The sequence below is a fragment of the Vitis riparia genome, chromosome 13 (assembly GCF_004353265.1).
Source record: "Vitis riparia cultivar Riparia Gloire de Montpellier isolate 1030 chromosome 13, EGFV_Vit.rip_1.0, whole genome shotgun sequence".
In the NCBI taxonomy this organism is placed as follows: domain Eukaryota; kingdom Viridiplantae; phylum Streptophyta; class Magnoliopsida; order Vitales; family Vitaceae; genus Vitis; species Vitis riparia.
In genome coordinates, this window is record NC_048443.1 from 12,831,951 (window position 1) to 12,904,039 (window position 72,089).

The following is a 72,089-nucleotide window of genomic DNA, read 5'->3' on the forward strand; positions in this document are numbered from 1 at the left end:
AGAGACGCTAGAAAAGGGACTCAAGGTATACAAGCCTATGCAAGGTATACAAACCTATACACCCACCACCAAAAAGGCCGAAGAAAAAGAAAGAGACCCAAAGACTAACTAGCCAAAAAAACAGCCTTAAAAGGATCCCAACCAATCAATAAAATTAACCATAGATTGAGGGCATTCGACTATAAACAGCTTAGCCTCAGGCCAAAGAGATAGGATAAAGGAATATTCCAATCTCTGGATTGACAGCTCATCATCCTTGAATGTCAATCTATTCCCCACCTTCCAAACCATCCAAAATATATGAAGAGGAGCTGCTCTCCATACCTTCTTGCGTTTTTTTCCCACAAATGAACCATGCCAGCTAAGAAGAGTCTCTCTAACTGAAGAGGGCAACACCCAAGACACCATAACCAAAGTAAAAAGTAACTCTCATAAGGCCCTTGTTTTTTAACAATGAAGAAGCAAATAGTCTATGGTCTCTTCATTCTTAAGACACATAAAGCATCTATTTTCCAAGGACCATCCTATTTTCTGAACAAGATCTAGGGTTAAGCCTTACTCCATGCAGCCTCCCACGCAAAGAAACTAATTTTGGCTTGTACCCACACATCCCAAATGTAGCTAGATGGAAACAAAACAGGGTAGTCCGCTTATAGCGCAAGGTATAGAGACTTGGCAGAGAATTTACCGCTCTTTGATTCGTTCCAAACCACCATATCATCTACATCTTCAAGCACCCTCTTCCCATGAAGACGCTCCCAAAAAATTTCTGCCTCCTCCTTTTCCCAATCATTTAGGGCTCTTGCAAAGCAAGGATTCCACCCCCCCCCCCCCCCCCCCCCCCCCCAACCCCTCTCAGCCAAGGGATCCCAAACATCTGCCACCCAAGCTTCCTTTTCAATGGACAAAGCAAAGAGGGAAGGAAAAGACTCACACAGAGGGGAATTCCCACACCATCTATCCCTCCAAAATCTCACCCTCCTTCCATTGCCAACACTGAAGGAAATTCGTGTGCCCACCAACTCCCAGTCCATCCTTATTCCTTTCCAAAGCCCCATGTCATGCGCCTCTCTTACTTCCCGAGATGACCAACCCCCTCTATCTTCCCCATATTTTCCTCTAATCACTTGATTCCACAAAGCCTCTCTCTCATTTGTGTATCGCCAATTCCATTTGGAGAGGAGAGCATTATTGAGAATTGAAAGACATTTGACCCCCAATCCCCCTTTCTTTTTACTTAAGCATACCACCTCCCATCTTACTAAATGTGGTTTTCGCTCCAGGTTGCCACCACCCCAAAGGAAGTCCCTTTGAATTTTCTATAGTCTTCATCTAACCGAACTTGGTAATCTCAACAAGGACATAAAGTAAATAGGCAGATTCGACAAAGTACTTCGGATTAGAGTTGCTCTCCCTGCCTTGGATAAGTATTGTGTCTTTCACATAGCTAATCTTTTACGGAAGCACTCTTCCACTCCATCCCACATTGATACTGACTTAAACAGAGCACCCAAAGATAGGCCCAGATAAGTGGACGGGAGACTACCCACTCTACAACCGAAGTCCAAGGAAAATCCTCAATATTCTCTACCCTTCCTATTGGGATGAGTTCACTCTTCTCCAAGTTAATTCTCAATCCCAATACAACCTCAAACCACATGAGTAACCAACTTAGGTAAGTTAGCCGATCTTGAGAAGCTTGGCAAAACACCAAGGTGTCATCAGCAAACAACAAGTGGGAAATCTAAACCCCTTCTTCGTTCCTACCCTTCACCTTACAGCCTGACATAAAACCTCCATCCGTAGCCCTTTTAAGAAAAGAGCTAAAGACCTCTATGGCAATCACAAAAAGATAAGGTGAGAAAGGATCACCTTGCCTCAATCCCCTTGAACTTTGAAAGAATCCCTTAGGCGTACCATTATCCATCACAGAAAACTTGCAGTAGATATGCACCACTTAATCCACTCTATCCATTTCTCCCCAAAACCCATTTTCTGCATAACTGTGAGAAGAAAAGACCAATCCACATTGTCATATGACTTCTCTATGTCAAGTTTGCACATGATCCCATTTTCATTCTTCTTCATAATCGAATCAATGGCTTCATTAGTTATTAGCACTGCATCTAGAATTTGTCTACCCTTCACAAAAGCCCCTTGAGCCTTAGAAACCACCTTTCCAACCACTTTTTTAAGTCTATTGGCTAAAACCTTAGCCAACCACTTGTACAGGCTTCCCACTAGGCTTATGGGCCTGAAATCCCTCAAATCTTCAGCCCCCACCTTTTTTGGGATTAAAACCAGAAAAGTTGCATTTAACCTTTTGACAAATTTACTATGTTCATGGAACTCCCTGAAGAAGCTCATCACCTCCTCCTTCACAAAGTCCCAAGCAAACTGCCAGAACGCCATTGTAAAACCATCAGGCCTTGAAGCTTTATCCCCACTACAACCCACCAGAGCACCATGCACCTCCTCTTCCGTGAAGGGCACCTCCAAAGCATTAACATCCAAATTATGCAACGTTTAGCACTGTAGCTCGGATAAAGGAGGGCGCCAATCCCCCGGATTGGACAGTAGGGATCTAAAGACATTTACTATTCCTTCGCTAATCCCATTCTTCTCCGAATGCCAGACACCATTAATCCTAATTCGATCATATTATTTCTTCTCCTATGAGCGTTTGCCATCCTGTGGAAAAAAAAAACTCGTATTTCTATCATCCTCTTTCAATCACACTTCCCTAGATTTTTGTCTCCAAGTAACCTCTTATAATAAAATCCATTTTTTTGTATTCTTCTCTCGCTTCTCTTCTAGCATCCATCTCTTCCAAAGACAGTCTGTTAGTCTTCTCCTTTGCATCCCAAAACTGTAACTGATCCAAGGCCAAATTCTTCCTGTAATCCACCTTGCCAAAGACATCTCTGTTCCACTCCTTCAATTTAGAATTCACAACCTTTAGTTTTTTAGCCAGAATAAAGCTTGCAAAACCATTGAAGTTGTCCCCCTCCCACCATGCCTTCAACAAATCCTTAAACCTCTCCACCTTAAGCCACATATTCTCAAATCTGAAAGGGGATGGTCCTCTTCTCAAACCCTCCCCTTCTAACAGAATTGGGAAATGGTCAGACACTGGTCTCGAAAGGACACATTGTCTTAAGCCACTAAAATGGCAATCTCACTCCTCATTGACCAGGAAGCGATCTAGCCTTGAGAAAGACTGGTTATTCACTCCTCCACTCCTGTATTTTTGTTTCCTGCAAGCAAACCAAGTCCACCCTATTCTTCTTAATCAGATCTTTGATCATCTTCCTCTTATCACAATTATTAGTCCCTCTAACATTCCAAGAGAGTATATGGATCTTCATCTAAACTTAGAAGAACTTGCCCCCCTTTCTCTTCCTCCAATATAGTTCACAGTCCATTCCTGTTTCCTCAACTCCCTTTCGAACTTTGAATAATCCAATTTTCTCTTTTTCCTATCGTCCAGTTTCCCATTCTTCCCCGTCTGAACTTTCATTTCTTTCATTCTTTTAAGCAGAAACAGTATCTCTCCTTCAAGGTCCTCCGTCGGCATTCTGAGGCATCGGCTAAACTTAGCCAAGAAACTGGACTGCCAACAAAACTCACCCACTTCGTTCCCCTCCTCCATACTCTCTTGAGTATCCCTTTCCAAAACGTCATCCATCCCCTCCTTGACAATCCCATTATCCAACCCTGACGACCTAGAGACCTCTGTCTCCTTTCCATCCGCCATGATCATCCTTAGAGGACCCAAATCTGCTCCCCCAAGTATTTCCGACCTATAACCTCGACCGCAACCCCCATCTGTGGCGACAAGCATCCCATCTCGCCCAGAAAGAAAAGAATAAGAGAAATCCCGCTTCGCCAATGAGAAAAAAACCCGAGAAATAGAAATTGTGTACTTGGAGGCCTCCTCCATCAGAGCCTTGTCGGTAACTACTTTGGTGTTTAGCGCCGGAGGGAACGATCCCTGTTGGAAGTCGAAATCGACCCTTTCTGGACACCCACAGACCACCTCACAACAACCCCGTGAGCCTTAACTCTAGAGGAGTCTTCGACAATGGGTCTCCCCACCTCAATTGGACCTTTTGATGAATCCAAAGTGGGTCGGCCCACTTTTATGCAATTAATATGCGTGTTTGGTAGTGGGACGGTCCATAGTCCTCTGTGAAAATGAGTAGGCCTTCCTCGTTGGGCCTCTTCTGGACTTTTGTCTCTGGCCTATTTGAAATTAGGCCTAAGTGAGCCCGCCCACGTTCTTCTTTGTTGCCAAGCAAACCCTTCTCATCGGGCCTCCTCTCCACTGTCGTCTTCAAAACCCAGCCCAAAGTTCCATTACTTTAGCTGCAGGCCCAAAATTTGAATTATTCCCCCCATCATACTTCTGTCTTCTTTTAGACGTGTCTGCCTTTGTCCTTCTTGTCGGCATCAAGTCAGAAAAAGAAGTCTCCATGTCTATTCTGCAGCGTTTTTCCCCATCTTCAGACGGCACAACCACCTTTGCAGGCTGCCTGGTGGACTGCATCTGCTTCACCATACAACCGACGCGTGAAGCCCTCCCCCCGTTTTCTTTCCTAACCTCCTTCTCCTTTCCCGACCCATTTTTTCTCACTAGAAACACTTCGGACACCTTTGGCAGCACCTCCCACCATAGTTGAATAGAAAAACATGTAGTGTTGATTACCACTTGTAGGAAACTTGGCCATTCTAACCCCTCCAATTTCACTAATACTCTGGCCCATTGGAGTTCCTTAAAAGCATCAGTGCTTTCATCCACTGCAACAAAGCCCCCACAGCAGTCTCCAATCTTTTTGAAGACTTCCCTGTTCCAAAGGTGCAGCGATAATCCCATCACTCTCACCCAAACATCCTTAAGTTGTTCACAACTTTGAGAACACCCCACTTTTGGGTCCCACCTTTCCAAGTGCAGCATCGAATCCTTAAAACACCGGAAACCTCTTAGTAATACTTTATCTGCCTCTACTTTATTCTCAAACTCAAACAGAATAAAAGGGTCCCCCCATCCTTGCTAACTTCACTCCTCCTTTGAGTTTCCATTGATTTTTTTCCCAACTTTCTAGAGCACATAGGTTTGGATTCGAAACCGAAGCCTCTCTCCATCTTCCAACCAGGCACTGTTCCAACAGCTTCCTTCCCTTTGACACATCTTCTTCTCCTAGTTGTAGCCACACTGCTTCCCTTAGCCTTCTCACTTTTGAGACTCCTCTTGTTTTCATCATTTCGAAGTAGGAATTTTCTTTCTACCTCTTAGAATCCCTCTCTCTGCTCTTAGTCTTAGAGAAAACAAAAACTTCCCTAGGCTCATCATGTGTTGATATTCCAATTGAGCGAAGTTTTTCAGCCAGCAAGGCTCAACCTCCCAAAAAAAAATTTCTTTCCGGGAACACTAAACAATGTCTCTTTGCCTCCAAGTCAACCATTGAACATAATAAAAATTTGTCGGCCTCATTTGCTCGACATTCTAGTTTAAACTTCCCACCTCCATCCTCCCAACTATTGACAAATTTCTGCGCAAACTCACCCCTGCAGCTAGTCTCCACTCCTTCCAATAACCAACACAAGCTGGAGTTCCCGAACCTAATCCACGAAGTGAATCCTCTGTTTCTTTCCACAATAATCCCCTTTAGTTTCTTCCCAAGCACATCCACAGAAATTTCAAAAGACTTAGAGTCTACTGCAAACCAGCAACTCCTTCCTCTTTTCCCCATATCCTTATTAATAAATTCCATTTATTGTTACACCTTGTCATGTTTTTTAGGGTTTTATCCTAACAAATACATCGGCCTCAACATTTGGTATCGTGAAATCTTTTAGTTTCCAATCTTATGAACATATATGAAATTCATTATATCCATTAGAATCCATAAAAAAAAAATGGGGGAAAAAATGCAATGTATTTATTATGGAGTTATAAATAGAAAATTCATGCAAGCCCATGCAAAATAAATAAATAAAAATGTTCAAAACAAGATAAATCAAGTTGCATCTATGAGGATAATCTATGAAAATAATATGGTGACTAAGGCATATTTTTACCTCTAACATAAAGACCTTTATATATCAATAATTATTAGGAAATGGCTAACGTGAGCATTGAACTAAAAAAAAAAAAAAAAAATTATTAGCTCAAAGCCCATGCTAGTCACATCTTTATTGTCGATAAGATTTAAAGGACTAGATGTTGAAGCATGAACATCTACTAATCTTATAAATATTTCTTACGTTTCTCTTTCCTTATATTTTTCTTCCTATTTTCTTTCCCTTTGAGTTTTCCTAGAACCAAACATAGTATTAAAGAACTTAATATTAAAAGTTTATTATCTAAAATGATATTTGGTATCCGTATACAAGGGTCTTAACATTTGGTACCATGGCATCTTTTAGTTTGCAATCTTATGGACATATATGAAATTATTTATATCCATTAGAATCTATAATAAGTCCATTAGAATCATAGAGTTATAAATAGAAAAATTCATTCAAGTCCATGCAAAATAAATGAAAAAAAAGTATGTCCAGTATAAGATAAATCATGTTGCATCTATGAGGATAATTTGTGAAGATATTTTGACGACTAAGGCACATTCTTACCTCTTATATAAAAACCTTTATATATCAAGGAAATGACTAATGTGAGCATTGAACTAAAACTTTTTTTATTAGATCAAGGCCCATGTTAGCCACATCTTCATCATTAATAATACATAAAGGACTAGATGTTGAAGCGTGAACATCCATTAGTTTTATAAATATTTCTTACATTTTTCTTTCCTTATATTGTCCTCCCTATTTTCTTTTCCTCTAAGTTTTCCAAGAACCAAACATAGTCTTAATGAACTTAAGTCATATTGCATCTATAAGGATATTTTATGAAGATAATATAACAACTAAGACATATTCTTACTTCCAACATAAAGACCTTTATATATCAAAAAGACAAGGAAATGGCTAGCGTGAGCATTGAACTAATTTTTTTTATTAGTTCAAAGCCCACGCTAGCCACATCTTCATCATTAATAATATTTAAAGGACAAGGTGTTGAAACATGAGCATCTAAGAGAATAATATATGAAAATAATATGACGACTAAGACATATTCTTACTTCCAACATAAAAACCTTTATATATCAATAATGACAAGGAAATGGCTAGCGTGAGCATTGAACTAATTTTTTTTTATTAGTTCAAAGCCCACGCTAGCCACATCTTCATCATCAATAATATTTAAAGGAGTAGGTGTTGAAGTATGAGCATCTATGAGGATAATCTATGAAAATAATATGACAACTAAGACATATTCTTACTTCTAACACAAAGACCTTTATGTGTCAATAATGACAAAGAAATGGCTAGCGTGAGCATTGAACTAGATTGTTTTTATTAGTTCAAAACCCATGCTAGCCACATCTTTGTCATCAATAATATTTAAAGGACTAGGTGTTGAAGCATGAACATATGTGAGGATAATCTATGAAAATAATATGACAACTAAGACATTCTTACTTCTAACATAAAGACCTTTATATATCAATAGTGACAAGGAAATGGCTAGCATGAGCATTGAACTAAATTGTTTTTATTAGTTCAAAACTCATGCTAGCCACATTTTCATCATCAATAATATTTAAAGGACTAGGTGTTGAAGCATGAACATCTGTGAGGATAATCTATGAAAATAATATGACAACTAAGACATATTCTTACTTCTAACATAAAGACCTTTATATATCAATAATGACAAAGAAATGGTTAGCGTGAGCATTGAACTAAATTGTTTTTATTAGTTCAAAACCCATGCTAGCCACATCATCATCAATAATATTTAAAGGACTAGGTGTTTAAACATGAGCATCCACTATGGTTTTTGTGGTATCCTCCTAAATGGTCCCTAACTCTTCATAACATAAACGTACTTCTATTTTTTGTTATTTTTTAAGAGCCTTTAGTTCACAATCTTTTGGATATAAAAATAATTACCCATTAAAACATATAATAGAAGTCTAATTAAATTTGTATGATGTGTTAAGTAACTTTCTAAATCTCTCCATATTCCTTTTATTAAAAAAAACAAAAAAAAAACAAAGAAAGTTTGGAGAAACTAAATTTCTCAATAATTTATAATTTTACTGCTCTTTTTAATGGACAACCAAACAAGAAAAAAATATATAAATATTTTTTGTATGTTTCTTTTCCCATATTTTTCTCTATATTTTCTTTTCCTCTAAGTTTTTCGAGAACCAAATATAGTCTTAAAGAACTCAATATTGAAGGATTACCATCTAACATGCTTTTATGGTAACCTCATAAATGGATTCTATGAGATGTTTTAGTTTATGACTTATAGACATGAAATTAATAAGAATCTAAAAATCACTAAATAAGAATTTGGTACATTTCTCAACAATCTTTACCTTAACATAAATTCCATCAAACCAATTTTTTATCCTACCACAATACACTTTGTCATTACACACTCTTCTATAAGTGACTTAGTACCTCTTATAAGCTTATCATCAATCACATCATCAATTTGCAATTCTAGTTCTTTTTCTTCTGCATAAACCTGTTCTTGTTCAAGCTTATCCAAGTTCTATCTTGCAACTTCATCAAATTTGACATCCCTGCTTACTATAATTTTTCTCGTCAAGGGTTGATAAATTTCGTAACCCTTGGTGAGACTGCTATATCCAACAAAAACTCCATATTCTGCCTTTTGATCCAACTTCTCCCTTTTTGTATATGGAACATGAGTAAAACACAAATAACAAAAAAATTCTCAAGTTATGAAAAGAAGGTTTAAAACCATACTAGGCTTCGAAATGTGTTTTCCCCTTTAAAGCCTTGGTTGGTAACCTATTTAATAGAAATACAACAATATTAACAGCCTTAACCCAAAACATTTTTGGCATTTCCTTCTCAAATAGCATGCATCTAGCCATCTCCATAATTGTCCTATTTTTCTTCTCATTAACTCCATTTTGCTAAGGAGTATAAGTTGTAATAAGCTGATGTTTAATCCCTGTAACTTTACAAAACTTAGCAAATTTGTCAATCATATATTCAGTTCCATTATTAGACTTAATCATGTTAATTCTACAACCACTTTGATTTTTAATCCATGTTTTGAACTTCCAAAACACACCAACAACCTCAAACTTCTATTTCAGAAAATAAACCCAACATATTATACTAAAGTCATCAATAAGAACCATAAAATACATGTTACCACTTAAGAATATGGTCTTCATAGGTCTACAAACATCGATATGGATCAATTGAAGCTTCTCAACTGCTCTCCATGCCTTATTAATAGGAAATGGCAATTTAGCTTGCTTTCCAAGCTGACAAACTCCACAAACTACAGTACTTTCTCCATTATAAGTCATTCCTCACACAAGATCCTTTTTCTACATGTAATCCAATGTAGAATAGTGAAAATGTCCCATCCTCTTGTGCCATAACTCAGTTTGGTCCAAAGGACATGGATATGCACTAGACTCATCCTTGTTCCAATTTAGACTGAAACTTTTGCTATTCATTTTCATAGAAAACAACACCACACCATTTGAGTCAGCAATCGCACATATTTTTATTCTTAAACACAACAAAATAACCTTTCTCAAGCAATTGTCCCACACTCAGCAAATTTTGATCAATTTTAGGAACAAGTAATACATCAAAAAAATAGTTTTATACTTATAGAGCCTTTTGTTGCAAAAATCCCTCTACCTTTTACCTCAATATACTGCCCATTGCCAATTCTAACTCTTGACACCTCTGACTTGTTTACTTTGTTGAAAAGGGATTCATAAAAAAACATGTGGTTTGTGCATCCACTGTTTATAAGCCAGCCATCATTTGAATTGCTACTAGAAAAACAAGATGCAACAAAAATTTCTCCTGGCGTTGATTCACTGTTTGCGCTTGGTGTCCTTTTTCTTTTTTTTTTTACATACCCTCTCCATATGCCCCAATTGTTTGCATGCCCTGCACTAAATGTCAGGTCTAAACCAACAATTTTATTTTATTTTTGCAAATGAGAGGTTTTCTCATAATAAGGACATGGAGGGTGTTTGCCCTTGTTGCCTCCATTATCGTTGTTTTCCTTCTTCTTATTATTCTTCTTACTCCACTGTTTCTTTCCTTTGTTGCCTCTTTGAGCTTGATTAACCTCTTTCACTTGAAATGCTCCCTCAACTGTCTCCTCATTTCAATAAGCTTTCCTTTGTTCTTGAGCTTGTAGTGCATTAATGAGTTTTGTTAATGTTATTATTGACAGATCCCTAGACTCTTCAAGTGTAGAGATTTTGGATTCAAATATCTCAGGCAAGGTCACCAAAATCTTCTCTACTACCCTTGTGTCAAAGAATTCTTTCTCTAGCACCATAATCTTGTTAGCCAACGTCAATAGCCTGTACAGATAATACTTCACTGCTTTTATTTCCTTCATTTTCTGCATTTCAAATTCCCTTCTCAGGTTAAGAACCTGCATTTGCTTTGTCCTGATGTTTCCCTAATATTCTTCTTTCAAAAGATCCCATGCTTGTTTTATTGTTTCACATGTCATGATCTTTATAAATATTGTCTGCAACTGCAAAATAGATGCAGGTCTTGGCCCTATATCTCCTATTTCTTTCCTCTTTATTGCTCCTGATCTGCGCTATTATTGGATCCTCAAGATCTGTTTCCACCAAGTCCCATAAATCAAATGCTTGTAGGTACAACTCCATTTTCATAGCCCATATTTAGTAATTTTCTCCTGTGAAAATTGGAGGTGTAGACAAGAAATTATTTCCTGCCATATCGAGTTTCAAGATGAATGCTAGGTGTTTGATTTGTTGTGGTTTATATCTCACTTAATACACTCACACACTTCATAGGTCCTTTAAGAAAAAAGGGTTTTGATACCACTTTTAGGTTTTTAGATTAAGAATAGAAAACACACAAAATTTGGGACTGAAATTGCATCTATTCATTGCTACAAAATTTGAATTTTTACAGGAAAATAAACAAACAAAACCAAAAAATCTATCTACATATCTTCAATAGATTTCTAATAGCATTAATTACTAAGGTGACATTTGTTTTTTTAGCTTTTTGTTGAAAGCAATTTGCTTTCAAAATTTAGGTTGTTTGTTTTTCTAGTTTTTGATGACTTATTACTAAATTTTTATAATTTTTGGCTAAATAGAAAAAGTCAAAATATTTGGCTTTTTATAAATAGAAAAAACAAGCTTTTTAAACCTTCCCCAATCACAATTGCAACCCGATAAGACAGCGAAGGCCAAACTAAGTTGTGATTAGCGAGCTAGTTGTAGATGATCGGAACAACATTCTTCCACCGGCTGTAGCTGTCGTTGACAGGCTGCTGCTGGCCGAACTTCGCCCTCTCTCTCATTCCGGTCGTCTCCTTCTCTAGCTCCACTACTGCTCTTTCCTCTTGCAGCGCCTTCGTAGTAGTTCATAACCTTAGGCTTCTTTTCTCTCTTCTTTTTCACCGTCTGAGACTCCATTGAAGCTCTTCACAGCTTTAACTACACTTCACGACCAGAACCAGAATTGTAGCGATCCGATTGTAGACAAAAATGGTGCTTCACGCTCTCTTTAAGACAGTGCCCACCACGCCTTATTGAGATCTCTGCCTTTGTTGAACAGATGAGCGTCACTGCGCGTGGGTTTGTGTTTGTCGCTTATGTGGCCCGACCAAAGACATCCAGAGGGTTTTGGGTTTTGGCGAATTTGCGATTTTATGCTAAGGTTTTCCTTTTTTTTTTTTTCTCACATTCACCATTTGACATGTCCTTTTTGTTTGGTTGGATGGAAAAAATGGCGGAAAATGTTTACTCTTTGAGTTTTTCTTGGTTAGCATTTGGAGAGAGAAAAAAAATTTATTGGGCTTTAGTCATTAAGCAAACAAATAGTAGTATTAATTATTTTTCGTAAGGATGATAATGATAAATTATTTATTATAACAATTTTATTATTTTAAAATTTTTAGAAATGCGTTAAATTATATATATTTTAATATATTAAAATATTGGTTTTAATATATTAAAAAAACAAACAACTTAATATTTAATATGATTAAACATTATTTAGTATTAAGTTAAATATAAGTTTCATTTAGAATTAAGTCAAAAAAACAAATGCCACATAAGTCAAATGTGAATTCAAACAAATTCAAACTAAAAAAAAAAAAAAAAAAACTATTCTATAATCTTCCAGAATATTCTCAATAGAATACTAGCCTTATTGGTTTATTTTAGCCCAAATCCGGTAGCAAATATAGCACTTGTCATCAGAATGACTAGCACTACTTTTTAAGTCATTTCCTAGATTTCTACAAAAGCAACGTGACGCGCAACTAAATGGGAGCCAAGGTCATTGTTCATGTAGGTCAAGTAATAACCAGTACCAACATCATGCTTGAACCACCCATTGTACTCAGAAAAAACGCATGGTGATAAGCCACCTGATCCACACCATGGAAGGACACCAAAACCAGAGGAAAAACAATAAGAAGATAGTTGTTAGGATAGAGACCTTAGGAGACTTTTTCATTTTCATGCATATCATACTTATGCTTTCATGTACTCTTGCTCTTGTTTATATATGATATGACACTTTTATTGATTTACATTGTCTTCTCGCTTTAAATTTCCTAAATTTTGTGTTGATTATCCCATGGTTGGTTTGAGGGGGAGATTTCTCTGTCTCCTAGATAACCAAGGTTTGTCATCATAAAAAAGGGGGAGATTGTTAGCCCAAGGGTTCTCCTAATCAGGTTTTGATGATAACAAACCATGGTTAAGTGACTAATTGTTTTAAATTGTTGTGAATTTTGAGGCTAATCCAAACTATGGTAATCACCCTAGAGGGGGGGGGGGTAAATAGGGTGATGGTCTCTTTTTCACAAATTCAAACTATGCAAGAATAAGAGACAATTATATGCAAATATATAATAAACAAAATAAACACAATTGCATATAATTTAAAAGAGTTAGGGAAGAGAGAGTGCAAACACGAGAGTTTATAGTGGTTTGGCACTTCCTTGCCTACGTCCACTCTCCTCAACCTCCTAACCGAGTGAGGGTTCCACTATCTTGAAGCTTCAACCAAGCTTCTAATCTCTTTACAATTGGATTATGATTCCAATTCACCCTCTTGGACTTTTGGCTCCAAGCACCCTTTACACTTCTTCAAGAGATATCCCTTTCTTGAACAACCTCTCAAGTGATACCCCTCACTTGAGAAAATTCCTCTCAAAGATATACAAATAATGATCTCACAAAAATCCTAGCACAAGAACTTTAAGCTCAAATGAGACAAGAAAAACTAGGATTGGATGGTGTACTAAAGCTATGCAAGTTTTGGAATAATGGTGCACTAAAAAATAATCTTCTAAATGATCTCGATCCCGTATTAGTTTGGTCCTTGATGAATTTTTGAGATTATGCCTGAGATTCTTAACAATTTAAAACAATTAGTCACTTAACCATGGTTTGTTATCATCAAAACCTGATTAGGAGAACCCTTGGGCTAACAATCTCCCCCTTTTTTATGATAACAAACCTTGGTTATCTAGGAAACAGAGAAATCTCCCCCTCAAACCAACCATGGGATAATCAACACAAAATTGAGGAAATTTAAAGGGAGAAGACAATGTAAATCAATAAGAGTGTCATATCATATATAAGCAAGAGCAAGAGTACATGAAAGCATAAGTATGATATGCATGAAAATGAAAAAGTTTCCTAAGGTCCCTATCCTACTTTTTCATTTTCATGCATATCATACTTATGCTTTCATGTACTCTTGCTCTTGCTTATATATGATATGACACTCTTATTGATTTACATTGTCTTCTCGCTTTAAATTTCCTAAATTTTGTGTTGATTATCCCATGGTTGGTTTGAGGGGGAGATTTCTCTGTCTCCCAACTTCAGGGCCTCGGGTTTGAGGGACTCTTCATCAGGATGGGATGGCTACCAGTTGTGATGGTTTCTGAGCCTATCTTTCCAACCTTAGTGCGTGCATTCTACTCCAGGATGACCTATGGACTTGGAGGACCGATTAGGACCACTATCCGAGGAGTTGAGATTGAGCTGAGCCCGGAGAGCATCTGCCGCATCCTTGACATTCCCCCCGTTGGTCTCAGAGTATATGAGGCCAAGGCATGGCCTACTATCCCAGGGTTCGAGCCTAGAGAGGCCATTCAGAGGCTATGCGGACTTGCAGATGCCCATGGGATGGGCAAACCTTCAGCATATAGCCTGACCGTGCCTAGCTGAGTCCTTCACCATATGATCTGCTCCATCCTATTGCCACGGGAAGGACATCGGGACGAGGTCTCCTACTATGAGGCCTTTCTTGTCGACTCACTTCTCACCGGGAGGCGGATACACGTAGGATATGTGATGATGAGGCATATGATGTCCTGTTGTGAGAGCACCACACGAGTGCTTCCCTACGGCCGCTTCCTCACTCGTGTGTTCAAGGATGCTAGGGTAGACTTGAGTAGAGAGACAGAGTTTGAGGCACCCAACATCTATGACACGTATGACGAGCACTCTCTGGGGCTCATGAAGTTTGAGAAAGCCCCCGATGGCTCCTGGGTTAAGAAAGCTAAGCGACAGGCCCGGGGACATGATCAGATACACCACGGAGTAGAAGAGGAGGACGAGATCAGAGAGATGGAGGATGGGTTGGACCCTCAGAGGGACCTTGAGCAGAGAGGGCCCGAGCTTGACATTCCGCCTCGACATCAATCAGAGGGCATTCATGTTGAGGCTATCTTCTCCGAGCCTATGATGACTGAGCCATCCTTCACAGCAGGCCCTTCATCTCAGCCATCATTTACTGAGCTACCATCTCAGGCTCCTCATGCTCCTGATCATCCACCTTGGATGGATTTGTCGGCACAGATCAGCTCTCTCGAGACTCGTATGGAGGAGTTAGCCGTAGTTCATGATACTCGCTTTTATTCCATGGAGGATCGCATCGATCAGCATCAGGCCGACTTCACCTCTCAGTTTGAGCATCTCGTACAAAGGATTGAGCATCTTGAGAGCCGCCAAGAGAGTCAGCATGAGGAGTTGATGGCTTACCTCCATTCTGTGTTTCCACCACCACCTCCTCAACCTTGAGTTTGTTTAGGATCCCCCTTCGTTTCTTTTTTATGTTGCCAAAGGGGGAGATATGTTAAGATAGGGACCTTAGGAGACTTTTTCATTTTCATGCATATCATACTTATGCTTTCATGTACTATTGTTCTTGCTTATATATGATATGACACTCTTATTGATTTCCATTGTCTTCTCACTTTAAAGTTCCTAAATTTTGTGTTGATTATCCCATGGTTGGTTTGAGGGGGAGATTTCTCTGTCTCCTAGATAACCAAGGTTTGTCATCATAAAAAATGGGGAGATTGTTAGCCCAAGGGTTCTCATAACCAGGTTTTGATGATAACAAATCATGGTTAAGTGACTAATTGTTTTAAATTGTTAAGAATCTCGGGCATAATCTCAAAAATTCATCAAGGACCAAACAAATACGGGATCGAGATCATTTGGAAGATTATTTTTTAGTGCACCATTATTCCAAAACTTGCATATCTTTAGTGCACCATCCAATCCTAGTTTCTCTTGTATCATTTGAGCTTAAAGTTCTTGTGCTAGGATTTTTGTGAGATCATTATTTGTATATCTTTGAGAGGAATTTTCTCAAGTGAGGGGTATTACTTGAGAGGTTGTTCAAGAGAGGGATATCTCTTGAAGAAGTGTAAAGGGTGCTTGGAGCCAAAAGTCCAAGAGGGTGAATTGGAACCATAATCCAATTGTAAAGAGATTGGAAGCTTGGTTGAAGCTTCAAGATAGTGGAACCCTCACTCGGTTAGGAGGTTGAGGAGAGTGGACGTAGGCAAGGACGTGCCGAACCACTATAAACTCTCGCGTTTGCACTCTCTCTTCCCTAACTCTTTTAAATTATATGCAATTGTGTTTATTTTGTTTATTATATATTTGCATATAATTGTCTCTTATTCTTGCATAGTTTAAATTTGTGAAAAAGAGACCATCACCCTATTTACCCCCCCTCCCTCTAGGGTGATTACCATAGTTTGGATTAGCCTCAAAATTCCTAACAATAGCAACCAAAGAAACAGAGTGAAAACACAAAGCACTAAACCATCAAATGAAGCTTCACCTCATGAAGTATTAGTGATCTTACGAGCTAGGTGAGAGAGGACCATAGGCTCAGATAAGAGCAAAAATGTGATTCGTAGTATGCATAGCAAAACAAAACATAGAGACAAATTGCTTTCTAGCAAAAACCAAAAGGAACCTGATATATAACCATAACAGTAAATCTACATTCATCCCAGAAAATCAACAAAGATCAAATATACAGAAAAAAAAAAAAAAAAAAAAAAAAAAAAAAAAGGAAAATTGTGTTTTGGGCCCAGCTGGGCCCAAAAATTAATGTATGGTCCATACAAGTTTCATATTTAAGTCCAACACTTAATGAAAGAGTGGAAATTGAGAGTAAGGATACTGTCTTTAAAAAATTCCTAAAATACCCTTGACTATTAAATGAAAAAACTAACCAATCACCTCACCTTTCTCATTCTCTCTTTGACTCTTTTGCCCTTCTCTCACCTATTTAATAGTGGAACCAACTTGAATCATTTTTCTTCATCAAATATGAAATATGGTTAAAAATTAGTATTACTAAATACCTTATCAAATATTATTCTTTTTTTCAAACTTACATAATATATAATAAATATCATTCTTTATTTCAAACCTATATTATTTCTCATATATATTAAATAATTTTTAAACACCTCATAAAATATTAGTATTATTTGTTTACTCTAACTTGTAGATTAGATATAATCAAATATTATATTTTTTCAAATTTATAGAACATATAATAAATACTTTTTAAATACCTCATAAAATATTATTAATTTTTTTTTCTAACTTGCAAATTAGGCACATGGTGTTTATTATTTTTTTTTAATATAATTTAAATACTCACATGCATATATATATATATATATATATATATATATATATATATATATATATATGTAATATTAATCAAGAAGACAATATTTATAAGACTAATTTACCAACCTCCCAATAATTTTGAAAATGTAAATAGGGTAATTGGCCAAATTGAAGTCTTCAAAAATATTCAAAATTTCTCCATTCCAAAATTACCTAATTGTTCTCCACACTAATCCTAAATATTTTTTAATAAAGATTTAAATATTTAAAACCATTAAAATAAATACTTTCTTATTAAAGTAATTTTTTCAAAGTAATAAGATAAAAATCATGAAATCTTCAAAACTATAATTACAACAAATATTTTTAATTTTAAAACTAATTTCATAATTTAAATTAATGATTTAAAAAAATAAAAATGTTATAAAAATAATTTTTGTTTATTTTTAATTCCATTTAAATATGATTTTTTTAATCTCTATTGATAACAATGAAATTATATTTATAAAGACAAAATAGTAAAAATATATATTTCATTTAGTTTACTTATAATGAATAATTCAAACATGATTGATTTTAATTTTATTTCCTATGTGTTAATTTTTGTAGGGAATGTCTTAATGACATAGTTTGGTAAAAAAAAAAAAAAAAAACTATCAATAATCGTCTTAATATCAAACTCAAGTTGTTTAAAAATCGTATAAAACCTATTAGAAGCCTTGTTAGTGTAATACCCTTGTACAATGACACGAATTTCATATCTCTCCTAAGTTATACATCCATGTAGGTATACTAATCATATTTTCAATGGTTTGGTTGAGAAAATGGTGGATGACTTAGGATTATTTTTTTTTTTTCCCAAATATCATTATTGGGAAAAATATTGGAATTTTCATGTGAAAGTTAAATAAAGTACATGACATAGGTGTACAATTCTTGGGTGGCAAGGAAAATAAAAAAGTAGTTTAAAATCAATTAAAATCATTCACAAAGGGTAATCTTGTACACCTTTGTATAATTAGTACATTTCCCTTGTACAGTTAGTGTAATACCCTTGTACAATATCACAAATTTTATATCCCTCCTAAATTATGTGTCCACATAGAAGTGTTTAACCATATTTCCAATGATTTAGTTGAGAAGATGGTAGATGATTTAAGGTCAAAATTTTTTTTCTCCAAATATTATTATTGGGGAAAATATCGGAATTTCCATGTTAGAATTAAATAAAGTGCATGACATATGCATACAATTCATAAGTGATAAAAATAAATAAAGGAATGACTCATAATCGATTATAATATTTCACAAAGGGTAGCCTTGTACACCTTTGTACATTTAGTACATTTCTCTTATACAGTTAGTGTAATACAATTTTACAATGGTGCAATAAATTAAATAAAATTTATTATTATTTTTATTTTCATATAAAAAAATAGTACTAAACAAGGTCTTCAATTTTTATTTTAAAAAATAGTTTTCATTTTTTAATTAAACATATTTTCAAAAAAAGACAATATAGAAAATAAAAAATAAATACTAGAAAAATATTTTAAAACCAAATTCAAATATAATCTATATAATTTTTAACTATTTGTTTTCATCTAAAATAAGTAAATATACATTTCAACCCTTTTATATAAGAAAAATTCAATCTCTACTATGTATTGATATAATCCACTTCTAAAGTTAGGTCATATGAAAACATTTTAATTGAGTACTTAAAATAAAAACTCTCCATACATCCTCTTTCTTTCTTTTTCTTTTTCTTATTTTAATAAATTTTCAATTAATTCAAATCATTAAAAAAAAATCCTTAATAAACAAATTTGTAACATTTCATATAACTTATTATTAAAAGTCATGTTCAAAAAGTTATTAAAATAAGGAAGAAAGAAGATTAAAAAAAATATATAATAGTAAAAAAACTTTAAAATACTTTTTAGTATAAAAAAAAATTAAAATAGTGAATATATATATTTTAAATAGTATTTTAATCATTAAATTATTTACTTCTAAAATGTAAAAAATAAAAATAAATGTAAAAGATAATTTTTATTTATTTAAATTAATATTTTTTAGAAAGTATTTTCCAAAATAGTCTTTGAATCATTAATATAATTTTTGTTTATTTATAATTTAAAAATAAAAAATAATGTTGATTTTTCAATTATTTATAAAAGAGTTTAAAAAATAAGAAAAAATTTAAAAATGGTTAAATAAGAAAGAATAGTGGTATGTGAAAAGTGGTAGAATAAAGATAAAAATGAGTCAAGTGAGTTTTTTTGTCAATTACTATCTCGTATCCTTATAATCAATTATAGGTGATTGGAAGACCTTACCTTAATTATCAAGCCTATATGGATTGAAAACACAATTGTCCCAAAAAAAAATCCACCCACACCAAACAACAATGACCCATAATGCAAAAAAAGAAGTGGAAGAACAGTGCAAATAACCAGAGAACCCTCATCTGAAGCAAAAAAGTTACTTGGCTTTGTGTATTTCTCCTCTTCTCTTGGCTACAAGACTCCAAAGTGCTCTCCGCTTCTTCCTCTCAGACCAGCAAAAATCGGTCGACTCATCTCTCCTTAACAGACTCTCACTCTAACCCCACTCACCCCGAATGCATCCCCTCATCTAAAACAACTCACTCTCTCTGTTATTTTCATTATTATTTTTCTTGCTTCTCCAGACTAGCCAAAACTCCCAGCTTCCTTTCTCTCCCTTCAGCTTCTTCTCACACAGCTTCTCTCATCTTTCTTATTGCTTGTCATCCAAGACTCTTTTCTCTAAACCTCCACCTCTCTCTCTGGTCCCCAAGGCTTCTCACTCTTCTCTGTCCAGAACCTCACTGAATTCCCCCTCTAAACTCTCTCCATTTTTCTTCTTGTTTTTCCCCTTTCTTTCTCTCCTAGACTTCTCTCAAAACCCAAATACTCCTCTGCTCTTTTTCTCACCCCCAACAGAAATGTGCATGCTCCACTCCAAAACTTTTTCACACCCCTTTCTAAATTTTTCTTGCCCATACCTACTCTCTCCTCTGCAGCTCCCTAATGGCCGAAGAATCCTACTGCTACGTGTCACCTGCTAACAGCCCACCACCAAGAATATTCCCTTATTCACAACTGCCCCATAACCAAACTCTCAGAAGGAGAAACCTCCTTTTGAAACATGTCGTCGCTGCTGTGGTCCCACAAGTGGTCCCTCTCTTGTAGAAAAATGTATCCTACAAGTGGCAAAAAGTGATGAAAAAAAATTTGGAGCCCCAAAATGGGGTCTATAAATAATAATAATAATAATAATTATACTCTTAATTTATATGGAAAAACAAAAGTGAATAATGCAAAAGAATTACAAAAAAAAAATGCAAATTAAAAGAAAAAACATAAATGAAAATAAAATATTAAAATTTCAAATAAAATTTCTTATATTAGTTTTTTTTTTATTTCTCCATTAAAGAAATAAAAAATTCATATTTTAAATTTTTTTTTTTTTTAAAAAAAAAAAGATTAAGTAGAGGGAGAAAGGAAACATTCCCAATAGCAATAGTGGAAAGTGTGAACTTGAGGATATTGGAAACACGTTTGAGATGTTCCTATGACCAAAAGTGGAAAGGCTATATATACAAGGAGACATTACTGAGGACACGACTCAGGCGAGGAGAAGTACACAGCCAACCTAATATATATACATATGGTTAGACTCCTTTCCCCAACCTATTATTCCCAGTCCTAGGGGGTTTCTTTTTTTCTCTCTAGAATCAGACGTGAGGTGCTCTTCTCCTCACTCTCACTCTCTGTATCTCCTTCTCTCTCCCATCTTCAAACTGTTGTCGATCTCATGTGTCCATGTACGAGACTGTTACTTTGGGTTTTAGAGTTGGTTTAACGTTGTTGAGTTTTCTTTTTTCTTTTTTTTTGCTTTTTCCTTGGAATTAGTGCAGTACAACCATACGGAAGTTCTGTTTGTTGCAGAGAAAATTCTGGGACTGAAAAGGAACGAAACTGACGTCTGTACTTTTCTTTTTCCTTTCGGTGTTTCTTCTTCTTCAAGAAACAAATTAATATACTAGTGTGCTCTATTTTGAGTTGTTTCTTTGAGGGAATAGACAGCCGTCTTAATAGTTTGTTTGGCTTCTGGGAAAGTTATACTCTCAAATAACAATAGAGAAAGAGAAACTTGTCGTCTCGCATATTATTCAATCTTTGGTTATTTGATTTTATTTTTTGTGAGACAAACAGCACAAGAAAAGGCGTTTCAAGATTACTTTCGGTTTTGTTTTTGGCCTTTTCTTGGATTTCTCTTTGTGTACGGTTTCTGGATCTCTTCTGTTTCATCAGATGCAGAAAAAGCATTATTCTTCTCCGTGATTTGCTGTTACAAGAGCATCAGAGTTCTTTATCTAATTCTGGTTACTACTACAAGGTTTTTTGGCGCTGACTTAAGATCCTAAGAACAAGAAGAAACATGGGTTTAAGCATGTCCTTTGTTTTTTTTCTTTTTCTTTTTCTTTTTCTTTTTTCTCATTTTCTCTTTTCTATTTCTTTACTACTACAAGTGTATAATCTTCAAGATTATAATAAATTTGATCTCCTTTTCTCGTGGACGTAGGTGATTACATTGACCCACGTTTCTTGATTAATTCGTTCAGTGGGACATCTGAATTAATCAGAAGTGTTGCATTGATCTCAGAATTTAACTATGGAATCCCAGAAGCCGCCAAATGCTGAGCCTGCTAAGAGATCATCATCAATTCCAAATCGACTCCCAATGGCAAGACGTGGACTTGGGAGAACCGGCGAAACTATACAACTTGTAACCAACCATTTCAAAGTTTCCATGCACTCCAATGCTAATACTGGTGCCCACTTTTACCAATATAATGTACCTCTTGAGTCCTCTTCTTTCCTTTGAAAACACAACATATGTATGTTGTTCGAGATCAACAACTTGATTTTCTCTTGAAATATTTGTGTTGGTCTAGGTATCTCTGGCTTATGAAGATGGGCACCCGGCTGATGCCAAAGATATTGGCAGAAAAGTTATGGACAAAGTTCATGAGACTTATCACACTGAGATGGCTGGTATGAGCTTTGCCTATGATGGCGAGAAGAGTTTGTTTACAATTGGCTCTCTTCCAAGCAAAAAGCTCCGATTCACGGTTGTCTTGGAGGATGCATCATCAAATAGGTATAATTTGAAATTTGCTCAGCTACTTTTGACTCTTTTGATCAGGTGTTTGTTTTAGACATTAACTTGGTGGTTGTTTTGTACAGAATATCAACTGCAAGAAACATTGACAGCCCTGATGATGGGAGTGACCGAAAAAGATCAAGGCGTCCCTACCATTCCAAAACATTCAATGTGGAGATTAGTTTTGCAGCCAAATTCCCAATGGATTCCATTGTAAGGGCATCATACGGCCAGCCATCAAAGCACCTCCAGGACGCCGCTCGGGTTTTAGACATCATACTAAGGCAGCATGCAGCAAAGAAGTAAACTCAAATTGGCCTTGTGATTTTACTGGGACTTAGACATCATCCTCTGCTAGCATCCTAACTCTGTTCAATGTTCATCTCCAGGGGCTGCCTTGTTGTTCGACAGTCATTTTTTGACAATCTACCTAGGAATTTCACACCTTTGGGAGGTGGTGTTCTTGGATGTCGAGGTTTCAATTCAAGCTTCAGAGCTACTCAAGGGGGTCTATTCTTGAATATGGGTAAGTTTTTATACTGCAATGCTGTCCCTCACATCCTTTTTCAACTAGTTGTTAATTTGTTTCCATCTTGGCACAGATGTCTCTACCACACTGGTCATACAGCCTGATCCAGTGAGAGATTTTCTCGTCTCTAATCAAAATGTTAAAGACATGTATCACATTGACTGGAGCAAGGTAATCCAAGTTCTCCCTCAATTCTAACAGCTTGTTTACTAGAACTTTGGTAATCAAACACTCTGCAAGTGTGTTTAACAGGCCAAAAGGATGCTAAAAAATCTGAGGGTCAAAACTTTACACTCCAATGCAGAGTGGAAAATCAGTGGACTGAGTGAGAACACCTGCAGAAATCAAACGTGAGCTTATAATTTGTGTTTTTCTTTGAATCTGGTGATGGATGTTAATTGTTTACTAGTGATCTCTGAATATGCTAATTTGCCACTTCCTTTCATGTCATAGCTTCTTAATGAAACAAAGAAATGAAGGGCCGGATGGGGGTGAAGTCCGAAGTGTTGAAGTAACAGTTTATGACTATTTTGTCAAACATCGAAAAATAAGTTTACAGTATTCTGGGGATTTTCCATGCATCAATGTTGGGAGATCAAAGCGCCCTGTCTATATTCCTCTCGAGGTGACTCATACATAGCTTTAAACTTTCAGTCTGCTGAGGCAAACAGCATACTCATATTTTTCTTGTGTATGCAGCTTTGCACATTGGTTTCCTTGCAACGCTATACCAAGCCATTGTCTACTCAGCAGAGATCTTCACTTGTGGAGAAATCACGACAAAAGCCTCAAGAACGGATGCAAGTCATAGAACAGGCAGATTTTATACTCTAAATGACTCATTTGCTTTGGGTATTTATGTGTATTATATACATGATCTTTACACGGTTGAACCCGTTGCAGGCATTAAAAAGCAACAAGTATGATGCAAACCCAATGCTCCGTTCTTCTGGAATTTCAATTAGTACTCAATTTACACAAGTTGAAGGCCGTATCTTGCCGACTCCAAGTGTAAATACTTCTTCCGATAAAATTTTGACACCCCCCCATCATTACAATTTGTTATGCATTGTCTACACCCCCCTTCTTACAGGCTCCATCTCTGTTGTTATCTCACTGCAGTTGAAATCAGGCAATGGGCAGGACTTGTCACCTCGAAACGGAAGGTGGAACTTCAACAATAAGGTGCTGTGTTTATGGTTTTGCCTTTTCTTTGACCTGAAAACATCTTGGTAACACACACTCCTGACAATCATTCCTTCAACTTTGTGTAGGAACTAGCTCAACCATCAAAGATTGACCCTTGGCTTATTGCAAGCTTCTCATCTCGCTGTAATATGAAAACACTGATTCAGGATCTCATCAAGTGTGCAAAAATGAAAGGAATTGTGAGTCTTGTCTGTTTCTGTCAATTACAAGATTAAACTGATTTCACTCTCCTAACTTGATCTGTATTTTATTTTCCTACAGTCCATGGGATATCCGGCTGAAATTTTTACAGAGAATCCTCAATATATGCAACAACCAGCTCCTGTTAGAGTGGACAAGATGATTAGCACTATGAAGTCACAATTCAGACGTTTGCCCCAGTTTATTCTTTGTATTCTTCCACAGAAGAAGAACTGCGACATCTATGGTTAGTCCTTGCTTGCTTTGAAATCAAAATGCGAAAAATGTAACGACTTATAACTCATTTCTCTGACAAAAACAATGATTTTTTTTAATTGAAGGTCCATGGAAACGACAATGCCTTTCAGGTTGTGGAGTTCCCACACAGTGCATTGCACCATCTGCACCAGTAGTGAATGATCAATACCTCACTAATGTGTTGTTAAAAATCAATGCCAAGGTGGATTAGAGAGTTACTCACCATCCCATTTGTATGTCATCTGGTTTTCACACATTGATATAGTCTTTCTACATTTTTCTTTCTGTTTCTCTACAGCTTGGGGGTTTGAATTCTTTGTTAACTATGGGATATTGTCCATCCCTTCGTTTGATTTCAACGATACCCACTTTAATCCTTGGAATGGATGTGTCCCATGGCTCTCCTGGCCGGGCTGATGTGCCGTCTATTGCCGCGGTAACATATACTTCATCAACATTTCTATTCTTATTGGTTTTTTATTAGATGCTAAGTTTTCCTCGACCCCAATTCTTAGGTGGTAAGTTCTAGGCATTGGCCATCGATTTCTCAATATAAAGCTACAGTACGTACACAGTCTCCCAAACTTGAGATGATAGATTCTCTATTCGAGCCTCTGCATAATTCCGAAGATAGTGGCATAATCAGGTTGGCGATATTCCATGTTTTGCTTGTGAAAATCATGGTTCCCTGAACAAGTTTTCTTGATTAGTTCAATTCCTTGAAGAATTAAAATTTTCTTCTTGCTGAAAAAAGGATCACTGTATTTTTTTTTCCCCATCAATAACAGGGGCGCCCTGTTGGACTTCTACAAAACTTCAGCAAAAAGGAAGCCTGAACAGATAATCATTTTCAGGTATGATTTAGTATTCTATTTTGCAAAGACAAAAAATAAAGCTGTCTTGGTTCACAATTGAGTTTCATCTAATTCTGATCTTGTTTGTAAAAGTTCAACCTTGTCTTGGCTCTTACCCTGCATCTTCTTCTTCATTTATCAATTCAGGGATGGAGTCGGTGAATCGCAATTCAACCAAGTCTTGAACATTGAACTGGAACAAATAATTGAGGTGTGTGCCCCTAATTCCTTTCTTGGGTGGAAAACATTGGTCATTTTAACTAAAAGGATGTTTATTTTCTTCAGGCCTGCAAACTCCTGGATGAGCAATGGCATCCAAAGTTCATGGTGATTATTGCACAGAAGAATCACCATACAAGATTCTTCCAGAATGGATCCCCCTCTAATGTTCCTCCCGGTTTGTCCCCTCTTTACCATCTCCAGAGCCAAGTGCAATGGTAAGCCATGAGACATAACCTTTTCTTTTGCCTTGATTTCTTGTGCAGGGACGATCGTGGACAACACAATATGTCATCCAACAAACAATGATTTCTATTTGTGTGCACATGCTGGGATGATTGTAAGCTCACTTATGGTTCTTAGTTTCACTGTTTTCTTCCTTTTGCTAAGCTTGGAGTGGGACGTAGTCGTGAATCAGAACTTGGTGTAACTTTACAGGGGACAAGCCGGCCTACGCATTACCATGTATTGCTGGATGAGCTTGGCTTTTCAGCAGATGACTTGCAGCAACTTGTGCATTCCTTGTGTTACGTGTAAGTAGATACTCATATTTATTCTTTATGCTTGGTGCTTGAGCCTCCTATGTTATATATCTTTGATCTCCATTATCACCAAAACATATGCAAGATATATTTATCAATTCATTTAGAACATGCATTTATTCACATGGAACATACCCGAATCCATTTCTGAATTTTGGTTGAAGATATATGGATCTTCTAAGGCTAAGGAGGGGAACCACCGTCACTGGATTCTCTCTGGCAATGGAAAGCGAGAGAGATTAGGGTTCTGTTCTATTCAAAGATGTGATATTACAAAATGAACAGACCCTTAACCTTTTATACCCTCCTGTCTTAGGGACCATACCCATTGGACTATTGGGCCTCACGAGTCTTAGGCTCATCATCTAAGAGTCGTGATGGTGTTTGGGCTCTACACATAGGTGGCCCATACTCTTGAACGAACAGAAAACAAATACTGTAAGAGGTGAATAGATTAGTCATGAATTATTGTTAGATATGTGAGTCCATATCTTAACATCCTATGCTTCCTTCCATGTTCACCTTCAGCATGGACCACACATGATAGAGAAAAAGAAGGATTGTTTTGCATTGCAAATGTTCTCTTCTTTGATCTCAAGAAATTTAAGACTCATTATAGATATATTTCTCAACTCATGCAGATATCAGAGGAGCACCACAGCTGTATCTCTAGGTAATGAATTCTATTAACTATTTGCTTTTGCAAAGGAGTTGTTTGTCACTGCAATTGCCTACAAGTTGAGGCAGGGGTTGGTTATCTTGGAATTGCAACAAATGTGCTAAATGTGGGTTGTTTTGTGGTGTTGTGCAGTGGCCCCAGTATGCTATGCTCACCTGGCTGCAGCCCAAGTTGCCCAGTTTATCAAGTTTGAGGACTTGCCGGAGCCATCCTCTGGTCATGCTGCTGCTCCAGTACCACAGTTGCCCTCCTTCCATGAGAAGGTCGCTGATACCATGTTCTTTTGCTAAGCTTTGAGGCAGAGTTTATGGATGTTCTTGGGACTCTTTCTTGTTTTTTCTTTCTTTCGCCCTCTTTTTCCAAATTCAGTGCTGTGAAGGTCTCCATATATCACAAGTCGTGGCTCATCTTTATACTCAGTTTTTTTTTCTTCTTATTTTGGCATTCTGATACATTTGGAGAATTCTGTATACAATTCGCTAGTGGGATGATATCTGCATGCCTTTTTCCTTTTTATATCTACTTCCTTAAATTGCGTACACTAGTACCAGTATAGTGAATAATAGGTCACATACCGAAGAAATTGATTAAATTTGATTTAATCATTTTTTATCTGTAATAATATAGATACTAAGTTAACCTTAAGATTAGATTTTGATGGAACGAATATTTTTTCCTATGAACTTTAAGATCTGTATGATAAATGCATTTCTTATTCATGTGTGTAAAAAATTCATGTATTACACATGCTTTTAAAACAATTTTAAAAGCATTCAGGATTTTTTAAAGGAAAATTTGACTAAAAGTATTAATATTTGATGTAGTATTTATTTACTACCATTTTTTATTTTTATTTTTGGAAAATAGAAAACAGAGCTTAAAACATTCATTATCAATGTTTAAAATATTTTCATTTTCTAATAATAAATTTATTTGTATTCTCTAATAATAAATTAGGTTTTGTTTTATTAGTATTAAAATATTAGAACTCTCGAACACTAAATAAAAAATTTAGAACCTATTTGATAACTGTTTTCGACAACTATTTTCAATTCTACCCAAAAAAAACACGATTGAAAACCAAGATGTTTTTGGTTTTTAAAATAGGAAATAAGGTATTTTTAAATAACTTTAATTATTCTATATTATTTTCACTTATCTTTTCAAGGATGTTTTAAAAAATAATTATACAAAAAAAAAATTAACATAAAATTAATTTTTAAAACATATTTAAAAATATTAAAAACAAATTAAAAACATTTTAAATTTCCATATAAATTTTTATTTTACAAAACATTAAAACAATTTTCAAAAACTAGTCTTTAAAATTGTTTTTGAAAACAATTACCAAACAAACCTTTAAATTCTTGTACTTAATTAATTTACCATAAACAACATAATATAATAGAGAAAATAAAAATAAAAACATATTTTTCATTTGCTTTGGTCCGTCCCATCGACAGAGGTTTTTACATAAGAAGCTAGAGATGCACATTGACTCTTACAACACACACTTTAAAGAAACGACTACTAGTCCCCATTCATAATACACATGGGCGTCTTCCTTAGGAAAAATGAAAACAGAACAATGTCTTATTTTGCTCTACTGCACTTATTCTCAACCATGATTTTTTCAATGCAAATTCACGCCCAACAAGAGGTGCATGCTACTTCCTGAGAGAACCTAGACACCCCCAACAAGGCCCAACTCAGAAGAAGCAGCTAACAGTTAAGATCTAATTTCAACTGAATACAATCTTAGCCAATCCTCATCACCACCACCCTCAAGCAAAATGGAGAATCGAGAGCACATGAACTTTTTTTAAGTCAAAAAGATTTGAGAGGTTCAGAGGCACAGAGAACAGGCTATATATTAAACATTTGTAGAAACTCAAAACTACGAATTTGGAGGCAAATCTTAAGAGACAATAGGAAATGTAAAATGGTCCCATCTGAATTTCTAGTTCAACTCATTCCATATAAATGAAGATAGAGGCGAAACCTCAAGCCAAGGGGAAGAAAACACCATCCCCACCAGAAGCCACCATCGCCGGGCTAGTCCCAGGAGACCCAGAGATTGCACCTTATACCACCATCCACCTTAGAGCAAACCTTTTTTTTTTTTTTTTTAATAATTAAATAGGTAAGGCAACTTAGAGCAAACTTTAGACAAGAAGCACCCCATATGCATCATATCTACAAAACTGCTACTAATAGGTACATAATGTCAGAATGGGGCTGAACTCGTTCTGCGAAGCTGGTATTTGGGTTCCGGGGGTGGTGCACTTGGCAGCATCTTCTCCAGCTCCTGCAAGTCATAAAATAATAACATATAAATATACAACTAATTATCAAATAAAGAGGAGAATCATGTAAAAACCATACAAAATGGATTGTATACCTAATGGCCTACATTTATTGTCAAGATTCAGCACTGCTTTGTGAACACCAGTCAAGAAGTGGGCCATGACACAGTTGAAGTCATTTTTCCATGCTTAAGTGTGTTGATATCAGGTACACAAATTTGATTTACCCAATTCAAATTTTTTTTTTTTTTGGAGGTTCTTGTATTTACCAAATGAAGGAATGTCTTCATGCCATTCCTTCATTTGTAGACTGCCTATTCGGAGCCATCTATTTTTCGACTTGAAATAATCCCCTAATCCTCTTCTATCAGTTCAATCTCTTCAAAAAGCATTACTGTCTTCCTTTGAAAGATAAAATATGCTATTTGTTGATAATTAAATGATACGAGTGAGGCGACCGAATTAATTGACTCTCATTTTTCCTTCTTAGTTTGCATCCATTTGAATTAAGATGTATCAAGTGACTTGCCTGCTGGACTGCCCAGAATGGATCAGTAGTGGTATCCTGGTTGATTTTTAAGAAGCAAGATTTTAAATTCAGGATGTTCTTATAGAGAGGTATCCTCTCAAACAGCCCACTCTACTCTAGGTTTAATAAATTCTGAACCAGTAACCTCGTTTTTTTCCCTTCCTTTCTCTAAAGGAGATTCTGAAATTAATAATCCTAGGGAGGTATCCTCCCTAATTGCCCACTCTACCTTAGGTCTAATAAATTCTGAACCAGTAACCATTTTTTTCTTTTTCTCCTTCCTAAACTGAGATTCTGAAACCAATAATCCAGGGCCCATACTCTTCCATATGTGTTCTACTTCTACCTATAGAAAGAAGCTATCCACATGTCTCTCAGATTAAAGAACCTCTGCATATATAATGGGGCCTGATGCTGGCCAATCAAATAAAAACATATCACAGGACCTGATTCTAAAATTTTTTTCCAGTCCATATAATAATTATAGTGCACAATTGATGATTAAATAAAGATATCTAACCAAAAACAGGGCAATGAGAATCTGAATTCCAATGCAGTAAGTACAAATGCAGCACTACGGCTTAAGGTTTTTAAGGTTATTCCTAGGATTATAATCTAGTTAATTAACATTGAGAACCCTCCTCCCTTAATGAACCTTCAAATTAAAAAAAAACAAAATCCATTACAAGGCATCTAGTCGTGCCAAGATAATTGTCTCCCAAGGAAAGACAAGGCATAGCAATACCTAGGTGACAAAAAATGTGCTTTCATCCGTACCTTTACAAACATTGTCATACTCAAACAAATTATAATTGTAAAGAAGCAAACAAAAACTTTTATCTTAAATTGTGGAATTTCAGCATTGCATCTCCCTGAACTTGTATCCACTAAAAGTATAAAGAACAACACATTTAAGTACATAAATGCACAACTGAATTCTACTTTTCATATTTTAAGAAGATACTGAGAAAAGGCACAAGACAGTGAGAAATACAAGGCAGATGGTCTATTGCCATCTCAGCACAACCACCTGATTCCAAAAGGCTGCATGAATTCATACTCATTAACTGTCATACCTACTTGTTTACAGTCAGAATATATGACTTGATGTTTCATTCAATATGCCAATATTTAAGAATGTTTCTTACAGTAATGTCTTAGTGATCCATAAACCCTCCATTTCATAAGATTTAAAACCATCTAATTACAGCTAGTAAATGAAGAAACTACCAGTAAACAGCACAAATCATACTCATTATCTAGCATAAAACCATATCAAACACCAAGTTCAAACCCTATTGCTTAAGAAGCCAAGCTTGGGAAACATTAGGCCCCACTCAATTAGCCTTATGAACAGTTGAGGAAAATGTTTTGCAGTAATAACATGCTCCATTGAAAAACTAAGGGAGGTTCGAATATTAGGATCTTATGTTTTGGGGACATCTTAAGATTCTTTACATGCCTCCACAAAGGTTGTAAAAAAAGAGACTGGGGATCATGTTGGTCACCAATCTTGGAACTAGCGTAAGATGGTTGAAGAGCCTCTTCCAAGAAGAAAAAAATTAGAGAGGTTATCTTTCAGATAGACATGGTGATTCTTTATGTATCCCGTGTTCCAAGAAGAGAACATTAGAGAGGTTATCTTTCATGTGACTGAGAGGATTCTCTATGCATCTTGTGATAACTGTATGGTAAAGCCTTTATTTGTAAGTAGTTCTAATGGTGCTGTGGGAAACATGATTGATTATGCATCCTGTGATTAGAAAGACTTATAGCTGCACTAGTATTGGATTAAATGTTAACTTTGTGGTTAGGACTTCACATCCTTGTCTATGAAAAGCCATATGGGAGAGGTACTAGGAGTTCATTTAGCAAGTACTTGTTGTTGGTAGTGTATTGAAGGTTCATTTCTAGGAGGGAATGTGATGGATAACCAGCAGTCTTGTTACCCTTGTCTACACCACCTATCTGGCATGAGAAGCTTCTATTACCATCAATTTTTCTTTCTCCCATAATTTCCCTTTATGGAACTTTAAATTTCCAAAGAAACCTCAGTACCAAGAAATTGTTACTTTGCTGCACCTCTCTTGCCTTTTATTGCATTTGCAAAACACTTGTAATGTAGGACAGCAGAAGCAATATAAGTAACAAGGAAATTTAGATAAGAAGATAGAAGGAAAAAACAAAGAAAGAAAGTGGGTGAGAAAGGAATAGAAATTAAATAAGGAATCTAGAAAAGTAAACAGAGAAAAAAAAGTAGCAAATTTTCTGAACATGTAATAAGAATAAGAATCCCTCCTACCCCCTAAGGACTATAATGAACTTGAAATTCTTGATCCCCATCAACTTACCTCTCCCAGTCTTTTCTGGACAGGAGATGTAGGGATTGGTCTTAAATGGCTTATTCTTTTACAAATTCTTCTTTTCCACCCTCTATGTAAGTGCTAGTTAAATTCACTTCCCTCAAATCACGTTTATTTGGACATCTAAGAATCCTTCAAAAGTTAGAGACTTCACATGGCTAGTGATGAATAACAAGGTTAATGCTAATGATTTGCTACAAATCTTAAAAGGCCTTTTATACATGGAGAGTGGAGGTTATTTTTATTGGCAAGTGTCATGTGGGTTGCCTACCAAGATATCTTTTTTCCCTTGATGGGGGTCTCCAACCTTGCTGTGTAGGGGAAATCTATGATTGGTCTTTCTTGGGTATCCATGGCATATCATTAGTTGCATCGATCTTTCTAGAGATTTTGTCATTCCTTTGCTTGGAAGCATATGGTAGCTAGCCAGGAATCCAATGTACTTGCAAAAAGGGGAACTGCTCATTTCTTCAGTTTGTTGGAGATTTTATGCTCCCTCTTATAGAGAATTGGGTTGTTCCTTCCCTTGGAAATCTAGGGAGGCAAATATAATAGTAATAATTATATAAAATCACAAGTGCTACAAAGCCTTAAACCCTCCCCAACTTTTCAATAAAGTTTAAGGATGGATTCCCAATCTTCAAAAAATCCAATGATTAAAGATTTTAGGAGATAAATTTTTAGAACAAGCATTAAACACTCCAAAGCTTCAAAACTTCTTCAATCTGTCCCATCCATAAGCACCTGAATAAGTACAAAAAGGCCATTGTCCAAATCAAGTTTTTCCTCTTGCCAAAGAGACCTATCATGCTAGCTAACTAGAATGTTCCTAAGGCAAAGCCAACTAAACTCCCAAAAATGGGAAATTAAAATAAAAAATAAAGAACAAAAACTAAAAAAACCATATGTTATGCACACTGTAGACAAATGAGAGTATGGTAAGCTGACTCCTTTTGTTTACACAAGCAGCACCAATTACAAGAATTCTACCTCTTATCATAAGTTGGCTACAACCAAGAATCATTTTCCAGACTGTTTTCCGCAAAGAAAAGAAAAAGCAAACTTCACATCAAACTTTCCAGAAAAAGGAAAAATTGGTTTACAACAGCAATTTATCAAAGAAAAGTAAACTTTCTACCTTCCCTCCCCCTACAAACAACCAAACAATTCTCTCTACCCTCATGGAGCTTATCGGCCCTTTATCTTTTTTTTAACAATATTTGTGCTTTTTATGCTTTCTATGCTTTTCCTTTTCCATTTTGTGCTTCTAGAAGGATCCCCCCTTCCTTGCTTGTACTTTTCCCCTCTCTATTGATATACCTTATATCTCCTAAAAATAAAATTTAAGAAAAAGACACTTTGATTTTTTCACTTTCTTTGAACCAACTAAAAAAAAGAGTTGATCTACAGTTTATGCTATTAACACAAGTAAGCAAGTCATTATCTCAGCCTCAATGGCTAACCTAAGCCCTACCAGCTTGGAGAAACCCTTAACAACTTCACCATATTGGTTTCTTAAAATGTGACCAATCCTCATTTGTAACGAGTTTCCTACACACAACCAACAAACTTAAACTTATACCTTCCAAACAGAACAAGCAGCCTCCTGTCAAGCATTGAATGAAGGAAGGTTTGAGGGAGGGAGGCAGGCTTGGGCAAGGGGAATCAAAGCCATAGCACAAGAAAGAAGCCGTTCATCTAGTCTAATCATGAAGGATTACTAACCTTAATTTGAACAATTAGCTTACTGCATAAGAAGACAATCCAAACAGTCTCGTATAGGTAGCTACATCAGTGCCCTGAAAGCTAAGATACGTACCCATGTTCAACTTATTCCCCATCATTCCTCAGACAAGCAATTTCTGTTACATCTCTGCAAGATGATATACATGGGATAGGGTTGTAACTTGAGTGGGTTGACCCAAACCCAACCCACTTTTACATGGGTTTGGACAACCATTTTTAATACTTGGGTTGGGCTTTGATGAAGCTTTTTCAATCCAAACTCAATTTATGTTGGGCTTAGACCACGGATCAGACAACCCAAAGTCTAAACCAAATCTGAGCTAATTATTTTATAACATTTATGATTTATATTATTCTATATAATAACATTCATTTTATTTATTTTCTTTTTAGATTTTTAAGCAAAGATATTTAATTATTATAACCTTCTAGGGGACTAGCCATCCCTTAGAAGGTATGGTTTACAAGATCATTAATTCCTAATGAAATGGATGTAGCAATGACTTGCTAGAAACTCAAAGTCTTTACTTGATCCAGGACTTGTGATGTATATGCCATTCTTAAGTGATCTATCAATTTATTAACAAGTCAATTCATGGCAGTTCCTTTTGTCACTTTATTGTGAAAGACCAAATTGGCCCTTTCTGCCATAAGTACTTCCATATTCCATCTACCATTTTATTTTTTCAAGAAAGACATTTACTTTTTATTATCTGAAAAAAAATTCCATTTACTATTTAAATTTTAGTACAAATATATAGAATTTTCTTTTTTAAAAAATAAACAATAAAAAAACATTGTAATGGATTTTGAATCATAAAACTCAATCAATCCAACCAATCTAAGTCTAATTCAACCAACTCAACCTAAACTTAGAAAGTTGAAGTGGGATTGTGCTTAAATTGAGCATCTCAGGTTAAAGATCAGGTTGGGTTGAGCAAATTACAACCTTAGTTTAAATGCTCCTTAGCATGAACAAGCACATTAAAAATTAAATTTAGAGAATATATTCCATCTATTTGGAACTTGATCTACTTTTTTTCTTCTCATCGAGCCTCATTCACAAAACCTTTTATAGATATTCCTTTGTTTCTTTTAGTGTTGGATTGGAAAAATGTTTGCTTCTCAAACAAGTCGATGAAGAAACTTATGATTGGTTGGTCCCCCACCCCACTAGGTTCAATAAAGTCAATAAAGTTAAAACTTTGATGGATGTTCTTTAGGTAACCCTGGTTAGATGGGGTATTGGGGGCTCAATTAGAGATTATTTTGACATAGTGTTGAGAGCTTTCTCTATGTAGGCAAGTGTAGGATTGACTATTGAGGTAGAGATTTTGACATTGCCATGGGCAAAAGCTTTAGGTCTCTCTAACATAACTGTAGAGAGAGATTCTGCTACTGTCATATCTTAGGTCATTAATAACGAAAGAGATCCATAGAAGTTTGACAATTGAATGTGCAAGATCTTAGATGTTGTCAGTGAGTTAGGTTATTCCCTCTCTTAGGTTCTTCGTTCAACCAACCAAGTTGTAGACTAGTTAGCTAAAAAAGAAGTTATGCCTTTAGCCTCCTTTGTTAGTGACTTGCTTCCCCCTTGAGTGTGCTGAATTTCTCTTATTCGTATTTCTTCCCCCTAGCAAGGCTTAACACTTGGTTACTTTGTAACATTTCTTGTACATCCTTGAAGCATTGCCCATTCTTATACTTACCATTTTAAAATACTACAAGTGGATCTCTCTCTCTCTCTCTCTCTCTCTCTCTCTCTTTATATATATATATATATATATATATACACCATCCAAACTGAACCACTTGCCACTACTAACCTAGTTTTCTCCTATCCAATCAAGCTACTAACTCCTATCAAAGACAAATGACAAACATGCCAAGATTTACTATTTAATTGTGACAACATGCACTTAGCTTGAATATCAATTTTAAAGCACAAAACTCTTATTGCTTGAAGGCAATTGGGTAGACAATGGCAAAGATGGTCTCATAATAAGGAGGGCCAAATTAGAACCACTAACACAATCATACTTCTTCATGCCTTGACAAATTGACAAATCCAACTAGTAGCTAGTGGGAGTTATATCTACACAGGCCGTTGTAACAGAGTCAAATTAAGTATTAATGATTTTCTATCAAGCCAATTACTATTTTTTATTCTTCAGATGAAATATTATATTAGGTATTGAATGGTTATAATCCCTTGGATCCACTACGTAGGATCTGAATATGTCAACAATATCACTAATAAGACAAAGAAAGGCCAAGGGTTCTTTAGCAATTGCTTTTGTTTGATGTTCTTTGGATGCTGCCAGCCACTGTGAGAGAGGCTTTGTTAGGATGGCATGGATCCTTCGTCACTAAAATCTATAAGAAAGTGTGGAGAGCTGCTCCTTTATGCATCTTTTGGATAATTTGGGAAGAGAGAAATCTATTGAAAAAAAAGAAATCTTCTTATTTACTCGTTGAAAAATTAGTACAAATATATATAACTTTTAAACTTGTACAATAAATGAAAACAAAACAAAACATCTTACCTACTCCTAAAATTCTTCCTATACATCCTCTAAATTACAACTTCCCTAATTTACACAATCAACTAATTTAAATATGCACAAAATCAGGAATAAATCAAATGAACTTCATGAAATTAGGAACAATTATCGGACTCCAACACTGCCCCTCAAGTTGGTTCAAAGAAATCTTCCATTCCTAGCTTGCCAACCATAGAGTTGAATGTAGGATTTTGAACTCCATTTGTGAAGACATCAGGTAGTTGTAGTTTGGATGCAACAAACGAAGTGCAAATCAATTCACTATCAATCTTTTCCTTGATGAAACGTCTATCAATCTCAACATATTTAGTCATATCATATCGTATTGAGTTGTGAGCAATGTTTATTGCAGCATTCGTCAGAATATGATTCCATTGGATTCTCAAGATTCACTTGTAGTTCCCTCAATAGACCCTTTAATCACATGGGTTCACAAATGCCAAGGTTCATAGCTTGAAACTCAACTTCAGCACTAGATTGAGCAACTACTTGTTGCTTTTTGCTTCACTAAGTAACCAAGTTGCCTCGCACAAAAGTATAGTACCCTAAGTAGATCTCCTTTCAATGATAGAACCTGCCCAATCTGCATCTACATAAGTATCAACTCTAAGGTGATTGTTCTTTGAGAACAATAAACCTTTTCCTGGAGTTGACTTCACATGCCTCAAGATTCTTAAAATTGCATCCATATGAAATTCTAAGGGGGAGTGCATAAACTGACTTACCATACTAACAGCATATGCTCTATTTGATCTTGTGTGGGACAAATAAATTAATCTCCCAACAAGTCTTTCTTTGATACCTCCCTTTGCCAACTAGTATTCCTTCAATGATAGTGCCTAATTGATGATTTTGATCAATAGGTGTACCCATAGGTTTGCATCCTAGCATCATAATTTCATTTAGCAAATCAAGGATATATTTCCTTTGAGTAACATAAATTCCCCTTTTTGATCTTGCCACCTCAATGCCAAGAAAATATCTCAGATTTCCAAGATCTTTAATTTCGAATTCTTTTGCCAACTTTCCCTTAAGATTCTACATCATCTCCAATGACAAATTATGTCATCCACATAAACAACAAGTGTAATAATCCTTTTTTCTAGTGATTGTTGGATGAAAAGGGCATGATCTCCTTGGCTTTGGTGATAACCAAATGCTTTAAAAAACAAAATATAATCAATTAACTAATTTTTTTTACTATTTGAAAAAATCAATTATCAATTATCAATTATCTAATTGTAAAATAAAATCAATCATCTAATTTTAAAATAAAATCAATTATCTAATTTCATCTACGTAAAATGGCAAAATAAAAATCAATTATCTATTATCTTAATTTTATCTAATTCGAGAGCTTTCATCATTAAAAAGGGGAAAAAAAAAACAAGAGTATTTTTATAAAAACATGTTTTTAATGTTGATAAAAAACAAAAGGGAAAGTGAGAGATCTTGTTGGAGGCAAAGTGAAGATGTTGAAGCTACCTTGGCTGAAGTGAGCCGTTTTCAATGGTTTTGAGAAGCTTGAGATGTGGTCGTCGACAATAAGATCAGAGTTAAAGTTAAGTCTCGTCCCCCACCCCCACCCCTAAAGCGTCCTAAGACTTCATTCTCCATGGGTTGTTTTAGGTTGAAAGACATCATTTTTTTTTCTTTTAAATGGATTTATTTATTGGTCCAGCCATCTCTACAACACGTAGAAGGTTTAAGCCTCATGCTCCGATGCATTGAAGGCAAGCTGGAAGTGCGCCTTAGGTACACTTGGACTCTAGAGGCGCATGCCTTTTCTGAGTCTAGTTTTTTTTAAATGCTTCAACGCATTTTTGGAATGCTTCGCTCTGAGGAGCGCCCTAAAGACGCCTCACTAACGCCTTTAAAAACATTGGCCAAATTTGAGAAGAGACTTAGTGAATCTCTCAAACCAAGCTTGAGGAGACTGCTTCAAACCATACAATGATTTTTTCAATCTACACACCTTTCCACTATTAAATTTTTCCTTCAAAAGCAAAAGGCAAATCCATAAATACTTCTTCCAAGTTCCAACGCAAAAATTCCTTTTTTATATCAAATTATTGTAGAGGCCAATCAAAATTTGCTGCTAAGGAAAAAAGAGCCCTAATGGAATTCATATTTGTCATGGGTGCAAAAGTTTTTTAGTAGTCAATTCCATAGGTTTGTGTGTATCCCTTTGCTACTAACCTAGCTTTATACCTCTCAATTGAATGATCAGCTTTGTATTAAACAGTGAACACCCACTTACATCCCACTGAATTTTTTTCTTTGGACAAATCAACAATATCACATGTTTCATTCTTATACAAGGTTTTCATTTCCTCGTATATAGCCTCCTTCCACCTAGGATCACTTAGAGCCTCTTGTACATTTTTAGGAAATCAATCCAAGGACAAAGGAGCAGTAAAGGCTTAATATTGGTGGCAAAGTCTACGATAGGATAGAAAGCTTGACAAAGGATGTTTAGTATAACTTCTAACATCTTTCCAAATAGCCATAGGAATATCAAGATCAATATCAAAACCATGATTAAGAAGAGAGGGATTAGAAGGCTTAGATATACCTAATTTTGGAGTTGATGATTGGTCGTGTGTGAGAGAGATCAGGTCTTGTTCTTACATTGGTAGTCTTGGCCTCCTAGAGTGAACCATCAAGTCTAAATCAGCATTTTCTACCACTGCTGGTCGTACATTCTCCACCTCCTCTACATCACCATGTTCAATAGCATGACTCCAAATAAAGGAAGCATCCAAAACTAATTTTCCTACAATATTTTCTCCCCTAAAGATTACATTTATGGTAATCAGGCCGGTTTTCAAAAAACCTAACATTTTCAAAAAACCTAACATCCATAGAGACAAATTTCCTCTGTGTAGGTGGATAATAGCACTTATACCCTTTTTGTGTGGAAGAATAGCCCAAAAATTTACACTTAGTGGCTTTGGGATCAAGTTTGGATCTATTTTTGTTTGGGAAATGGATAAATATAGTACAACCAAAGACTTTGGGGGGAAGAGAACCAAGGCAATTTATATGAGGTAGGTATATTTTAGGATGTCTATTGGAGTCTTAGAGTTTAAGGTTTTTGTGGGCATTCTATTGATAAGTTAGCCAATTGTAAGTACTACATCTCCCCAAAATAACTTAGAAACGTTTCTAGCAAACATTAGGGCTCTAGCTACCTCCAACAAATGTCGATTCTTCCTTTCGATTTCCCCATTTTGTTGAGGAGTATCTACACAAGAGGATTTATGAATAATCCTATTCCCCAAGAAACAATTTCCAAGGGTTTGTTTTAAATATTCCTCTCCATTATCCGACCTCACAACTTGTAATTTTGCCTGTGGAACTACTTAAGGGTGAGGATAGCATCGGATTTTTCTTTTAGGAGATAGATCCATGTGGTTCGAGTATAGTCATCAATAAAACTTATGAACCATTTGCTCATAAATGACAAGGAACTTGTGAATGGCCCTAAACATCAATACGGATGAGAGAAAAAGGAATTTCACTTATTTTATCGCTCAAAGGATAAGAAATACGATTGTTTTTCAATAACTCACAGACCTCACATTGGAATTTAGAAGGATCTAAGTTGACATATAATTTAGGGTATAAAGTTTTCAAAGAGCAAAAATTCAAATGCCCTAATCTTTCTTGCATTAACCAGAGTACTCTTTCTTTTCTTGTGTTTCCTTTTAGTTGATGAACTTGAATCCTTCCTTGCTCCTCGATAACTAAGTAAATAAAGACCCTCTCTCTCTTTAGCACTTCCAATCATCTTCCCCATAGTTAGGTCCAAAAACACACAATGAGTTGGAAAAAAAGTTACAAAACAATTTTGAGATTTCGTTAATTTACTGATGGACAATAAGTTACAAGACGTATTTGGGATTTGCAAAACAAATGAAAGAGTGATATTATGAGAGACTAAAACATTGCCTCTACCACTAATGGGAGTCAAAGATCCATTAGCAACCTATACTTTTTGGTTACCAAAACATGGAATGTAGGATAGAGAAACATTAGACTCTTCAATCATAAGATCAGTTGCCCCTAAATAAAAAATACAAGGGCTAAAGTACCAAGAGTTGTTTCAAAAGTACTTGATTGTGCAAAAGAACAAGAAGTGGAGAAAGAGGAAACCTCAGATTTTCCCATAATCTTATACAAGAAATCTAGTTGTTCTTTTGTGAAAGGGAGGGTATTTAAGGTTGATGTTGAACTTGGTGTCTTGATTGATAGTACATTAATTGTCTCACACTGAAATCCTTTGTTGTTTTTGAACTGCTTGTTGCCCTTGTGTCTATCCTTGGCCATTGATTGTGGCTTTCCATGCAATTTTCAACAAGTCCCTCTAGTGTGTCTTGGCTTATTCCAATGATCACACCATTTAGTCTCAGTTTCTCCCCCTTTTTAAAGTCTTGGATTGTTGTCCTAAGTTGTATTGAGTGTTGAATTTTCTTATGGAGTTGGTTCCATCATGACAGTCCTTCTAGACTCTTCAATGCGCTCAATAGGAATAAACTTCACGTAAAGATGGAAGATGATATTATCCAAGTATTTGACCTCTTACCTGATCCAATTGTGGTTTTAATCCAGCCAAAAACTAAAAGATTCGATCTTGTTTAATCATCTCAGCTAGCCTTGTTGCATTTGCTGTGGATTCCATTTCAATATGTTGATAGAGATCCAACTCTTGCCACAAGACCTTCAATGTGTTGTAGTAGGTCGTCATTGAGAGACCTTTCTGCTCAGTGACATGGATCAGGGTCTTTAGTTCATAGATCTGAGTAGCATCACATTTCTTCAAGTATCTTTGTGACACAGCATCCCAAACCTCCTTAGCCGAAGAAAGAAACAAAAAAGGTTTGCCAATTTCTGGTTGCATTGAATACAGCATTCATGACACTATCATGGAATTTTCAGCATCCCATGATTCAAAAGATGGATCAAATTGTTTTGGTAACTCAATGGTACCATGTAAATATCCTATTTTCCCTCTACTTTTAAGGAAAAGTTTTGCAAATTGAGACCACTCAAGATAGTTATGCCTATTAAGCTTCTTTGTTGTAATCTTAAGTGTGGGATTATCAAAATGGGTTGTTGTCTTGGGCTGGTTCAAGAAGATTCCAACAGAAGTTTCTTCCGCCATTGGTAGAAGAAAACTAAGGCAGAAGTAGGGATAAATAAGGGTTGATGGCAATAGAAGGTTGCAAATATAATAGGCAAAAAAGGCCAAGAAGAAGAAAAAATTGCCAGAAACCTTTTTTCAGCTTTGATACCATGTTGGAAAATAAAAATACATTGGAAAATAAGAAATCTTCTCATTCACTCATTGAAAAATTAGTACAAATATATATATATATACAACTTTCAAACTTGTACAATAAATGAAAACAGAATAAGACAACTAACCTATTCCTAAAATTCTTCCTACAAATCCTTTAAATTATTACTTCCTTTCTTTTTTTGGATAAGTAAGAGATTGTGTTAATAAAAACACCAAAAAACACACAAGAGTACATAGTTCATATACTAAGAGCACCAAGCAAAAAATAAAAAATAGGGAACAAAAAATACTCCCTCCCTCAACCGCAACCCAGCCAATCTATGAAATCAATCAAATGCGTATACCCTCCTCCTATATACACTTTGACCCACACATAGAAATTGTTACGGAATAAATTTTTTAGCCTTTGATCAAACAACTTCCTTATTTTTTTAGTCAACTAATTTAAATATGCACAAAATCATGAATAAATCAAATAAACTCCATGAAACAATAATTGGATTCCAACAAAATCATAGGTCATTATAGAATAAGGAGTAGTTTGTCTATTATCTAAAGAGTTCTTTCCTTAGTAATCTCTTTATAAAGTTATACATAGGTTTTATTTTTATAGGTTTATAAAGTTATCCATAGGTGAAGACACAATGTCTTTAATTGATTTCATTGATTGGTTAGGTCCTCATTAAGGGAGAGACTTGTTTTTTGCTCTCCCGTTTTGGTGGTTCCTTGGCACCTTCTTTTGTTGTTTCTTTGGTGCTTGTACATAAAATCATACCATTACTCATCAGAAAAAGAGATTAAAAAAAAAAAAGGACAAAGGTCATATACTTAGGTCAGGACAACTTTTCTTAACTAAAGCCATCACTTATTGCAGCAAGACTGAGATATGACCACATCAGAAATGCAATCCAGTTCACTGTTCAAACTTGAAACTCAAATGAATATAAACACATTATGCTGCCTACTTTAGAAGTTTGTTGTAGTTAGTTTTCCAACCAGTCTTCCACCATTGCACTCACTATATCATCAAATGCCATTCTCTCCAGTACTAACCCCAATGGTTCAAATACTTACCACTAACATGCAGAAAAAATTACATCAAGAGGTTGGCCAGCAGAGTCAAAATTGACATTTTCCTCTCCTAGAACCGCTATGAACCAATAGAATCTTGAATCACCTTGCCTCAAGCTCTTGAAGACCATGAAGACAAAGAAACACATTTCTTACGGGGTTTTGACTTTGCATTTTATGTAAATAGGTTTAAACTGGGAACAATGTAATTCCTGATTTTTTGTGATTTAATCCCTGATTCATAGGGATTAGTTTACTGATTTATAGGGATTTGGTTTAGGGTAGTTTTAGTTTTATATAACACTCCTAGGGCTTATCCTTTTTATATATAACCAGATGAGTATTGTGTTTAGAATAATAAGATTTTCTTCTCAACTTTTCCATATGATATCAAAGCCTTAGGCTCCCAGAATTCACGTTCCTTTGTCCTTTGTCAACCTGGTTTTCTTCTTAAGACCTAGCAGTCTTCTTTATCCAAGTTTCTGGTTCTTTGCCCCTTATTCAATCAAAGTTTCTAGTTCTTTGCTCCTTCAATTCAAAAGAAAAAGAAAAAATCCACCATGTCCAAGACATTTGAAGCCACCAACATTCCTGCAGTACAACCAATTGAAGGGCTGCCAAATCAGTCCAATGGGGAGCTTCAAAGCATTCACACCACATATTGATTGAATTGGAAGAATTATTTGCAGTGGTCACAAATTGTGAAGACATTCTTGAAGGGGAAAAGAAAAATGAATCACTTGTTGGGTACGGGACCAGAGCAAAGTGATTCCAACTTTCAGATTTGGGATGAGGAAGACTCCATGATTATGTCATGGCTTTGGAATTTGATGCTACCTGAGATTAGTAGCACTTTCATGTTTTTGTCCACGGCTAAAGGAATTTGATGCTACCTGAGACAGACTTACTCAAAGTTACGTGATGTAGCACAGATAATTGAGATAAAGACAGATTTCAGCCACCAAACAAGGTGAGCGATTTGTGACTGAATATGACAATCTCCTGAAAATTTTGTGGTAAGAGATGGATCATTATCAATGCATTCAAATGAAGGATAGTGAGGATGCTGCCATATTGAAAAGATTTGTTGAGAAAGAACGAATTTTCGAATTCCTTGCTGGTCTAAATCTGGAGTTTGATCAAGTTCAAGTTCAGGTTCAGGTCATAGGAAAAGAGGACCTACCATCTCTAAATGAAACTATTTCCATAATTTGGGCAGAGGAAGGAAGAAGAGGTGTAATGATGAATGAAACACCTATGGTAGAAAGCTCAGATATGTTGTCAAATGCTGGAAATATGAAGAATGTTGTTGCAGAAAATCAGCTGAATGCTGCAAACAAACGACCAGATTCATTCAGGTGGTGCAATTACTACAAGAAACCTGGGCACACCAAGGATATGTGCTGGAAGTTGCACGGAAGAACACTAAACTTCAACAATAATAATAGGGGATGGAGACGTAACAGCGGACAGCAGCAAAAAGTTCAAGGACAGGCAAATCTCACCAATAGCAATCCACCAAACGATGAGAATGAGACCCCAATAGATGGAAAGTTCAAGGAGGATATTGAGAGGCTGAAAAGATTGTTAGAATCATTAGAAAAACCCTCTGGTGCTTGCTCCTTAGCACTTTCAGGTAAGAGGTTTGTTTCTCATGCATTCAATGTCTCAAACTCTCCTCTTTCAAATTCCTGGGTCATTGATTCAGATGCCATGGACCATATGACCACTCTGCTTTGAAATTCAGCTCCTACACACCTTGCCCAAGTAACAAGAAAATTTCCATAGCAGATGGCTCTTTGACAACAGTAGCTGATCAAGGAAAAATTCATATAAATTCGTCTCTTACATTAGAGAATGTCTTTCATGTTCCAAACTTTCAACTAATCTTGTGTCCATACATCAGATTAACAAATGTATGAATTATCGTATAGTCTTTTTCCCTTCTCATTGTGTTTTTCAGGACCAAAGTTCAGGGAAGACGATTGGATTTGCTAAGGAAAAAAACGGGCTTTACTATCTTGATGTACCAAGTGATCAAAATAGGATTGAGAACAAATTTCCTTTGCCATTCTTGACTAAAAGCTCCATCTCAAATAAGGACAAAATTTGGCTTTATCGTCTCCATTTAGGACACCCTTCCTTTAATATACTCAAAGTTTTATTTCCTTCATTGCTAAAGAATTGGATGTAGAGAGCTTTCATTGTGAAGTATGTGAACTTGCAAAGCATCATCGTGCTTCTTTTCCAATTAGCAATAAAAGAACCTCTATTCCTTTTTCTCTTATTCATGGTGATGTTTGGGGGCCATCTAAGGTTCCTAATATTTCAGGGGCTAGCTTGTTTGTTGTGTTTATTGATTATTGTACTCATGTGTCTTGGATCTTTCTTCTTAAACAGAAATCCTATGTGAGTAGAGCCTTTCCAAACCTTCATAACATGATCAAAACTCAATTTGGTGTAAGCATAAAGAAGTTTAGGTCTAATAATGCCCAAGACTACTTTAATCAGGTTTTGTCCCCTTGTTTTGCGAAAGAAGGGATTATTCATGAGTCATCTTGCATTAGTACACCCCCAACAAAACAGGGTTGTCAAAAGAAAAAATGGCCATCTTCTTGTTGTTACTCGTGCCTTCTAATTTCAAAAAAATGTTCCTAAACACTATTGGGGGGAGGTAGTGCTTACAGCTGCCCACTTCATCAATAGGTTACCTTCTCGAGTTTTGGGGTTCAAGAGTCCTATGCAAGTGTTTTCTTAGTTTTTCCCGACTTCAATACCTCAAATAATCTCACTCCTAGAATCTTTGGTTGTGTCTCATTTGTCCACATTCATGATCATAACAGGGGAAAGTTAAATCCACATGCTCTTAAATGCATTTTTATAGGATATTCTTCAACACAAAAGGGTTATAAATGTTACCATCCCCCTTCTAGGAAACTTTTTGTTTCTGTCAATGTGACCTTTGTTGAAAGAGAGGATTATTCTACCCGTCCTTATCTTCAGGAGGAGACATCATTCATGGAAGATAAGGACAAAGATTCATTCTTACTTGACTTGCCCTCCAATTCACAATCTCCCTCATCCAAGCCCATAGTCAGTCCCAATCACCCTCTTGTTTTGCCCACTATCGAAGCATCCTCTTCTAATCCCATGTTATTGACTAAGGAAAGTGCAACTCACAATCCTATTGGACCACTACAGGTATACTCAAGGAGAAAAGAATTTGTTGTTGAACCTATGCAAATACGAAAGTTGAAACCAATCTCTGAAAATGAGGTCAATGCTTTACCAGAATCTTCTTTTGATAATTCTTGTGCTACCATTGATAATAATGATCTTGATCTACCCATTGCTCTCACGAAAGGTACACAAGATTGTACTAAACACCATTTATACCCATCAGCTCAATTTGTATCCTATGATAGACTGTCACATTCCTATCAAGCCTTCCTTACCCAACTAAACACTGTTACTATTCCTAAAACCCTACCTAAGGCATTAAATAATAAAAAGTGGAGACAAGCCATAAGTGTTGAGATGGAAGCAATAGAAAAAAATAAAACATGGGAGTAGTAGAGTTGCCAAAAGGAAAGAATCCGGTGGGTTGTAAGTGGGTTTTTACTGTAAAATACAAGTCGGATGGATCAATTGAGAGGTATAAAGCAAGGCTTGTTGCCAAGGGATATACCCAAACTTATGGAGTAGATTATTTAAAGGCCTTCACACCCGTAGCTAAGATGAATACAGTTCGGGTGTTGTTATCCTTGGCTGCCAACTTTGAGTGGAATTTGCAACAATTTCATGTCAAGAATGCTTTCTTACAAGAGGATCTTGAAGAAAAAATCTATATGGAAGTTCCTTCTGGATTTGGCAAGAATCTAGAAGGTAGATGAATGTGTAAGCTTAACAAGGTTTTGCATGGTTTGAAACAATCTCCTCAAACTTGGTTTGGGAGATTTGCGAAGGTGATGATTACCAATGGATGCGCAAAGTCAAGGTGATCACACTTTACTTATCAAACATTCAGCTTCAAGGGGAATTACAGCCTTGTTAGTTTATGTGGACAATATAATTATGACTGGAAACTTTGGGAAGGAAAGAAACAATTTGAGGAAGTGGTTGATGAAAGAGTTTGAAATTAAAGAACTAGGCCTATTGAAGTACTTCTTGGGTATTAAGGTGGCACGGTCACAACAGGGAATTTTTGTATCCCAACACTAGTACATACTAGATTTGTTGAAGGAAATTAGGAAGTTAGCTTGTAAACCAGCAAACATGACTATTGAGACTAATCACAAGCTTGGTGGTAATAATAACGATGCTAGTGTGGATCAAGAAACTATCAAAGATTAGTGGGTCAATTGATCTACTTGTTACACACAAAACCTACTATTTCAAATGTTGTTAGTGTGGTGAGTCAATTTAGGCACAATCCTAAGGAAGAACATCTCCAAACAGTTCACCAAATACTACACTATCTCAAAGGAAAGCCAGAAAAAGAGATTCTATTCAAGAAAGGAACAAGTTTGACACTTGAAGCCTATACGGATGTTAATTATACAAGATTTATGGTTGATAGATGCTCAACATTGGATTATTGTACATTCCTTGGTGGAAACCTAGTAACATGGAGGAGAAAAAAGCAAAATGTAGTAGTAAGGTCAAGCGTCAAGGCAAAACTTAGAGCAATGGCACTTGGGATTTGTGAATTACAATGGCTGAAAATAATTTTAGAAGATCTGAAGATTAACTGCGAAGCACCTCTAAAACTCTACTGCAACAACAAATCAACGATCAATATTACACATAATCCTATGCAACATGACCAGATCAAAAATGAGGAGGTAGACAAACACTTTATCAAAGAAAAATTGGAGTGGTCTTATCTGCACACCGTACAAGACCCTCAACCAATCAACTAGCAAATGTGTTTACCAAGGGTCTAAACAATACTGTGTTTCAAGCAATAATTGACAAGAAGGCAATGCATGATATTCACTCACCAGCTCGAGGGGGAGTGTGGAGAAACACATTTCTTATGGGGTTTTGACTTTATATTTTATGTAAATAGGTTTAAATATGGGAGATAATGTAATTCCTAATTTTTTGGAATTTGATCCCTGATATATAGGGATTTAGTTTACTGATTTACAGGGATTTGGTTTATGATAGTCTTAGTTTTAGATAACACTCCTAGGGCTTATCCATTTTGTATATAACCAGATGCAGTTTAGAATAATAAGATTTTCTTCTCAACTTTTCCACAGTTAGCAGTGAATGTGTTGTTTCAGAGAGCATATTGCTACTTTACATATGCCTTCTACAACCTTAAAATTACCTTCAAATTGTTCCATTCACCACCAAATAGTATTCCAAGTCCAAATAAACTTTTTCCATTCTTTAGAATAATGTTCTATTTTCCTCATCAGAGAAAGAGAGAGAGAGAGAGGGTCTCTTCCAATTTTATTTTATTTTTTAATCTTTTATTCTCTGGAAATGACACTCCATTCTGCATATAAACATAATTTATAGGCTTTTAAAACCCACAAAAGCCTTTAAACATGTTGTAATCGATGTAGTGACCCACTAAGATTAAATCCATCCTCAAAACCAGTAGAACCACTAAAAGTAAGAAAATGAAACAATATTTAATGGCTCCTAATAATGCTACAATTGTTAAAATAAGTTAATTTCCATGTTATTTTCTTACATTCCATGTCTTATAGACCATCATAATTTCTAAGTTTTGGCAAGTCAACTTGGTCATCCATATGACCAAAAGTTGTGCTCCTAAGTAGAATCATTGGAAAACAATAGGGCCATCACCTAGGCCTCCAGCCACTTTTACAACTATGGTAGGATGAGGTACAAAGGATAACCCAAAGTAGGGGCAGATTTATCTCTTTGGATAATTTGACATCAGTAATGAAGCCATACCTAATTGAGAAAGAATTTCTACCAGTAATGCATGTACCACAATTAAAAACTTTCTAACTAAGGCCTTGCAAAATTCTTTGCCAATTAAAGCCTAATGCTGATCTGTTGGAGACACCACCAAGTATAGTCTAATCCTGTATTCCCAACATTAAAATTTTATTTCCTCTTTTGGCACTATTAAAAGCATTGTGAGTAATGAAGATCAATTATGGGAACACCTTTCTCATTGACTGATGGAAAGAAATCATATGCAGTCAACAACCTGCAATTTTATTAATTAATATAATTATTATGTAACCAATTTTCGTTTCTTTTCTCATTAAGAAAGGTTTCTACAGGCATACAACTATCTACACACAATAAAATGATATAGCATACATCTATTCAAGTATATATCTTACCTTTTGATTAAATAGAAATACAATATTCATACCCTTAGGCATAATAAAGAAGCTCATATTTCTTGAAGATTTGTCCTGTAAACTGGGCGTACACGCTCATTAGATATTAATCAACCATCGCATGCTATTTTTTCCATCATGTGATATCGATTTTGTGTGGAAAGAAAAAGAAGGCCCTAATGTCAGAACTTACAAGAATTATCCTACAGCAGAATATATAAATAAATATATATATATATTTATGCACACGTCAAATTACCCATCAAATGCAGTTTGCTATCATCCAAATAGCAATTATATGTCCATCAGATGCAAAATTGCAAATCACAGTGGTTCTTTATCAAATGATGGATGAAGCCGTGGAAAAAGCTGAAGAATGAGATAATGAAAAGCATGGGAACAGTGATAAACTGATATACCCATGGAAGGGAGGAAATAAAAGGAGGTGGTGGATCAAACCCATTAGACCCTAAACTAGTCAAATGTCATTGATTCCAAGGTCAATTTTATAATTTTTGTTTTGAGTTTCATTTATATATTTTACTATAGGCATCTTCTAGGGTTCTTGTTGCTTCAAATTATCACATTAATGAGTATTTTACTATTCATTTAGATTGAGTTGGCATTGGGTTTTTATAATTCAAAAGATCACAGATCATGTTACCAGATATCCAACTGACTCAAATCTTTGTATCTATGTCAGGCCTCAAAAGATGGATTGTACCTAAACTGGGTAAAAATTTCATTTAGCATGTGTAGACTGCAAAGATAAGAAGGGAGAATCCCTCCCAAAACTCAAAATAGACATTTTGGCTTCCAAAAGGATTCATGTCAAAATTATCTAAGTCTAACAACAGGTGCTTCTACACTTCCACTAATTCACCATTATAAACTCTGTTGTTTATCATCTGCATGTTCATAGTTGACAGTAATAGTTCAGAAACCAATAACCAGAAGACTGCACATTTACAGCAACAATCTGAATGATACCGACATAAGAAATCAGGCAACAAGATAATACAGCAATAAAACAGAGAAACACATTTAAGAATATCCTATTAACAAAATAAAAAAAAATGCAAAAGAAATCTGAAAGGACATTTATGAACCATTAACTGATATCACAAGCAAATGTCAGCATGAAGGCATTCTCAACAGATGCAAGTAGCATGAATGTATAAAATTAAGGAAATTAGATCTAATAAAACTTCATTTATTTTTTTTCGATAGATAAATATTTGTCCCCATTGGGACTTCAACTCGGAGCCTCCCACAAACCCTCTCCATCCCTTTACCACTTGAGTCAGGCCTTAAGGGCCTAACAAATTTTCATTGAAAACCAACCTTTCTATGGAAACAATGTTCGAATGAGAAACAGAAAAATCTACTAAATTTTCAAGAGTCCAGATTCTTTCCATTTCCTATTTCCTTCCAAACCAACAGGAAAAGGAAATAATTTTAAGAAACATCTTTCCTACCCTCCATCTATCTACCCAACCATATCTAAGTTTTTGATTGTTTGCAAGAGAAATAGCCATGACCAAATTAGCATATCAATCCAACAAATTTCATTCAAATGATCATCCCATAAAGCTTTAGAATCTGTAGAGTTTAACAACAACAAGCAAACAAGAGCCCTATGCCTCCTACAGATTCGAATAATTGTTTGAGTTTGCAGAAAGCGTTCAACTGCTGGTACTTAATTAGATGAAATGTCTGCTAAATTAGCATGTATAACAGCTATCTCTGGTTAAAACGAATTTGGTATTGAATCATAATGCATATATGTTATTGTTATCCACTTGACAACGGGAAGGAAAAAAAATAACAAAAAACTGACAGTTTGGATTATATCTTACCGGCTTCAATTTCTTTCATCAATTCAGAAAGAACTTAGGAATGTTCAAGAAAATGAATTAAAGAAATAAAGGGGAAATAGTATTTTAGAAGAAAATACATACCTTTCGTTTCCTTAGCCTTTCATTTTCCTCTTCCAGACGTGAAACTTTGTTCTCCAGTTCATTTGTGTAAGCCTGTTCATCATCAACTCTAAGCTTATTAAGAATGCAAAACAAAAGAAGAAATGAAATGAAAAAACTAAATAACAGTGCGGTGGAGTTCAGAAAAACAGAAAACTGACAGCCAACCTGCTTCCTGGCCCTTGAACGGGCAGCAGATTCCCGATTCTTGATCATCCTCTTCTGTCTCCTCTCAACAGTTTTCTCAATCATATCCTCTTGGGAAACTCTTTTCCTCCCGGGTGCCTGTGTATCTGATAAAGCCCCCATCAATGGAGAAGATAAGGCCACTTGGTTGTCAGGATATGTCACATCCATGACAGAGCTAGGTCCCATGGGTAGTGGCTGCGGCATTGGCTGGCCTGGCATATAAACCCCTATCATATTCTGTTGTGGATGCGGAAATTGTGGTTGTGGGTACTGCATCCACTGACCCTGCTGTGGGAATTGTGGCCCTACATTAGGATCAACCCCAATAACAGTACCAGCAATCTTTTTATCTGATGGTTCAGCGACAACTCCCGCCTTTACCAGGAAATCCTCCAAAGTCATCTCCCCCAAAGTAGGCTGCCTCTCCCGAGATTTCTTCTCTTCACTGTTCTTGCCATGCCCTTGTATATCTCGCCAGACCTCATCAACTGTCTTCTTGCTAAGAGCACCTGTCAATGACAGGCTAGGCTCTCGTTGCAGAGCAGATTGGTTACTCAAACCTGCACCCTCAGCATCCATACCCACAGAATTATTAGCCTCAACCGTCCACACATTCTTGAGAAGCTCATCAAGGTTCATACTAGTCAGCGGTTTCCCCAAGTCTCCTAACTGATTTTGAACCTCATCAAGTGTTAAACTATACATTGAGTTTTGCCGTGCCAATGGCTGAAATTGAGATTGTTTACCATTACCAGTACCACCGCCGCCGCCGCCGCCACCACCACCACCTTGAGACCCCATAGTCTGAATCCCCATTCAACAACCTCCACCTAATTCATCAATTCAACTTCCAAAATCCCAATCTCAAAACCCTAAAATCCCTATCTATGAACAGAAAGAACAGCACAAACCCTAGAATGTGCCAAAAGATCCCACCTCAACCACCAATCCACAAACCCCAAAAACCCAACAAATGAATAAAACCCATCAATCCATTTTCAATCCTCCCCTGTTCAAATGAAACCAAAACGTCAACAGAGCATTCAACAAAAAACGTCACCGAGGATCAAAAAGCACAAATCTTTCGCATGCAACATCCACATGGCATAACCACAAGCAATTTTCAAGCCCTAAAACCCAACCCCAATGCCCATCAAAGTCCCAAGCCCAAAATAAAATAAAAGGGAAAACAAAAAATCAATCATAAGAATAGAAAAAACTCATTTCCAGATAAACGAACAGGAACTTAGAAAAAAGGAGTACATTTTCTGACGCAAAGATCAAAAACAAGGAAACCAGAATAAATAAAATCACAAAGAAAAAATGGAAAAGAAAAATCAGTGGTACTTACTTGACATAGTGCTGTTTGGATCTAAAAAAAAGTGAAAGGATTCGAGGTTTAGGGTGAGGAAGTTCTTGTGCTCAGGCGAAATCAGCAGGCATTTTAGAGGGTTGGAGGTTTGGAGGGGGACAAACACAAAACCAAGTGCATTTTTTTTATATATATATATGTAAGGAAAAGGGCAAATGTCTCCCACGACTCAATTTAATTGGTGGAATTCTTTTTTAGCCGTTTTTTATTTTTATATTACGTTTATAATATGATATATTGTATGTTTGCGACCTTCCACACGGTCCCATCCCCAACTGACCAGATTTTTGTCCAATTCTCCTACTTTAGATATTTCTATCCCTTCTTTTTTATTCTTTTCATTACTCGACTTAAAATCATATGCTACTCTCACTAAATTTGTCCCATCTACCTTTTCTTCCGCTGAAAAAGACATTCAATCAATTTTGTGCATTTCAATTAAAATAAATAAATATTATGGATTCATAGATTGGGAGCCATTTTGCTAAATGGGTTTTTCATTTACTATTTAAGATTAGGTAATCGTACTTGTTTCTATTACATTCTATCTTATCGTATTACATTCTATCATATTAAAATCACCCTAAATATCTCAATGTAGCCTTTATTGATCTTTATTAATAATAATTTTATTAAAAATGTTTTTATAAAATTATAGTATTTGAGTATAAAAAAATATTTTTAATAATATTTTTATATTTTATTAATTTATCAAGGGTTTTTTTTTAAATATATTTAATATCACTTTTATCATAATTAAGCAAATTAAATATTTGATTTTATGAACTAACTATTTTTCATATATTTTGTTTAAATAAGGAAAATTCATAAAAATTTGCCTATTTTTCCAAAAATATAACATGTTTAAGCGGGCGGGTGTAATATGAAATTACATAAGTTTTTCTAAAATGTACAATTTTACATATTTATTAAATTATTAATTTAACATATCGACTCAAAACCAATAAAAATATTGTTGAATAAAAAAAATATGGAATTATTGTTTAATGAGACATCATAACAATAGTGGCTCCGATGTATTTCAACTAAAGGTGAGTAATACACTAGTATTTTTGTTGTCTTAGGTGTACGGTGTCACTTACATTTTGACTATCCAAATGGGCATGATTAATTTTATTAATAGTTTTTGTTTGCTTTTTTCAAGCTTATCTTAATAATCATTTTTGTTTGCTTATATCACTTGAATCTTTATCATTCTTTATTATATTTAAAAAATAATAATAATACTAAATTTATATATCCACGTCAAATACATTTCCAGTTTTATTGAATAAAGATTCATATGTTATATTATATTTGATTACACATAAGTGGAATAAAGTAAAAAGACAAAATAAAAATTAATTGGATTCATTTGTTTTTATAAAAATGTAGTAACAAAATGTTCATTTATTTTTCATTGAAAAAACAGAGGGTTAGGGTAGGGTAGGGTAGGGTTGGGGAAAGGTGAAGTGTATTTGGAGCATCAAGTTGGATGATGAATTGGAGACGGGAAAATGTGAAAAAGGCGGAAGAGAGAGAAGGGGGAAGGGGGGGGCGGGACTCGGGAAGGCGGAGAGACCAAGGTGGAGAAGAGAAGGCAGTGTTGTCCCAAGGCATGTGCCACGTGGTGGGCACTCAAGTGCTTGTCACATGAGGACCACGCGGCAGTGCCCCAGCTCATGCCCTTTGGCCTTTGTCTTATTTTAATATCCACGTTTTACATTTTTACTTGATTGTGCTCCCTTCAACACATTACACATAGATGACGCCTTTGCTTCAACACTTGCCATTCTATTCCTTTGTTTACAACCACTGCTTTGGATTTCCCATTTCACGTGCACCCCCCTCTTTTCTTTATCAACATTTCTTATTGTTTTTTTCTCTAAAGCATGGCGTCACGCCCTGCCTCTAATCTCCACCTCATCCTCCTCTCCAGCTCCAAGCATCCCGGCTTTTTCTTTTTGTCTTTTTTTAATATATATATATATATATTCAATCCAATGCTTTACGCCATGTTTGGTTGGAAAGTTACAGAAAGTTAAATATAATTAAAATTAATAAAAAATTATATATTTTTTAAATTATTTAATTTTTATATAATCATTAAAGATAAATTTTATCTATGAATCAAAACATAAATTTAATAGTTTAATTCTATCTAATTTAAAATAAAAATTGAACACAAGAATATAGAATTTGAATATGAAATAAATTTTTGTTCACAATTATACTTTGATTACAAGATTGATTTGTGTCAACGATAGAAGGATTTAATTACAAAGGAAGAAATTTTTTAAAGAAGAGGGATTATAAAAACTAAGAAAAATATTTAGAAAATACTATAGATAGCATTGATTTTTGACAAATTTGAATTTGATTAAAATCCACGGAATTGAGCTGGAATAAAATTCGAACGTTATTAAGGTGAACAACTTTTAATTCAGTGGACAATTGGTGATCTTGACACTTACCGAAGGACGTAATTTCTTTTTATATAAATAATTTAAAACTTCATAAATTTTTAATTAATTTAATTATATTTTATTTTATTTCGTATTTTTATAGTAAAATTAAATATGAAAAAGTCATTTCCCTTTTATTTTTTTCCGGTGCTTTCCTAAAACCAAATATAGATATTTTTTCATTTAATCATTTTTTAATTGATAAGAATAACTTTTTAATTATTGAAGTGTTTTACAAGGCTGTCAAGGCATTTGATCATAACTTTAAAAATAATATTAGAAATTATAAATAAATATATAGTTGAAAAAATCGTAGCGAAGTAATAAAATATAAATTTTTAAATATTTTACAAAATATGATGAGAAAATATTTTAAACAAAAGAGTATATATTAAATAAGTAACTTTTTGTATTAATAAATTCATAAATTAATAATAAATTTGTATTCATGTATCTTTAATAATAAATAAAGAAATAATAAACTTGTATATATGTATCTTTGAATGAGTTTTTTCTCCTTCATAATGAAGTGTAAAAAAAAATATAGATTATATTTTAAATTTAAGATGCTCCATTATTTACATAATATATCTATGGATCTCGCATTTCGGCTCATGCGCTTCCACTCGATGGTGAGCTCAATTTTTATTTGAAAAATGATTTTTATTGTTTAAAAAAATGACTTGGAGTCGCCACTTATTTTTGTTTTATTTTTAAAGGGTAAACAAAATAAAAAAGAAAATCCTAAGTGTGACTCCTTATTTTGGAAAAGGTGGTCTGTGAAAAATCGAATCGAGTTCGGCGGTTAGATTACTTATCGAGAAGGTACGGTAGAGACCGTAGCACCCCTCTAAGTCCCTAAAGTCGAGTCTCTACTAATGAGATAAAATAATCATGGTATCTAATAATGAATCAATGAATACCTGAATCAATCATGCACATATGGGAATCAGAACATGCGTAGAGAATGACAGAAATGGGAGCGGATGCGTACCTGGGCAACGAGCCACAATACGCTATCAAGAAATGGGGTTAGTGCACAATTGATGAGCATAAAATGTAGCACCATGTCACTAAACCAAGCAATCAATCATCACATGTCACAATTCAATCAAATGGATTTTCAAAGGAAACATCCAATAATGTTGGGCCCCCACCAAAGCCTGTTTTATTCTTACATGAATCAATTCTGTAAATTCCATCACTTGGAATTACGGAATTTAATTTGCGCTTATTTTTAAAATGTTTTAAAAATAGAGATGTAGAAATGGTTTGCCAAAGAGAAAGATAGTAGTAAAATTTTGTTGAAAAATGGATTTTTGGAACCTAAAAAAAATGCTAAGGCTAAGAAAATGGAAGAGTTGAAATTTGAAATTTTATTTGAAGAATGAGATTTAAACAAAAACATTTTCAAAATTGAAGATGGTGAACTAAAAGGTGGCACATGGCCTAGAGGTGGCATGCCAAAAGGTGGCCATGCATAGAGGGCTTGCTCCTGTAACTTCTCTTTCCATGGCAGCAGCAAGTGTCACATGCGTGAGAAGATACTCATAAATTTCCTTCCTCAGCTTGTCGATTATCTCAACTGAAATATGGGGTATGTCGCCTTCATCCTTGCTAGACCCTATCTCATCTAACCAATCATTTATGCTCTTGAGCTAAGTAAGCATACTTGCTATCTGACCATTATCTGACAATGCCGAGATGTCCACATCAGCATCCAAGGACCTCTCCACAAATCCTAAGAACCAATCTTGTGACTCCATTCGCAACATTTCACCCAAGTCAATGGCTTCGTCAAAACCATTTCCTCTTATCCACTCTGTTGGAGGTGGAGGCCTTGGTTTCTAGCTTGCAGTTGGCCCATCCCATGGTCTGCGTGGAGTTCCTAGTGTAGCAAGCTTAGAGCCAACTGTCTGGCAGGGCTTGGCTTGTGTCTTTGTTGAAGCATTCTTAATAGAGTTCTCAAGGACTAACATGGGCTGATTTCCAGCTAGAGTCTTCTGGCTTTGAGTTGGAGCCAGCCCCAAAGTGGATTTTTTTCTAAATACACTGAATGATGACAAATTGGTGGCCACTGCAGCGTGGACCTAGGAAGCTGCCTGTTTACGTCTATCCGAAGTGATCTTTAATGCTTCTTCTGAGGAGTTTTCTTCATGATCTGGAGATGAACCAACTGGGATGGTTTTAGATAGCGAATCAGAAACAAGGCGAGCATTATTCAAGCTTGCATGCAGAGTCAAGAACTGCTCCACAGCAGTTTGAGATGCCATAAACACACCGACTTCTTCAACCTCTAGCTCGTCACATTATATCCGAATATGGAAAAGCCAACACATCTTCAACATGTACTCAACCAACCTGAACGTGAAGCTCGATAGTTCCCTCAGCATTTATTGATGTCATAGTAACTAGAGGGGAAGAACCATCGAGAACAATTGCAAATCTTGATGGTGAGAGAGCCACAAAGCTGGGATCCTCATTGATCATGAATCCAAGACTGTCGTCTCTCGATAACACTGGTCATCAGAACATATTTCACTTCCATTTTATCTATACAACTAATTTGCGACTAAGGTTCACTGGCATTGTTTGAGTAGTTGGAGAATCCCCATCAATTAGAGGTCTTGAAGTGCTATGAATATCAACTAATGGGTTTGCAACAAATCCATCCAAATTTTGGTGATGAAGCTTTTGGTCATCTACCTTATTGCTGGCATATTTATTGGGCATAGTATTTAAGGTAGTTCATGCTTGGATGCTGCCAGTAGAAAAAAATCTTGAAGTGGTATGGCCTTGTGTTCTGTAATGACCAGGTATTTTATGCCACATTAGCATTTCTATTTTGAAAAGTCTTATTTTGAATGATGGTTGAAAAGTAAAAAAGAAAAGTGCCTGAATAACACGTGTTAGTTTTGGATTGGTGAAATTTGGTTTATTGTGTTGGTCAATTAGGCGAGTTGAAAATTTTATGCCATGTCAGCCTTAGGGTGAAAATTTCTTAGGATTTTAGTAATTGGGAATTTCTGGAAAAGAAAAACGAAAACAAAAATGAAAAGTTAATTAATTAAAATTAATTATAATAAAAAAATTAATTAAATTAAATTAAATTCCTTATTAATAAAATTGAGAAAATATTAAATTGTGTGTTTTATAAAAAAAAAAAAAGAAATGAAATTGGAAATTTAAAATAACCAAATGAAAATAAAGAGAAAAGAAAAAAAAATGAAAAGGAATTAATTTGGGCTTGGATGAAATAGGGTTTTAAAATAAAAATGGGAGTTAGTTATTGGGTTTTTTTGAACTTGGGCTGGCCTTGAGTGGGCTGTTTGGTAAGTGAATTAAAAGAAAAAGAAATGGGCTTGAGTGGGCTGTTGGGTAAGTGGATTAAAAGGAAAAGAAATGGGCTTGGTAAAAAAGAAAGGAAACAGTAGCAGATCGTGGGAGAAAGGGGGGTGGCGGCACTGTGGAAAATTTCACCTCGCCGGAGCTTTGACCGGCCGTTTGGGTGGTCAAACGACCTCTGTTTTGGCTCAGATTTTGAAGGGGTGCTCTACTCGACGAGAGGAACATTCTTACGGTGGCTAATTGTATTTTTAACGGCTGAATTCTTAGATCTGTGGTAGGGGACCCTAACCCTAAAACTTAAATTTAATGTGTTTTTCCTTTAAAAAAAAATTGTAAATATTGTCATTATGAGTTAAGTAGGAAATATGGGTGTTGTATGAATTTTTCTGGATTATTTGGAATTTGTTTGAAATTTTTGTAATTGTGAGAAATTGATGTTGATTGATAATTATTTGTTTGGAATTGTTAAAAATTTATTAGAAGGGTTGAAAAATTCCAAAATTAGGGTTAAATTTAAAATATAGTGATTTGTGAATTTTTGGGCATTGGTTAGAATATTTTTGGAATTTTTATGGTGGAAAGTTAGTCAATTTTGAATATTAAAAATTATTAGAAGGGTCGAAAAATTCCGAAACTAGGATTTCATTTCAAAAATAGTGATTTGTGAATTTTTGGGCATTAGTTAGAATATTTTTGGAATTTTATGGTGGAAAGTTAGTTAATTTCGAATGTTAGAAATTATTATAATGGTTGAAAATTTCCGTAAGTGTGGTAAATTTCAAGATTTTTGATATGCAAATTTTTGAATATTTATTTGGGATATTATCGGAAATTTTAATGTGGGAAATTATTTTATTGGATTATTTGGGAATGTTGAGATTGTTGAAACTATTGAGGAACCTTGGAATTGTGGCATTTATTTGCATCATGGTTATGTGGAATAAATAAATAAATAAATAAAACTATGAAGATTGTGAAAAGTGTATGAAATGGAAAAAAATGAAATAGTGATGAGAAGTGAAAGCCTGTGTGGGGCGAATTAAGAAGGGAGAGAGATCCCTAGGGTGAAAACCCAAAATTTACCCCGGGAAGACTCCGAATGGGGAGTGTATTTGGGTGCGGACGCATATCCTTCGGTGAAAGCTCGAGAACAATAGTGCATTGTATGACTGTGTGTCACACGTTCATGTGCATTCATGTAATATTTGAATATTGTGAAATTGTGTATAATATTAGATATTAAACTATGTGGTTTGATTGATACTATTGAATTGTTCCTTTTGTGTTGAAGTGTTCTTTTCGTATTCTTTGGAACTTAGTAATCCCCTTAACCCTTGGGTGTTAGGCATCCTATTGAGCAATGTGGAAATGCTCAACCCTTCCTTGTTACACCTTTTTAAATGCAGATATCTCTCATGAGGATCCACAGGTGGGGTAGGGAGGACTTCAGGATGCTCCTGGAGCGGCCTAGTGGAGCGTGGCATTTTTTGTTATTGTTTTTTTTTTTTGGATTTTGGGATTTGGTTTAGTAATTATGACTTATGGATTTGTTATGAAGTTTATTTTGATTAAGTTGTTAATTGTGAACTTTTATTTTTGGACTATAATGAATATTTATTTAACCTTGTTGTTTTGAGTAGTTTTGGGATATTATAGTTTATGAGAATTCTAGTGGGATGTATGAAAAAAAAAAATCCAGAGTGTTTTTGGTTGTCTGCCAACGTGGAATAGGAGGAACCCTTAGGGTCAAACCTTTGACCTGGGGTCACGAGTCAAATTTTGGGTCGCCCGAAATTTGGGTCGTGACATGTTCTCTTCCAAAACTTAGAACTCAAGAATTCTGCCCCAGGCAGCTTGCAACATGTGTTCCCTGCAAAATCACAGTTTGATACCCTTCCACTTGATATTGCCAAATCAAATGATATTTCATCCAGTACCATCCCCAGGCCATTTACACGAGTCTCCATAGAGTTTGTCCCACTTTAGGAGTTGCCAATAAACCTCTAGAGGAGATTTAACATACTGGATTGCTAGTTCTCAATCTGGATAAGCTGTTTTCCCGTGATTATCAAACTCAACTCACCATGGCTTTCCACTTCTCATCATCATCTGTTTTCTCTCTAAAAACCCTGCTTTGTAACCTCAGTTTGCTTCCCCAGGTTCCCCATCATCAGCAATTCCAATGGAAACAGTAGGAGAGCCTCAAGACTGTGTATCCATTCAATAACTGGAGGTACATCAACCACTTTCTCATGAGCTTGAACAGGATATCCATCATTAAATGGCTGAGGAAATTGACATCATCTATCACCTCTGTTTCTCAGTCAGGATGCAGAACTCCTCCCCAATGATTCTACAACTGCAATCACAGGAGCCCCACTATTGCCAATTTCTCCACCCATTCTGACAACAACTAAGACCAGACTAATAACTTGAACTTTCGACTTCCCCAGTCCATCAAATCCAGTAAGCACTTGGAGTTAGAAACATTTTCTACCATTATCCCAGAACTTCCAGGTAGTTTACAAAATAATGGTTGGTATTTGTCAAAAGCAAAAAAGGAAGGCTCAAGAAACAAAGCACACTTAGAATCCATTAATCAAGACTTCATCTCATGCTGCACTCAATGGGTCTAAATAGGTGAGACAAGTAGGGAGCAGTGGCATGATTAATCAAACATCAATGTAAAAAACAATCCATACGTCAGTTATTGACAGGAGAAATCAAAGAAAACAGAAAAGAACCAAAACAAAGCAAGCATAAAAACAAACTCAAATTCAGCAAAACTCAATCCACAACCAAACAAACTAACAAAGCTCAAGTAGCAAGAAAATATGATGAAGAGCAGTGATAATGAGGAAGACCCTGAAAAAAAAAACACGATACTCCATACTTGTGAAACTCCTCTCCAATGAAGTTCACTTAGCTTACAACCATCCTCTGCCTCCTCTACTAGCCAAATTTCAAGAGTTCCTCTACTTCATGTATCATTTTTTCTGCTCAAGAGGCTCTACTTTCCCGTCTCGCCCCCTTGCCAAGCTAAAGAATCCCCCCAAAAATATCTCCAGCCAGCCTCCCAAACTCAAGGAGCCTTTCTCAAAATATCTCCTTTTCTCTCGTCCACTCATCACATGAAAAATCAGCCACCCTCTGTCCTCAACTCTCTAAGGCTCCTCTCCTAGTTGGCCAGCCACCAGAAAAATCACAGCAAAAGCACCCCCTGCTCAAAGTGTCATCTCTGAGCTAAAAAAAATACCCTCATAAAACCTGTCTCATCTCGTCTCTAGCCCAAAACTCTCCCCTTAAGCTAACTTCCCTCACTTTTAGAAAAATATCTCCCTTTCTCTCATACGCTCCTCTACCCAATATTCCCCCAGGTGTCTAACTCTCATTTGCTCCTCAATTCCACTACTTGATTCTCTGACCACCAACCACGAGGCGACACGTGGCTCCTTGAGAGCCCTACACCTGGAAAAATGACTGCAGAAAATGAGCCCCAAAACGGGGTCTATAATATCATATTATATTTATTTATTTTGAAAATAAATAATTTTTTGTATTCTCTTATTTACTTCCATGATATTAATATTTAATTTTGTTACATTCATATATTTTTTTAAATAAATAATTATATGTATTGTCTCATTTATTTCTATAATACAACATTAATACTCAATGAATGTTTGAAGTTATTAAAATATAATTTCTATTTTAAATTGTTGATTCTCTGAACCTACATTTTTCATGTACGTTTCCACTCAAAATAGTGATATTTGTTTTTTATTTGTGAAAGTTTGATTTTTCGAAAAGTTGGAGTCGCCACTTAAAAAGGGAACGCAAAATAAGAAAGAAAACTCTGTATGACTCATTATTTGAAGAAGACATGTTTGCAAAAATTGAGTATAGATTTAGGGATTAGGTTACCTATCAGGAAGGTACGATGTAACAACTTGCTCCCAACCGTGTAGATATTATCCGCTATGGACCCAAAGGGACCCTCACGACTTTAAAACGCTTTTTCAGGGTTAAGAGAAGTCCATACTTCTATAGCACCAAGAACTTTCCCTCCTATTCGATGTAGAATGTCACAAACACCTCCCCCCCATGCAGACACAACGTCCCTGTTGTGTCCCATGGGATTTCGGGGTCAAACAAACAAACACTCCCTATGGGGGCAAACAAACTCTCACACCAAAGTCGGTGATCGACTCTGATACCATTTGTAACGACCTGCTCCCAACCTTGTAGATATTATCCTCTTTGGACCCAAAGAGGTCTCATGGCTTTAAAACGCGTCTATAGGGTTAAGAGAAATCCATACTTATATAACACCAGGAACTTTCCCCTTATTCGAAGTAGGATGTCACAAACACCCCCCATGCAGACACAACATCCTCGTTGTGTCCCACGGGATTGCGGGGCCAAACAGACGAACACCCTTACGAGGCTAAACAAACTCTACACCAAGGTCGGGGATCGGCTCTGATACCATTTGTTACGACCCGCTCTCAACTGTGTAGATATTGTCTGCTTTAGACCTAAAGGGGCTCTCACGACTTTAAAACGTTTCTATAGGGTTAAGAGAAATCCATACTTATATAGCGTCAGGAAATTTCCTCCCTATCCAATGTAGGATGTCACAAACACCCCTCCTTCCCCCCCATGCAGACACAACGTCATCGTTGTGTCCCATGGGATTGCAGGGCCAAACAAACGAACACCCCTACAGGGCCAAACAAACCCCCACACCGAGGTCAGAGATCGACACTGATAGGATTTGTAATGACCCGCTCCCTACCGTGTAGATATTGTTTGCTTTGGGCCCAAAGGGGGCCTCACGGCTTTAAAATGCGTCTACAAGATTAAGAGGAGTCTATACTTATATAACATCAGAAACTTTTTCCCTTATCCGATGCGGGATGTCATAATATATTTTTAAATTTTATTTGTAGTAGGGAAGGATTTTCCTATTATTATTTTTAAATTTTATTGCAAAAAAAAAAAAAAGATTTTTTGTCTTAAAAAAAAAACAAGAGTTTATCTAAGAAGATTTAATTTTTCCTCTTTTTCAAAATAAAAATAAATGGTAGGTTTATTTTTATTTTTACAAAAGAGGCTTATGGTTTTATTAAGAAAAGATTTATCAATTTATAAATGTATAAAAAAATTCAATTTAAAGAAAAATAGATAAATAAAGAAATTTCAGGCTGCCCATAATATATACTAACAAATAAAGAAAGAGGAAGGGAAAATAAAAATAAAAATAAATAAAATAGACAACAACTTGTAACTCAAGCAAAGGCAAAATGCAATCCATGAACAAAATGTAAATGAATCAAAGTTGAGCCCAATAAATACATGCTTGAGCCCAATAAAAAAAATCAACCTACATCCAAATCCAAATCAAAATAACCCAACTTAAGGTCCAACATGCAAAGCTCGAATGAAATGAAACCCAACAAAATTGAACCATTATCCCCAAAGCCCTCAACCGAAATTGATAAGCCCAATTCAAGGCATAAAAACAAGTTTGAAACCTTTCACAAGAACTATGTGGATTGAGAATCTCAAATAAAAAAAATCATAAAAAAACCCTAACCAAGTGGATACCCCAAATTATGATATAAGCATAAAAATCAAACTCAAACAAAACCAAAATCCTAAAATATAGAAATAAACAATTTGGAATCCAAAGGAAAAGGGAAAAAAAAAAAACATGAAAACCTAAAACTTCTTAGGCATGAGTGAACAATGCTTATAAAGTCACAAGGTAAGTTCGTAAAAGGTTGAGATGGGTGGTGCAGTGGTGAATGGCAGCCATGGTTGCCGATTGTGGAGAAGAAGAGAAAAATGGGAAAAGAAAGGGAGAGAGAATGAGAGAGATAGAAAGAGGCTAGGGTAGTGTGTGGCCAAATTAATAATAATAATAATAATAATAATAATACCCCTTCAAATGAATTTCTAGAATTTTTTACTCGCTTTAGAGCCTCTCAAATCTATGATCTTAGACTAACCAGAATCATTGGAGAAACAAAAACCATGTCTATATAAAATATTTGAAAACCAGTATAGTGTCAACTAGTCAAACCAGTTGTTTAAATAGTCAACCTGAAATGCTTAGTTTAATTAGAAAATCAGCTCTTCTGTCTAAATAATATGAAAAACTTATTGTTAAAAACCGAATTGGAGTTGTTAACTACTCTTTAGTTGATAGTAAGGATTGCATATTTTCTAAATTTTTGTTCATATTCTTTTATATAAGAAAGGTTACATAATTTCAATTGTTATAACTTATGGAGATATATTGCGGGTTCCTTTATATCTTGAGTTGTTCCTAAAAAATATAGTTTTATTAAATTTATAAATACAGATATGTTAAAATTATTTCTAACTTCTTGAAAATAACTATTGTTTTCTTGTTCCATGTTTCTAAAGAATTGTAATACGGGTTTTAAATAATTTTAGTTTCTTTATACTAACTATTAATCCATGACTAATTAGTTTTTTGAAAATAAATTGAAAAATGCTTTATATGTTCTTGAAGAGTATAGAAAAAACCAAGAATATCATCAATATATACAAGAACAAAAGAATATTTACCAAAAATATTATCCATCTTTCATTGAAATATCTTAGGAGCATTTTTTTTAGTCTAAATGACATTACATTCCATTCCATTCATATAGTCCATAGGGACATGAAAATGTTGTCCATGGTTTGCTATCTTCTTCTAATCTAATTTGCCAAAATCCATTTTTACAATCTAGTTGAGAAAAGTATTTACATCATTGAATAGAATTAATTAAAGAATATTTATTTGGAAATTTATAGGCATCATCATATGTATTATCATTTAACCTTTTATAATTAATAACCACCCTAGCTTTTCCTCTTTTTTCTTTATTATGGTTTCTTACTAAAAAGGCTAAAGATCTATGGAGACTAAAACTTGGTTTAATGAAGTTATTCTGCAATAGTTCTTCTATTTGAATTTTAAATTCCTTGTATCTATAAGGTTACATGCTATATATGTTGTTTTAATTGTTAAATCTAGGTTTTTAATTGTTATTTTACAGGTTGTTTTATTTCTATTCCAATATTTTTGTTGGTCTTCTCCTATAATTCCTATTTTTTCTACTTTTAATATAAGGTTTTTTTTTTTTAACTTATTTGCACTCCTTAATTGTTCTGAATACTCATTAATTATACCATCCTTTTATGCTTCTTTGTTAATTTGATGAGATGTTACATTATGATTTTTATTTAATGCATTTTCTATGTTTGTATAAACAATTGTTGTGGTTTTAGGATGAAAACTAGCTTGGTTATTTTGTATTGTTATCCCTCTTTATAAAGAATGTACAAAATTTAATCCTAAAATGAAAGGATATAAACTTATATTAGGTACAAATAAGTTTAAGGTAACACTAAGGTTATGTTGTTAATTATGATTGGTTCATTTGAAATATACTTAGTTAATATTAATTTTTATTGATTATATTGGACTAATTCTATTGGTTGAACTAATGTTTGTTGGTTTTCCTGAGGTACTAAAGTTTCAAATAAAAGGTTTTTGCTAGCTCCAGTATCTAACATTGCATCTACTTTTAATTCTATGGTTTTTAATTTAATTGTTGTTGGGAAAATGATAAATTTAACTTTATTTGTCATATTTACTTGTTCTATTATTTGTATAGTTGTTTTTATAGGGCTTATTAGTTCTTTTATTTCTTTAGAGTTTGAATTGTCTTCTTCTTCTTTCGAGATTTTTCCTTTAATTATTATTTGTAAATCTTTACACAAATTATAAGGTTTTCTTTTACTTTCTAAAGATTGTACAAGTTTTTCTAAATTTAAAGAAGTTTTCTTATGTTGATTTTCCTCTTTTTCAATAATCATACAAATTTCTTCTCTTTTGGTTTCACTATCATCTGTGCTATATACACTTGAATTTTCACTTTCAAAATCTAATTCACTAATTAGTTTTTCTTCTTCACTATCTACTTGATACTCATTTATTAGGTTGATTTTTGCTTGGGTTTTTCTACTGCATTCATTTGATGGTTTTTTAAGTTCAGAACATTCAGGTCTTATATGGCCTTCCTGACCACACAAATAACATTTAAATTGTCTTGTTCTTTCCTTAGTTCTTTTTCTTTTATCCAAAACTTTCCAAGTTTTTTATATCTTGTTTGATAAAGTTGTTTTTTAGAAAAGACTTTTGACTTTCTTCTTAAAAATTTATTGTAGTTCTTAGGTTTTCTCAACTTATATTCTCTACATCATATGTCTAAATTTTCTCCTACATGTAATTTTCTACAAAGTTGTTGATTTATATCTTGTTTCTTTATTTGGCTTCTTTCCTCTATACTTACACATTCTCTTTCTAACTAATTTTTACAAATTCTATTCTAGCTCCTATATAAGGAGAGTTTTTATATTCAAAGTTTGAAAATTCATTCCATAATCTAAGTCCTATAGGTCCTTGTATTTTTAATATATATTTATTTAAATATTCAGGGGATCTATATACTCTAGCAAGGATTGCATATTTTCTAAATTTTTGTTCATATTCTTTTATAAGAAAGGTTACATAATTTCAATTGTTCTAACTTATGGAGATATATTGCGGGTTCCTTTACATCTTCTTGAGTTGTTCCTAAAAAATATAGTTTTGTTAAATTTATAAATACAGATATGCTAAAATTATTTCCAACTTCTTGAAAATAACTATTGTTTTCTTGTTTCATGTTTCTAAAGAATTGTAATAAGGTTCCTCTAAGGGTGCTTTTACAAAATTTATAAATTTCTTGTTGATTTACAAAGGATACTACTACACTAGCTGAATTTAAGGATTATTCCCAAATTTCTTTGGTTTTCTTAAGGTCTTATATACTATCTATATCTAATATTGTTCCATATTCATATATTAGTTGTAAAGAACTAGAAAGTTCTGTTTTGGTTTTCCATTGAAGTCCTTTTGGCTTACTGTATGGCTTATTGTACCTTACTATTTCAGTATTTATATTTACAAATTCCTTTTCTACATTTATTGTATTTACTGACTCATTTGAGACTGTTTCTAGGTTTTCTTTAGCTTTTGGTTGAATAGTAAATTGATTTATTGTTTCTATATCTATAAGTTTTTTGATCAAATTGGTTTTATAAAGTTGTTCAATTATTTGTTTGTTTGTATAGTTTTTACACATTATATCAACAAAGTTTTCTTAATCTAATTGTTCTTCTAGTAACATTGTGTTACTAAATTCTTCTAACATTATATTAACTAGTTTTGAATTTTTGTATAGGTTTTCTACTGTTTCGATGTTTAATAAAATATATTCTTCTATAACATTTACAGATTCCATCTCACCATCTGATTCTACCTTTACATTTATGATTTAATAGTTTCCAAAGGTTATACTTGCACTTCCATCTTGATTTTCATATAAACTACTAGATGTTGGATATTTTATTACTGGTTTATTTATTTGGGGTAGTTCCCATTCTCGTCCTAATAAATAATCTATATTTACAGGTTTTGCTTCTATCATATTTATAGCCTTACTTCCAAAGGTTTTTACTATATCATCAAATTCCATCATACATTTTAGACTTAGAGCATTAGTGATTTTTCCTATAAATCCTATAGCTATGCTAAGGTTCTTACTCTCTAATTCCATATCATATTCTTTAGTATTTACAATTATTTTTATTTTTTTTTCTATGAATTCCTTAAGATCTATACAAAATTGAAGTACACAACCAATGATTGCGTAATTTTGGTTCATATTAACATCTGTGCTAGCTAAAAAAGCTCATCCTACTATATTATTTCTAGTATCTAAAAGGTTAATATTTATAAGTGCCCAAATTTCTTTATGATGGAGTCCTATTATTCCTATTAGAATTATTCCTAAATGCATATATTTATTGGTTTTATTTTTTAATGGTTTATGTTTTGTTTCTGGAAATACTAAGTCTAAATATACAATATTTTCTATTGAACTTATAGTATGTTGGTTTAAAAATCTAATTATTTTAGAATTATGAACTAATTGTTTTTTGTAAGGTGTTATTTCCTTTACTACCTTTTTAATTTTTTCTTCAATAAATTCTTTTTTTTTTTTTTAAATGTAGGGCAAAATTTTTTTCTTAATAAAGGTTAAGCAAATTTTACCTTAAATAAAAATTGTAAGACATTTTTTTTTTCATAAATAAAATTGTAAACAACTTCTTTTAAATAAAATTGAATTGATTTTTTTTTTTAAACACAAAATCTTAAAAAATCCTTTTTGTTATGGTGAAAGTCAAATAAAATTCCTCCCTTTTAAATAAAATTGTGAAAATGTAAAATTCTCTTTTTAAACAAAATGTAAATTTTGAAGTTCATTTTTTGATGAATAAAACTTGAAAAATCATTTTTAAATAAATTTAGATAAAATTTCTCTTTAGTTTTATTTATTTTATTATTAATATTATTATTTTATTTACTTTTAGTCCTAATAAAATCGAATAAACCATTTTTTTTAGTAATTTTAATTTTTTTTAATAAAATCAAACAATAAATAATTTCCGGTAGATAAAAAAAAGGATTGAAACATTTTTGTAATTAATTTTGGAAAAATTTGTGTTTCTATTATTTTTTTTTTTGTATTAATAAAATTGGATTGAATGTTAATTTTTTTTTAATAAAAGTGTAGAAGTCTTGGTGTTTTTTTAATTGTAACATTTTTTGTTGATAAAGTTATAATTTTTTTTAAAATAATTTTATAAAGTTTTTTTCTTAAATAAGGATTAAACTTGAAATACTTTGTAAATAAAATTGTAAAAATTCATTCTTTTCCTAACAAAGGTAAATAAAAATCATTTCTTTGTAAATAAAATCAAATTATTTTTTCTTTCTTTTTATATATATTATTTTTAATAAATTCTTTTAACAGTATTAAGTGTAAATAACTTTCTTGAAAATTGAATACAAGTGAAATTGAATCAAATCATTAATTGAAAATAAATTGAATCTTTTTTGTAAATAAATAAATTGAAATCATTAATTTGAAATTGTTTTTGATAAACTCCTTTGAAATTTCTTGAAAAAAATGTTTTTTTTTTTAATCAGTTCAATAAATTAATTTATATAATCCTCTTGTCATTTATTTTGTGTATTCTTGTAATTAGATTTCATCATTATTTTTGTGTATATTGATTTTCACCATGACTTGTACATATTCATTTGTGTGATTATTTTTCTTGGCATCCATAATTAATTAATTAATTGTCATAATTCCCTTAATTCGTTTAGTAGAAACCGCATGTATACGAGCTTAGAGGGGTCACTATCATACCTTCCCAATAGGTAACTTGACCTCCGGACCTAGACTCGATTTTTTACAGACCTGTTTTTCCTTTAGGAGTCACATTTAAGGTTTTGATTTCTTATTTTGTTTTTTTCCTTTAAAAATAAAACAAAAATAAGTGACAACTCCAAGTCTTTTCTAAAAATCATATTTTTCACCAAATAAATAAAAAGCGAGTCTCACCGTTGAGTGATGACGCACATGAAAAACGCGGATTCACAAAATGGCGACTCTACTAGGGATCACTAGAGGGTCAAACTTGAACTTGGGTTGAGGCAAATATGGCTTTTGATTGGTCGATCAATGGGTACCTACCTTTCTTTGTGCTTTTGTTTGCTTGATTGTTGATTACACATTGAAAGCTCTTAATATCATTATCCTTGATGCATGCTTAGTTATTGTATTCGTTTGAGCATTGAGATGTTGATTATATCGATCAATCATTTCGCCTATCCTCACATATTGACTCTCTTTGCTCTATGATTACTCTATTCACCTTGACTTGTATATTCTCAGTGTTGCTTATCTTTTTAATCTTGATATCTTGATTTTTTTCTGCTATGTACTATCTTGATCACCTCTAAGCATGCCATTTGTTATTTTTATATATTCATCATGATTTTTATATTTCTTGCTTAGCTTGTGTGTAGATTTGGATGATATACATGTGCTTTGCAAGACTATCTGTTGCATGACTTTTCTCATTTTGTGTGATTGCATGAGTTGTTTGTCTATGTGGGACACACACCTATCCCTTTATCTCCAACTCCCTAGTCTCAGTCGACCTTGTTTCCTTTGATCTCATATTTGATATGAGACTTTGTGCTTTGTTTGCTCTTCGACTGAGCTAGTGATTAAGAGTAAGGTCTAGCGATGGGCTATATCTATGTTTGGGAGCATTCTGGAAGAGGCCGATGCATTGATGTTGATTGGAGTCCGACCTTTGAAGACTTGTATAGCCTAGAGCTAGATTTTAGGATATTTGTGTGGCTAGTGTGTTTTCTACTTTAGCTTCATAGGATTTTCGGATGCACCCACACCACTCATTGTGCACTTTAGTTGACTACTGAGTGCTGAAAGTTGTGAGAGCTTTCACCATAGGAAACCCCCTGGGATGTTGAGGTAATGCATGTGTTAGGTGATGACTACCTTACATGGAAGCGTCCCGTCTCTTCGGAGGCATGTAGGAGGTTGCATACCATCGGATGGTACAATCGCTTTTGCTAAAGATCATTTAAAGTCCACTCATTTTTTTTTTATTTTAGAGTCATTTTGACCTTGTAGGTTGAGCCTTAGATCTTTTTATTAGGATTTCTTTTCCTACATGTGGGTGCATTTGAGAGCCTTTAGGGCTACTTTAGTCACAGTCTAGATTCTATACTCATTTTTTTGGTCTCCAGTAAAGAGTGCTTAGAGATTAGTGTGAATTTGAGAATTAGTTGGACCACCCCTTGTTGTATGGTGTTAGCTTCTTCTTGTTGCTTGTTGAGTCTAGCACACTTTTCCTTGGGACTTTAGAAATGTTTCCTTTCTTGAGTTGGTACTTTCTTTCGGTTTATTGTCATTTTGTTTGACGCTTTAGGGTAAGCTCATCGATCATGTTCACCCTTCTACACTTATCATGGGCTTGATATTTCATTCTTTGATCGATTCATTTGATTCCATTTTCAACCCGATGCTTATCATTTTCACTACGAAAAGGTGAATGACTCGTTTTCACATTCATATATTTTTTAGAGATCTGCCTTGATTACTTTATCTTTTTGTTTGTGGAGCTCGGGTTGAAAGTGAATTAAAGATATTTTGTTATAGATTGAGTATTGATCTTGTGATAATGTTGTTCTTCATACCTCATTCATTTTCTAGATCATTGATAGAAATTCTTTAGTCATATTTGTAGCCTTCTCACACTGGACACTCTTGTAACTCTAGAGTTTCTATCATGTATCCAAATTTTGATTGTCACCATAAGACTGTGTATCACACCTTGTCATGTATTGAGTTGTGTTGTATCATGCATTGGTCATTGTTCATTGTATCCTGCGCCGTTGCATGAGTCGTGTTTGAGTCATTTTGTTTTGTTCTTTTGTAAGAGTCTATTTGTAGTCTCAGTCTTGGTTCAGTGCCCTGGGTTGAGTTGGAGAAAGGTTGATCCATATCACAGAGCTGCTATAGATGGATTCACAATTGGTTTCAGTTGATTAATTTACCACTTCTGTGGCTTCAACTCAAGAGGCATTGACTAGTTTGAGTTAGAGGAGGATGGGTACTCAGCAGAGTAGGCATGTAGTGCCCGAGGACATACCATATGATTTAGTGCCACCACCACCTCCACATGTTTAGATGTCAACTACACAAACTTTGCATACTATTTCACATGATTAGGTTGTTGTTATTCCACCAATTGTCACATCAATTACCATTATTGAGGATC

General features: G+C 34.7%; 2 protein-coding genes across 2 annotated transcripts; one reads left to right on the forward strand and one right to left on the reverse strand.

Annotated features, from left to right (window-relative positions):
- The first annotated feature begins 20,777 nt into the window (after nucleotides 1–20,777).
- Nucleotides 20,778–27,204, forward strand: LOC117929145 (protein argonaute 4A-like). The gene is made up of 23 exons (XM_034849363.1): nucleotides 20,778–20,831; nucleotides 21,672–21,944; nucleotides 22,045–22,250; nucleotides 22,337–22,555; nucleotides 22,643–22,779; nucleotides 22,856–22,953; nucleotides 23,035–23,132; nucleotides 23,236–23,407; nucleotides 23,482–23,598; nucleotides 23,686–23,793; nucleotides 23,905–23,967; nucleotides 24,057–24,170; nucleotides 24,253–24,418; nucleotides 24,513–24,631; nucleotides 24,728–24,865; nucleotides 24,945–25,075; nucleotides 25,218–25,283; nucleotides 25,431–25,494; nucleotides 25,569–25,680; nucleotides 25,769–25,842; nucleotides 25,941–26,035; nucleotides 26,686–26,717; nucleotides 26,856–27,204. The coding sequence occupies exons 2-23, from the start codon at nucleotides 21,762–21,764 to the stop codon at nucleotides 27,011–27,013; spliced, it is 2,670 nt and encodes an 889-aa protein (XP_034705254.1). The 5' UTR covers nucleotides 20,778–20,831; nucleotides 21,672–21,761; the 3' UTR covers nucleotides 27,014–27,204.
- A 933-nt stretch (nucleotides 27,205–28,137) lies between these two features.
- Nucleotides 28,138–52,593, reverse strand: LOC117928140 (ABSCISIC ACID-INSENSITIVE 5-like protein 2). The gene is made up of 4 exons (XM_034848007.1): nucleotides 52,465–52,593; nucleotides 51,093–52,122; nucleotides 50,907–50,978; nucleotides 28,138–29,031 (listed from the first exon to the last, which is right to left on the reverse strand). Exons 2-4 carry the CDS (start codon nucleotides 51,927–51,929, stop codon nucleotides 28,951–28,953), a joined length of 990 nt encoding a protein of 329 aa, XP_034703898.1. The 5' UTR covers nucleotides 51,930–52,122; nucleotides 52,465–52,593; the 3' UTR covers nucleotides 28,138–28,950.
- Nucleotides 52,594–72,089: the final 19,496 nt, after the last annotated feature.

Bases quoted from the DNA above. Each gene is read 5' to 3' on its own strand.
- LOC117929145 (XM_034849363.1), top strand. From the start codon at position 21,762: ATGGAATCCCAGAAGCCGCCAAATGCTGAGCCTGCTAAGAGATCATCA. The intron at 25,076-25,217 runs GTTGGCGATATT...CATCAATAACAG, and splicing joins GAAGATAGTGGCATAATCAG to GGGCGCCCTGTTGGACTTCT. The intron at 25,681-25,768 runs GTTTGTCCCCTC...TTTCTTGTGCAG, and splicing joins CCCCTCTAATGTTCCTCCCG to GGACGATCGTGGACAACACA.
- LOC117928140 (XM_034848007.1), bottom strand. From the start codon at position 51,929: ATGGGGATTCAGACTATGGGGTCTCAAGGTGGTGGTGGTGGCGGCGGC. The intron at 50,979-51,092 runs GTTGGCTGTCAG...GATGATGAACAG, and splicing joins GTTCAAGGGCCAGGAAGCAG to GCTTACACAAATGAACTGGA. The intron at 29,032-50,906 runs GTATGTATTTTC...TATGACTTGCAG, and splicing joins AAAGGCTAAGGAAACGAAAG to GAGCTGGAGAAGATGCTGCC.